Below are 72,089 nucleotides of genomic sequence, written 5' to 3' on the forward strand. Positions count from 1 at the left end.
AAAAAGTTCTAAGTCTGTTGAAAAAATTCTAAGTCTTTTGAAAAAAAAAATTCTAAGATTTTCTTTAAGTTTTTGCAAAAAATTTTAAGTTAAACCAAAAGAAAATTTTAACTTTAGAAGACTTTTTATCTTTGGCAAAAATAGTTCTAAAGATTTTCCAAGCAAAAAATCTAAGCAAGAATATTTTCCTAAGTATGGGAAAAAAATTTAAAGCATTATTTAATTTTAATTTTAATGCTTTAATAAGAAGTTAATTAAACATTTCATTTCAATATTTTGGCTTCCATGTCGTGGCGAGGCACTAGGCCTTCTTGGTTATTTGAGCAACAACCACTTCCTTAGACAAAGCCTCAAAAGAAATTATTTGTTTAATTTTTCTTTTGAAAGCCTTAATTTAAAGAAAAAAATCAGTCTAAAACAGATTTTGGAATCCAATAAAGGTTCCTTCCTACTGGGTTATTTAAAAACTTAGGGGGTATATAGTTTCTAGGAATTTTCCTAAGTTGTCCCTGATGTTTACTAATGTACCAATTTAATTTTCCATAAATCCTTAGTTTTGATTTTGAAAATTTATATAAGCATGCATTATTTTTTAATTTCTCAATTTCAATTTTTAATTTTTAATTTTTTATTTTTTATTTTCTAAATTTAAATTATCATACACTTCTAGTGGGCATGATTTTGCTAAATTCAATTTCAATTCAGCATTTTCTTTTTCTAATTTTGCTAGATCTTTCGTAAGTAATTTGATAAATTGAAAGGACTAATTAGAAGTGAGATCACGTATCTTACTTACCTTACTCGGTGATGCTCCCCCTTTGTCGCAGCTTTCTTCTTCTTCTGCTGTTCCTCCCCCTTCATCTATGCTCATCTTTGAGCTTGAGTCATCTTCGAAGAGATGGTTGGCCATCAGTGCTAATCCTGAGAAGGCTTCAACTTCTGATTCGGAGGATGAAGAATCATCCCAAGTGGCCTTCAGATTCTTGTGTGTAGAGGGCGTCGATCTTTGAGGCTTCTCCTTGTGCCTTTACTTCAACTTGGGGCAGTCATCCTTGATGTGCCCTTCCTCGTTGCAGTTGTAGCATCGGACCGTCCTTCTATTCCGTTGATATTTCCTCAACTGCGATTTAAACTTATTATTTTTAACAAACTTATTTAACTTTCTTACCAGAAGAGCCACTTCAGTTTCGTCGATCGACGCTTCGGAGTCGGGATCGTCCTTTTCGGCTTGTAGGGCAATGTTGAAGTTCGACTTTTCTACTTATTTAGGCTCTGCAAGTCGAGACTCGTGAAGTTCGAAGGTAGAAAATAGACTTTCTAAACTACTTACCTCAAAGTCCTTAGAGATATAGTAAGCATCTACTAAGGAGGCCCACTTTGGAGTTCTTGGGAAGGCGCTGAGCGCATACCGGATGGAATCTCGGTTCGTTACCGATGTTTTCGAGATTTGTCAGTTGAGTTATCAGCTCCTTGATCCTCGCTTGGAGTTGCGCTACCTTCTCGCCATTGTTCATCCGGAGGTTCGTTAACTGGGTCCGGAGAATGTCGCGCCTTGCTAGCTTTGCTTCTGAGATGCCCTCGTGGAGCTCCAGGAATTTATCCCAAAGGTCTTCGGCGGAGTGCCCTCTTAGGGTGGCAAAACACTGAGCAAGTGAAATTCCGCCTTTCTGTTGGCTACGCAATCAGCCTGCTCCTTCTTTGTCTAGTTGCTTCTTCTTTGTCTTTTAACACTGCATATCCATATTTCATTATTGAAAGTATATCAAATTCAGTTTTAAAAAACACCTCCATTTTTCGCTTCCAAGTAGTGAAGTCTCCGTCAAACTTCGGGGGATGAATGTTCGCACCGGCCATCATCCTGATCTTTGTGCTTCAGTCGACGGTTAGTCCTTATAAGGCTGTCGGGCTCTGATACCACTTGTTGGTGCAGCAGGGCCGGCAAGAGGGGGTTGAATTGCCTACAAAATAAGTTTATACCCTCCTCAAGGCTTTCAACTTAAAATAACAGCAACTATAAAAATAATGAAATAACAGAAAAGAAAGGGAGACTAGAAATTGACTTGGTTACAACCAAGACGGTTGTTAATCCAAGGCGGTTGAACAACTCCACTAGCAGAGTCTCCTTCACTATAGGAGGAGAAGCCATTTTACACTTAGAACACTCACTAGTTGCTAGGAATTGATTACAAAGTGGATTGCCTAAATGAATATATAATTTCTAGGTCCAGAGGTCCTTTTATAGCCCCTGGAAAGTCTATCTCGAAGGTCCAAGGCGCCTCCAACAAGGGTTCAAGCCTCCTCCAATAGTTTGACCGGATAAAACTTTATCCGATTGCAAACGATAAGTTTTACTGGGTTTGAGGCGCCTCAAATAGCCTTGGAGGCGCCTCAGACTGGGTCTTAGGCACCTCCAAGCTGTTTGAGGTGCCTCAGACAGTGGAGGCAGCTGAGGCGCCTTCAGTATTGGTCTGAGGCGAATGCTGAAGGCGCCTCTGGCTAGCTTCTTCAGCTCCTTTTGGCTTCCTTTCTCCTTCCGAAGCTCCGATTGATTGGGTGATTGCGGCCAATCGAAATAGGGCTCACCCGAACCTAATTTTCTGCCTTTTCCTTGAGTAGTCTTCCATCCCGGCTTTACGCCCCTCGAACGTCACACACGTTCTTCTCACCCACCGATGTACTCTTCCACAGCTCTCGTCCTTCGGACGCACCGAGCCCGTCGGCTCCCTTCCTGTGCTGTCCTTCTCGCTAGCTACATCTTTCGCTCGACTTCTTGTGCTCCTAAGCTCCTGTACACTTAAACACAGGGATCAAAAATAAACAGGACCTAACTAACTTGGTTGGTCACATCAAAACAATCACGGGGTCCAACAATACTCGCACATGAGTTAACTTGGTTTAGTACAATCTGAACCCTGGATTTCCACCCCCCCCCCCCCTTTGTGCACCCATGCGTGAAAGAAAGTCTCTCTTCATGCATTTGTTTACATCATCAATGCATGTGAATCGTTATAAACCAACCAATATACCTTAAAACTCCTAATGTGGGACTAAAGTCTCATTCAAAATGACATTTTTTTCCTCTTCCACCTCTTCTCCATTCACATATATCCAACACCTAGTTCATTCGACAAGTGCTTCTCATCTTGTCCGATCTAATTAGCCTGATTAGGCACTTCAATCAAATTCCAGTCACCTTTGTCAAGTTGTACGAGCTGTTACTCGTCATCGACAAAACACTTGTTCTTGTTTCAACCACATGTCAACGTTATGATATGAGTTTAATCAATGAATATGGATATATAGTCAAGAAGAGGAGATGAGAGAATGATCTTGTTATTTATTGACACCCGAGGAAGAGAAAGAGAAAGATCCAAGGCAAGAAAGATTTTTTTTTCTTCGTTGAGGATAAAACGAAACACTTCAAACATTAAAGTTGAGGGTGAGACTCTCAGGGTCAACAAAGAAGCATGGTGGTCATGAATAAGTAAATGTACCAAATGGTTGTTAGGACCTTGCGAGTTATAAGGGATGAATAACTACAACTGTTTCGTCTCAATTGCAAGTTTGTTATTTGAATGCTTAGCGGAATATTTGAATCAAATTTAATGACGTCACATGCACAATACCTTGGTTTTACTTGATATCCACCTCTTAAGGTGACTAATCCAAGGCCTAGTCCTAGCGATCTACCACTACTAAATTTTCTCATTCTCGAATACCTTCTGGAGACAGAGAAGCCTCTTACAAATTGTTCTTACAACAAATATAACAAGCATACAAATACAAATACAAATGAAAGCACAAACAAATTTACAAATGAAATCTTGCTTTAAACGCTTTCTTATTGATTGAGATTGCCTCTTGTTGCTCTAGAAATGGAGTAGCACTTCGTCCTCAAACTTCTAAGAACCGGCTTCGAAAATCTTCTCAGAATCCCTCTTTTAAAACCTTTAGGTTGGGGTTGATTTCCGCCTATCAATTGACTGAATTGATATGATCTCCGATACTATCCCTGTCAGTGAATGCCCTTTGAACTTTATGAAATATGCCTATTTTTAGTGATTATTTGATCATCAATCAATTTATATCAACCATTAGTTGATTGATGTCATCAGTCAAGTCAAACAGTTGAATTGACTTGCTTTTGTTTGATTTTTGAAATTACCAATAAACTAATTAAACATATTAGTTGACTCGAACTGTTACAAATTAATATTCACAAGTACTGTAGCTAAATATTATAGTAGTACTTAAGCATAATTACTATAACAATACTGCAACACAGTTTTTGTAGCACAGTTTAGGATCCACTGTAGCAGCCTTATATTTGGAGTTTTTCATCCATTAGTCGATTGATACATCCTATCAATCTATTAATACTCTTATTTCATCCTTAGCGAAGTTGAATTCTCATTTTGTTTGGTATCTGGTTGACCACAACCTATCAGAACTTCCTTTGCTCGACATTCGACAACCTTAACCTATCAAGACTTTTCGTTGCCTAGTCTCCGGTCAACCTTGACCTTCCAGTGTTAGCTAGAGCCCTAGAGCCAATCATTTGATGATTGTATTATGGACTTGTTGCATCATATTCTATATATAAATAAAGGCATTTGGTTTTTGGTTATTATACTTACTTGTATTGATGCTAAATAAACTAAGTATAATAACGTCCTTGAGTAGAAAGGTTCTTACCTATATCAATCGATTGGTTGAATCGATAGTGAGATGATATAGGGAACACTACTCTTAATCATTCCTAGTCGAGTATTAACATTCAGGGGCAATGTTAATGCAATAAGACTAGCATGTAGGTCAACTCGATGACTTGATTTCACAAGTCATGGATATAGAGATATCAAGTTGACACATGGGTATGCATTAGAGAATGTATACTGAATGACCCGCCATGAGAAAGTATCATGGATTGTTATATGAGTGTCATATACTTTTTCATGTGGCTATTAGTATGACTACTAGTCTTTAGACCTGAAGTCACCATGGTTCCCTACATAAGGAGTTATGTACTTTAGTTTCGTCAAACATCACCCGTAACTGGGTGGACTATAAAGGCGATTACTGGGTATGTAACAAATTATGCGGAGAGATGTGAGTGATGTAGATGGGATCTATCCCTCCTATATGACGGCAGTGACATCGATATTCTTGATAGAGTGAGACCACGAAGTGCATGACCATGTCCAAATGAGTCAATATGAGATATTGAGCTCATTTGATTGAGTGAGTCTACTTGGAGTTCAAGATTTAGATTGGTCAGAGGATGACACGGTCTATGCCTCACATTGATCTAGATGTCTATGATAGAAGGACACTTGTCATATATTGTGAGGAGTCACAATTAGTAGTCACAAGGTGATGTTGGATCTTAACATTCTTGTAACTTGGGTAGTAATGATGTATTGCTAGATACCGCTCATTACTTATGCTTCTAAATGAGTATAGGGGCATTGCCAACGTTACAAGAACCTATTGGGTCACACACAAAGAACAAGTGGATGGAGATTAGGTTCATATGATGAACCAAGAGGATTAGATTCATGTGATGAATCAAATTGGATTAAGAGTAATCCTAAATGGGCTAATTGAGTTGGACTCAAGTTGATTCATGTGTTCAATGAGTCTAATTTAGATTATGACTCATTGAATCAATTTAATTAAATGAATTAGATTCATTATATTAAATTGGCTTGAATTAAATGGTTGGATTAGAGCAACCATAAAAGAGATTAAGTCAAGTTTGACTTGACTTGAGAGGAAGAGGAAGAGTCAAGTTTGACTTGACTTTATGCCACATCATTTGTGACATGGCATTAGGAGAACTAATGATGATGTGCCACATCATCACATGTGCCACCTCATGGAGGTTACAACTATTCTCTTTAATGGCCTCCACATTAATTGTGATTAATGTGAAGGGGGTTACACCACTTGTAGTGGCCGGCCACTTGATGGAAAAAGAGAAGTTTTCTTTTGGTGAGTAACTCTCATTCAAGTGATCTTCCTCCTCCTAAGCTCTCTTCTTGCTCCTTCTCTTCTCTTGGTCGTGGGTTTCAAGAAAGGGAGAAGAAAGGAGAGTGAATCTAATCCAAGAAGAAATGTTAGTGAAAGTCACATAGAGATTTTAAAGGAGTGTGTTCTCTTCTTTTCTTTTCTTCTTCTTCCAATCCCATCCAAGAGCATCAAGAAGTGCTAGCACACCTGTGGTGTTCTCTTCTCCACCCTTGTGTGTTAGAGAACACATCTTGTTCATGTTGGAGTGTATACTGAAAGCCTAAGCTTTTGTAAACATTTATGTTATATAAAGAATCACATTTGGTCAATTTATCTATATTTGTTTGTAGTTGTTCAATTAATTTATATTGTAGATAACATAGTATGTGGTGTCACATATAGAAGATGATGTTATCAGTACCTTATAAATTATAAACAGTAGCTCACGACCAAAATGGAAAGGAACAAAACATTGGAAGGTCGTAGTGTAATTAGGAATTAGTTTATCTTAACTATATAATTACACTAGTACACTTAGAGTGTATTAAGTAGGACCATTTGAGGTCGTTTCTTTTATACTGACTTTATAAAGAAACAAAGACCTCGATTATTATGGAAGTGTGTGCTCTTAATCCTAATATAATAACAAGCATATATATTTGATATTTATTTTTTTAATTTATCAATGGGTGAGATTTAGTTCGATAAATCAATAAGCCCGATAAGTTGGGAAATGGTATCACTTATAGTGTGTCTTGTTGATTATAGAAGGAAACTGTGTCCTAGAGATACTAGGTTGATAATGTCCTCAAGAGGATCTCATAAAGATTATCATGTTAAACCCTGCAGGTGGACTTAGTCCAACATGATGATAAGGTTGAGTGGTACTACTCTTGGACTAAGATATTAATTAAATGAGTTGTCAGTAACTCACTTGATTAGTGGACATTTGATATCTTAAACACAGGGAGAATAACACACTCATAATAAGAAGGAGCCCAAAAATGTAATTTGGGATTGGTGCGGTAGTTCAATAATAGTTCTCTAGTGGAATGAATTATTATTGATAAAATTAAGTTGTGTGTTCGGGGCGAACGCGGGATGCTTAATTTTATCGGGAGACCAAAACCAATTTGTAACGCCCGAAAATTCTCAAACTTGCATTAGAATTATTCTACGATTTTTCTGGAATTTTTAGATATTTTTCCGAAATTTTCCGAGTAGCGGAAGTAGCAAAAATAAATATGAGCGTAAAACGGCCTAGGCGGGAATCGAACCGAGACCTATGGTTTAGTGGACAAGGCCAATAACCAGTTGACCCAGCAGGGCTGTGCTGAAAGAAAGGAGAACCAAATATATTTATATTAGAGTTGGATTCATTAAACCACTTAATATAAATATAAACTTGAGTAGGGTTTGGGTTTAGTAATCGGTTCGGCACCTCCTCACCTCACGCAACTTTTCCCTCTCCAAACCCTCAACGCCGACACCTTCTTCCTCCCCTTTCTCTCTCGGCACACCAAGCCCCAAGGGCTCAAGGGAGCACCTTCCGGCGACGACTCCAACACGGAGAAGGTTCTTCTCCGCGAGAGGAACGCAAAGACGTGAGCGGTTCGTCAAGAAGGTCATCTCCACCGGAGTTCTAGCGAATAGAATCGTAAGAAATTACGAATAGGAGGTAAGAAACCCCTCACCTGCAGTATAATAGCTCCGTTTGGACTTTCTATGCATTAGATTAGTAATATGCAGATTTTGTTGACATGTAGGGTGTTTTAACCCTCCTCTCAGATTTAGGGATTTAGTTAGCACCTTTAGATGGGCCGAACACGTTTATTCTCCTTCAGTTGGAGGTCATAGACGCTGTTGGGTGCCTAGAGGTGATTTCCCTAAGGGAAAGGAGGGTTTAGGCACACCAAGTGTTCGATAAAATGACTAGACCAGCTAAAATGCAACTTAGGCATTTTAAACAGCGTAGATAAATGCATTAGAAGCATTTAGATCAGTAAATCAGTTTATTCTAGCTTATATGGGACTAGATGTCCAAATGGGTGGGCTCCCACAGTCGCCTCTAGGTTCAGACAACCTAGTTCTAGGTTCAGATAACCTAGATTCAGCTAACTAGCATATCAGTATTTTACTTTCAGCAGTGGCACTGTACTGGATTAGATATCCATTGGGTTGGAGTCCCACAGTCGTCCCTAGGTTCAGATAACCTAGTAAACCCTACTAAATTCGGAACTTGCAACCCCGGGTCTAGTAGGGATGCGCGCACAGCAAGTACAGTTGCCAGGGCCCTACAGCAGCATGTTTAGTATTTTCACTTACTATGTATTAGTTTTCAAAACTCAAAAATCAGTTATACCAGTTGAGTTTGATTGCAGCTTCAGTTTAGTTTAGCTTAGCTCAGCATTATGCTTCAGAGTAATTTTCCATGTTAGCTCTACGTTCAGCTTATGTTATGCCATGCTTGTATGATACTATGCCATGCCATGCTTGCATATTCAGTATGTTTTCCAAAAGCATGTTTTAAAAGCATATTTGCATCGTATGCATGATTTAGTGAGGTAGATGGTTTCTTACTAAGCTTTTTAGCTTACAGATACTATTTTCCTTATACTGCAGATACAGGTAAAAGGAAAATGGACTAGCAGAGGAGGCTGGAGGACAATGCGAAGATGGTGTGTGTGTGTGGAACTGGAATCAAAGGTCCTTAGGGGACTTAGCAGGATGAACATTAGACTCTTTAGCATGTTTACCTTAGCACTTTACAGTTTATGGTTTAATACTTTCATCTTTATGCACCTTTAGTTTTGGAACGTACTAAACTATGAAAGAATGAGTTAGATTGTTAGTAGTCATTTATGGGAATGCTTGTTAATGCATGTTAGAAGTAGCTTCAATTGATTTAGAACTGTTGTGTGAGGTTTTGGCACGTCAAAGTGCTGAAATCAGAACTTCCGGGTGAAATCAGACTCTGATCGGTCTCCAGACCGATCAGCGAGATACAGTATGCTACTGACCGATCCAGACATACCTGGATCGGTCAGCCGACCGATCCAGACATACCTGGATCGGTCAGCCGACCGATCCAGACATACCTGGATCGGTCTGCCGACCGATCCATCACGGGACAGTAGCGAACCCAGGATTCTGCAGGTTCCTGGATCGGTCAGCCGACCGATCCAGCCTCTACTGGATCGGTCCCCAGACCGATCCAGCCAGTGTTCGCGTGGGGGTCAATGGATCGTTCCACGGACCGATCCAAAGCTCCAATTTCGCCTCCTCAACCTAGCTATGAATATCTAGAAGGTAGTGGGACATGAAATCTCACTCTCACAGAGTTAACAGAGGCAACTACAATAGTTTAGTAAAATTTTTATTCAGCCCAGTTTTTCCGCATTAGAAATTTAGCTGCAGTTAGCAAAGAAACTGTAGCGGTCCGCCTTGCAGCCTAGCAGTAGAAGGTGGGTCGTTACAGAGTGGTATCAGAGCCGTGTTCCATACTTCCTACACACACATCAGCATTGTACCTGCAGCTTCCAAGTAAGAATACCTCTACTCTCTATATGTTCCTTGCTTTCTTATTTCAGTTCATGTTTATATATACCTGAAGCATGCTAGTATATGATAGTTTTTAGACATGATATCAGTAGTTGTGAAACTATGAATGCTTTAGTTATGTATGTTCTCTATGTCATTAGAAATGGCACGAGGACGCCCAGCTAAGCGGGCACCAGCTACTGAGCCCCAGCAGGAGGCAGGCAGTTCAGTGCCCCCTCCAGATCTTACAGCGTTGGTGGCTCAGTTACAGCAGCAGCATACTCCTACCGTCACCCCGGAACCGAACTTAGCAACCCCAGCATTTATAGAGGTTCCACCAGTTCAGCCAACAGCACCAATGCCAGCACCAGTGGTCCCAGCAGCTGAGCTAAGGAAAGAAGCTTACCTAATCCAGTGGCAGAGAGTTAAGCCCGAGAATTTCTCAGGCACTAGCGAACCATGGGATGCTCAAGCATGGTTCAAAACACTGGAGAGGATAATGGAGCTTCTAGACTGGCCGGAACAGGAGAAGGTTAAATGTGCTTCCTTCTGCCTGACAGGGGACGCTAGCATATGGTGGGAGAGAGTTAGAGCGAAGCGCCCAGTGAGTCAGATGTCATGGGCTGACTTCGAGAAAGAGTTCTTGAGGAATTCTTTCACATGCGAGTTCAGACCGCCACTACGACGAGTTTATTGAATTCGCAACCTCTCGGTGGAGGAAGCCGTGAAGAAATTCAACAGTTGGCTCGTTTATGCCCAGCTAGTCAGCACAGAGAAGGAGCGAATCCGGTTGATGCTCAAGATGCCGAGGCCGGAGATAGCATGAACGTGGCTGGTAGCGTACATAAGCCACAAACCACGGAGGAGTTAGTGAGCGCGCCTTGACCACGAACATTATCGAAGATAAAGCGGATAGGTCTCCTCGAGTCCAAAGGCCAAGGCTCCACACTCAAAACAAGCAAGGCCACGGCTCTACGGAAGGGGAACTCCAACAAGAAGCGCAAATCGTGGAGTGACTCAAGGAGGACCATCTAGCAAGCGACCCGGTTATTCAAAGTGTGCTACTTGTGGGAAATTCCACCACAGGGTTTGCCGCCACGCGGATGCTTGAATGTGGACAAGAAGGGCACATGGCCAAAGGCCGAACAAGGGTCTTCCTCACCACCGCATGATTCGGATGTAGGCCACCATATGATTATATCGGATGCGATCGCTCTAGAAGGTCCCCTTATCGGCCAGGGTTAGAAGCCCCTCCGGCTATGGCGAATGCGAGGATCTACTCACTCACCGAGAGGCGTAGCCAATGCCTCGGCGGTCGTCACGGTCGATTAGCATTTTTCAAGATAGTGCTCGCTCTATTTGAATCTTGGGCAACCCATTCATACGTAGCTAGGGTGTTCTCCGAAAAATTAGAAATACCATCAAGTACTCGGTGGTCGGGACGACACTACCTTCGGGAGAAGTGATGGCATCCACGCACTCGAGCGGTGCCGGTCATTATAGCGAGGGAACTCTTCCGTGATCGATCCTGCTAGAAATGACCGACTCGACGTCATCACGGAATGGACTTTCGATCGATACGGTGCTTCCATAGAGTGTCAGAATGTAAAGTCGTATTCCAACCCGAAGGTTTGAATACATCGCGAACCAAGAGAAAAGCGGAAGATTTCTCTCGAATGAAGGCCCAGTTGATGGATTCGGGATGTACGGGTACCTAGCACATGTAGTCGATACTAGTCAAGCAACAGCTAGTAGAGGTCCGAGTCGTATGTGACTACCAGCAGTTCCCTGAGGAATTACCAGGCTTAGCACCAGACGGGGAGATTGAATTTGAGATAGAGCTCTTCCCGGTACTAATCCCATTTCCAAAGCGTCTTATCGCATGGCTCCAGCAGGAACTGGGAGCAATTCAGGAGCTGCTCGACAAGGGTTTCATACGCCTGAGTCACTCATGGGGAGCGCTGTATTGTTCGTGAAGAAGAAGGATGGAAGCATGCGTCTATGTATAGGATCACTGAATCAGGTCACGATCAAGAATAGGTATCCTCTTCCCATAATCGATGATTGATCAGCTGAAGGGAGCAGCGGTGTTCTCTAAGATAGATCTCGGATCGGGTTATCATCGGTGAAAGTCAAGGAAGGGATGTACCTAAGACAAAGATTCGGGACGGATCTGGACACTACGAGTTCGTAGTCATGCCCTTTGGCGTGACCAATGCTCCAGCTACATTCATGGACCTCATGAACAGAGTATTCAGGGAATACTTGGACAAGTTTGTCATCGTGTTCATAGATGACATCCTTATCTATTCAAGTACTCAGGAGGACCATGCGGAGCATCTGAAGACAGTTTTGCAGATCCTTCAGCAGAACCAGTTGTACGCCAAATTCATGAAATGTGAATTTTGGCTAGACCGGGTAGCCTTTCTCGGTCACATCATCTCCAAGGATGGTGTTATGGTAGATCCCAGCAAGATAGAAGCAGTAAGTAACTGGAAGAGACCTAAGAACGCTAGCGAAATCAGGAGCTTTCTGGGATTAGCAAGATATTACAGGAAGTTTGTAGAGGACTTCTCCAAGATAGCCTCCCCACTGACAGCTCTTACCAGGAAGAACAGGAAATTTCAGTGGACAGAGGACTGTGAGAACAGCTTCAGCGAGCTAAAAAGGAGGTTGACCAGTGCTCCCATTTTGGCTCTACCAGACGACACCAGCAGCTTTGACATCTACAGTGATGCCTCTAAGTTGGGACTAGGAGCAGTACTGATGCAAAACGGCAAGGTGATCGCCTATGCCTCCAGACAACTCAAGGATTATGAGAAGAACTACCCTACTCATGACCTTGAGCTTGCAGCAGTAGTGTTCGCTCTCAAGATTTGGAGACATTACTTATATGGAGCTCAGTGCAAAGTATATACAGATCATCAGAGTCTGAAGTACTTCTTCACTCAGAAGGATCTGAATATGCGACAGCGCAGGTGGCTAGAGCTGGTCAAAGATTACGACATAGACATCCTCTACCACCCAGGGAGAGCCAACAAGGTAGCAGACGCACTCAGCAGAAAATCCAGCGCTACCTTGTTATCTCTTACAGCTATGTCACCGCCCCTACAGAAGGAGATCGTAGAGTTCGGTCTCGAGCTCATTGTTGGACAGCTCTCTACTATGACCTTAGGGTCTACCTTGCTTAGTGACATTCAGTCAGCTCAGGGACAGGATCCTGAAATTCAGAAAATCAAGCAAGGACTAGCAGAATCAGAAAGTAGAGAGTTCAGGGTGTCCGATAGCGGGGTGCTGTATTTTGGAGACAGACTCTGTGTTCCAAATCAGGAGGAGCTACGGAGACAGATTTTAGATGAGGCTCACAAGACTCCCTATGCGATGCATCCAAGTTCCACCAAAATGTACCACGACGTGAAGAAACATTTTTGGTGGCCTGGGATGAAGCGAGACATCGCCAGATATGTTAGCGTCTGCCTCACCTGTCAGAGGGTCAAGGCGGAACATCAGCGACCAGGAGGAGTCTTGCAGCCTATACAGATTCCAGAATGGAAGTGGGAGGATATCTCTATGGATTTTATAGTGGGACTGCCCAGAACCACGAATGGGTTCGATGCCATCTGGGTAATAGTCGACAGGTTGACCAAATCAGCCCACTTTTTAGCTATCAAGATATCCTACTCCATGGAGAAGCTAGCTCAGTTGTATCTCTAGGAGATCGTCAGACTACATGGAGTCCCACGAACCATCATTTCAGACAGAGACAGCCGATTCACATCACACTTCTGGGAGTGTGTACAGTCAGCATTGGGTACAAAGCTAAAGTTCAGCACAGCATTCCATCCTCAGACAGATGGACAGACGGAGCGAGTAAATCAAGTACTCGAAGATATGCTCCGAGCTTGTGCCCTAGACTTTAAGGGAAGTTGGTGCAAATATCTGAGCTTAGCAGAGTTTGCATACAACAACAGCTATCAGGCCACTATCGGCATGGCACCTTACGAGGCTCTCTATGGGCGGAGGTGTAGATCTCCAATCTGCTGGTATGAGAGTGGTGAACAGAAGGAACTAGAGCTTCAGACAGATCTAGTAGCAGATACCACAGCAGCTATACAGCAGATCCGCCAGAGGATAGAGACAGCTCAGAGCCGCCAGAAAAGCTATGCTGATACACGGCGTAGACCCTTAGAGTTTTCAGTTGGGGATACAGTATTCCTCAGAGTAGCTCCCATGAGGGGAGTAATGCGTTTTGGGAAGAAGGGCAAGCTAAGTCCCAGATATGTGGGACCATACCTTATCAGTCGAAGAGTGGGCAAGGTAGCATATGAGCTAGAGCTACCCTAGGAGATGTCAGCTGTCCACAATGTATTTCATGTCTCTATGCTGAAGAAGCATACCCCAGATGCCACCCAGGTGATTGAGCCCCAGTCAGTACAGATCCGCGAAGACCTCAGCTATGATAGTCGGCCTATTCAGATAATAGACCGAGCAGTTAAGAAATTGCGGAACAAGGAAGTACCATTAGTCAAAGTTATTTGACACAATCACACAGCAGAAGAGGCAACTTGGGAGACAGAAGCCAGCATAAGACAGAAGTACCCAGAATTGTTCTAAGTTCGAGGACGAACTTTTTATAAGGTATGGGGGATTGTAACGCCCAAAAATTCTCAAACTTGCATTAGAATTATTCTACGATTTTTCTGGAATTTTTAGATATTTTTTCGGAATTTTCCGAGTAGCGGAAGTAGCAAAAATAAATATGAGCGTAAAACGGCCTAGGCGGGAATCGAACCGAGACCTATGGTTTAGTGGACAAGGCCAATAACCAGTTGACCCAGCAGGGCTGTGCTGAAAGAAAGGAGAACCAAATATATTTATATTAGAGTTGGATTCATTAAACCACTTAATATAAATATAAACTTGAGTAGGGTTTGGGTTTAGTAATCGGTTCGGCACCTCCTCACCTCACGCAACTTTTCCCTCTCCAAACCCTCAACGCCGACACCTTCTTCCTCCCCTTTCTCTCTCGGCACACCAAGCCCCAAAGGCTCAAGGGAGCACCTTCCGGCGACGACTCCAACACGGAGAAGGTTCTTCTCCGCGAGAGGAACGCAAAGACGTGAGCGGTTCGTCAAGAAGGTCATCTCCACCGGAGTTCTAGCGAATAGAATCGTAAGAAATTACGAATAGGAGGTAAGAAACCCCTCACCTGCAGTATAATAGCTCCGTTTGGACTTTCTATGCATTAGATTAGTAATATGCAGATTTTGTTGACATGTAGGGTGTTTTAACCCTCCTCTCAGATTTAGGGATTTAGTTAGCACCTTTAGATGGGCCGAACACGTTTATTCTCCTTCAGTTGGAGGTCATAGACGCTGTTGGGTGCCTAGAGGTGATTTCCCTAAGGGAAAGGAGGGTTTAGGCACACCAAGTGTTCGATAAAATGACTAGACCAGCTAAAATGCAACTTAGGCATTTTAAACAGCGTAGATAAATGCATTAGAAGCATTTAGATCAGTAAATCAGTTTATTCTAGCTTATATGGGACTAGATGTCCAAATGGGTGGGCTCCCACAGTCGCCTCTAGGTTCAGACAACCTAGTTCTAGGTTCAGATAACCTAGATTCAGCTAACTAGCATATCAGTATTTTACTTTCAGCAGTGGCACTGTACTGGATTAGATATCCATTGGGTTGGACTCCCACAGTCGTCCCTAGGTTCAGATAACCTAGTAAACCCTGCTAAATTCGGAACTTGCAACCCCGGGTCTAGTAGGGATGCGCGCACAGCAAGTACAGTTGCCAGGGCCCTACAGCAGCATGTTTAGTATTTTCACTTACTATGTATTAGTTTTCAAAACTCAAAAATCAGTTATACCAGTTGAGTTTGATTGCAGCTTCAGTTTAGTTTAGCTTAGCTCAGCATTATGCTTCAGAGTAATTTTCCATGTTAGCTCTACGTTCAGCTTATGTTATGCCATGCTTGTATGATACTATGCCATGCCATGCTTGCATATTCAGTATGTTTTCCAAAAGCATGTTTTAAAAGCATATTTGCATCGTATGCATGATTTAGTGAGGTAGATGGTTTCTTACTAAGCTTTTTAGCTTACAGATACTATTTTCCTTATACTGCAGATACAGGTAAAAGGAAAATGGACTAGCAGCGGAGGCTGGAGGACAATGCGAAGATGGTGTGTGTGTGTGGAACTGGAATCAAAGGTCCTTAGGGGACTTAGCAGGATGAACATTAGACTCTTTAGCATGTTTACCTTAGCACTTTACAGTTTATGGTTTAATACTTTCATCTTTATGCACCTTTAGTTTTGGAACGTACTAAACTATGAAAGAATGAGTTAGATTGTTAGTAGTCATTTATGGGAATGCTTGTTAATGCATGTTAGAAGTAGCTTCAATTGATTTAGAACTACTGTGTGAGGTTTTGGCACGCCAAAGTGCTGAAATCAGAACTTCCGGGTGAAATCAGACTCTGATCGGTCTCCAGACCGATCAGGGTCTGAGCTGTGCCACTGGATCGGTCAGCCGACCGATCCAGCGAGATACAGTATCCTCCTGGATCGGTCAGCCGACCGATCCAGCGCGATACAGTAGCGATCCCAGGTATTCCAGGTGCCTGGATCGGTCAGCCGACCGATCCAGACATACCTGGATCGGTCTGCCGACCGATCCATCACGGGACAGTAGCGAACCCAGGATTCTGCAGGTTCCTGGATCGGTCTGCCGACCGATCCAGCCAGTGTTCGCGTGGGGGTCAATGGATCGTTCCACGGACCGATCCAAAGCTCCAATTTTGCCTCCTCAGCCTAGCTATGAATATCTAGAAGGTAGTGGGACATGAAATCTCACTCTCACAGAGTTAACAGAGGCAACTACAATAGTTTAGTAAAAATTTTATTCAGCCCAGTTTTCCGCATTAGTAATTTAGCTGCAGTTAGCAAAGAAACTGTAGCGGTCCGCCTTGCAGCCTACCAGTAGAAGGTGGGTCGTTACACAATTCCTCCTCTCGGTCCCTATCGTAGACTCTTATTTATAGAGTACTATACCCACCTTCTATACCCACCTAAAGGGGGTCGGCCAAGCTAGCTTGGGAACCAAGCTAGGGTCGGCCTAGGTATAAATTGGGGTGGTCGGCCCTAGCTTGAACCCAAGCTAGAGGGGCCGGCCAAATTAAATTTAAAAAGAATTTTAATTTTAATTTTTATTATGTGGAAGATATAATTTATTAAAGAGAATTAAAATTAAATTATCTCTCTTGTAAAAGATCTACAAAAGATTAAAGAAAGATATTAGAACTCTTTCCTTATTTGTAGATTGGTGAGATACTTTATTTTCTCTTTAAAAATTATTCACATGTTGTAAAATTAAAATTATGGAAATTTCTTTTTATCAACCATGAAGAGATTTTGAAGAGAAATTTTAATTTTAAAATTTCCGGAAACAAATAGGAAGTTTTAATTGTTGATTGAAACTTGTCTAATTTGATTTCATGATGTGGCCGGCCATTAGAATTTAATTGGGGAAATTTTATTTTATTTTTCTCAATTAAATCATGTCAAGGAAATTAAGGAAATTTTATTGTAATTAAATTTCCTAATTTGCTTAGGCTAAGGAATATAAAAGAATGGGGGCGGGTGCCTTCATGAGATACAACCTCTATTATTTCTCTCCCTCTTTTGTTCCTTGGTGTGGCCGGCCATCATCCTCTCCCTCTCTTCCTCTTGTGGTGGCCGAACCTCTCTCTCCCCTTGGAGTTCTTGTGGTGGTCGGATACCACTTGGAGAAGAAAAAGAAGAAGGAGAGAAAGCTAGCATCTCTTGGAGCTTGGTTGGTGTTTTGATCTTCTTCCTTGGTGAAGCTTCCTTATTGTTGGCCGAACCTAGCTAGGAGGAGAAGAAGGTGGTTGGTGGTTTCTCATCTCGGAAGATCGTTTCCCACACAACGTCCGAGGTTAGAAGAGGAATACGGTAGAAGATCAAGAGGTCTTTCTAGAAGGTATAACTAGTAATTTTCTCTTTCTGCATCATGCTAGTTATTTATGAAAATAATACCAAATACAAGAGGCTTACGTTCTAGTATTTCGAATATGTTTTTCAAAGTTGTGTTCTTTTGTTTTATTTTTTTTCCCTTGTGATTTGATTGTTCTTTTCGGTTAACCTAAAGTTATTTTAGGAAATTAAATATTAGCTTTCTATAAAAGGTTTTGTCTAGTCGGTGGTGGTTGCTCCCATATCCAAGAAGGTCGTGTGCCTCGCCACGTCAGTACTGGGAACCAATTATGAAAATTAATATTTAATGGAATTAATAACTTAAGGTGATTTGGGTCAAACGTGTTAAGTTCCGCAGGAGACCCATGTCAAAACCTAAAAGAACAAATAGATTAAGTTTTGGATCAAACGTGTTAAGTTCCGCAGGCGATCCAAAATTTAATTTAAAAGAACACATGGTAGCTAGAAAAAGGTTCAGACCTTTGTACAAAATTTGTGTACAGTGGAACCTCTAGGTTTTCCCAGTAGCAACCAACAATTGGTATCAGAGCTAGGGTTTTGCCTCTGTGTATTTGGTATTAGTTTAATTATGCACATGTCATACATAATTTAGGCAGGATAATAGTAGGATGTGCTAACTTTGTGGATGCAGGATCCAACTATTATGGCTTTTAGTTATCATGTGTGTGATTGGACCCTTGGACATGTCAAGGGCATTTATATGTGTGTGCATGATTGTATTAAAAATACAGCAGGAGCTGTATTTAGTTTTATTAGGATTTTATTTTTGATCTAGATACATGTACATTCCTTTTATGGAATATAGGATCAAAAATGTAAAATTCTATTTATATCGCGGATCGAATCTTGCAAAGCATAGAACCTTCTAAGAACCAGAGGCGCAGCGGAACTAGGAGCAAGATGGATGCGACAGCTAGACCCGGTGGCGGTGGCCAAATATGGCAGCAGCTTGGGATGACAACAAACGGAGGACAACTAGAGATAAAAGTCATAATAGTTGAAAATTAGATTTTCTATTTATTGCTTTTATATTGTGCTGTGTGTGTATGTTAGTTTACATGTTTAGTAGGCTAGCATAGTTAAAATTCCTCATTTATAAATAACTAAGTGGGAGAGGGATTTTTAAGTAAATCCCATGGTCTCCATTACTGGTTTGTAAGTGATGCAAACAAGCTTGCGCGTTGGCTCTGAGTGCCTTCCTCCATAACGGATGAACTTGTTTGTGGATCACTAGAACAGACTTCCATTTTTGGATGACTATAGAAAGTTAATTAAGAGCGTGTGATCTTCCCCAACGGAAGAGGCATAATCTTATTAATGGACTTAGTGTCAAGTAATGGTATACACTTAGACACATCTAATAGTATCCTCCCCATCGGAGTCACTGCTATTATTTGTGTGACCAAAAGACACCAACTATTAATTTTATTTGTCAAAAAGTTAGGTTGACAAGATAATAAAATTAATGGGTTAAACCCTCCTTTTACAAATGTTGAATTTGTATACGTCCACACTAACGTGGCATACAAAATTCACGGTGTTTTGAGGTGTTGGTTAATTTAAAATAGTATTATTTGAGGAATCAATATTATTCTAAATTTAGAGTTCTGACCAAAAGTTATTTGTGATTCTTAGGATGACTTTCAACTCACTGTCCATCATACTTCAACAGAATAGACTTACTGGACCTAATTACATAGATTGGAAAAGGAACCTGGATATTGTTCTTACTGCTGAAAGTTATAAGTTTGTACTGACTGAACCTTGTCCTGATGCACCCACTGGTGAATCTACCCAAGAGGAGATTGAATATCATAAGAGATGGGTAAAGGCAGATGAGATGGCGCGGTGTTACATTTTGGCTTCAATGTCAAATGTATTGCAACATCAGCATCAAGATTTACCAATAGCTTATGATATTATGAACAATCTCAAGGAACTCTTTGGTCATCAGGATCGGGCTTCTAGACAAGAAGCCATGAGAAAGATAATGACAGCCACCATGCAAGAGGGTACTCCTATGAGGGATCATATCCTAAAGATGATGGCTTATCTGAACGAGATACAGATCCTTGGAGAAGAAATTGATGGGGAAACCCAGATCGATATGAACCTCCAAACACTACCTAGAAGTTTTGAGCAATTCCGCCTGAATTACAATATAAACAAAAGGGTATATTCATTGGCGAAACTACTGACAGAACTTCAGGCAGCAGAAGGATTGTTTCGTCACAACTCTCATATTCACTATGTTGAAAATGGTTCTACTTCTAAACCGAGAGGAAAGAAGAAGAAGAAACAAGTTGGTTCAGCAAAGAAAGTGAATAAATCTCAGAGTACAGGACCTAAAGCTGGAATGAAGAAGCCGAAGGGCAAGTGCTTCATCTGCAAGAAGTCAGGGCATTGGAAAGCGGACTGTCCTCATGGGAATCAGAACAACAAAGATATATCTCATGCTCTAGTTGTTGAAACATGTTTAGCGGTGTTATCTACCAGCACCTGGTGTGTAGATACGGGAGCCACTGATCATGTCTGCAATTCCTTGCAGGGGTTCCAGGAAACCCGATGACTATCTGAATGAGAGATTACCGTCTACATGGGCAATGCTACTAAGGTGGGGCTATTGCAGTGGGAGACGTCTACTTATCTTTTAGTAGAAATAGAAATTTGGTTTTAAGAAATTGTCTTTATGTACCCAGTTTTAGAAAGAATTTAATTTCAGTTTCTAAACTGTTTTTAGATGGATATTCAGTTTCTTTCAGTAACGATGTAGTTATTAAAAGAAATAAAGTGATTATCTGTTCTGGTGCATTGGTTGGCAATTTGTATACTTTAAACCCAATTTCTTCCACAAAGCAAAACATGAAAATTTATAACTCATCTTCTAACTCTAATAAGAGAAAAGAACCTTCGGAAATAAACCAAGCATATCTTTGGCATCTAAGGCTTGGTCATATTAACTTAAGTAGGATTCAGAGGCTTATAGCTGATGGACTTTTGAGTTCGGTAGAGTTGGAAAATTTTCCAACTTGTGAATCTTGCTTGGAAGGTAAAATGACCAAGAGGCCATTCAAGGCCAAGGGGTATAGAGCCAAAGAAGTGTTGAAATTGGTTCATTCTGATTTGTGTGGTCCTATGTCTGTCCAGGCAAGAAGTGGTTTTGAATATTTTGTCTCTTTTATAGACGATTATTCAAGATACGGATATATTTACCTAATGCGCCGCAAGTCCGAGTGCTTTGATAAGTTCAAAGAATACAAGGCTGATGTGGAGAAACGATTAGGTAAAAGTATCAAGACACTACGATCTGAACGTGGTGGTGAATACCTCTTAGGAGAGTTTAGGAATTACTTATCAGAGGCCGGGATTCAATCCTAATTGTCTACACCTGGAACACCCCAACAGGGCGAGCGAAGGAATAGAACTCTTATGGAGATGGTTAGATCGATGATGAGTTATTGAGAATTACCAAATTCGTTTGGGGATATGCTCTGGAAGCAGCATATGTTCCGAACTTAGTACCTTCTAAATCAATTTCTTCTACTCCCATAGAATTGTGGAATGGCGAAAATCCAGTCTAAGACATATTCGATTTGGGGTAGTCCGGACATGTCTTGAAACAGATCTTGATAAATTAGAATCCCGTGAAGTTCATGTGTTTGTAGGATATCCCAAAGGCGAAAGGTGGTTTATTTTATAGTCCTAAAGACCGGAAGGTCATTGTTAGCACCAATGCCCGATTTTAGAAGAAGACTATATAATGGATCACAAGCCCAGAGTAAAATTGTTTTAGAAGAACTAAGAGGACACGTCTACTTTAGTATCAACGGTACAAGATGAAGTACAAGAGACGCAACACGTGTCACACATGATACACAACGACGGTGCCTCGTCATAGTGGGAGAGTTGTAAGGGCGACTGAGAGATTCATGTTTTGGGAGAGTCTTGGACTTGATCCGGGTAAACATGAACCTGATCCCGACATATGATGAAGCACTCCAAGATATAGATCGACATCTTGGCAAAAGGCGATGAATTGAAATAGAGTCTATGTACTCTAATAAGGTCTGGAGCTTGTAGAACCACCTGATGGTGTAAAGCCGTTGGATGCAAGTGGATCTACAAAAGGAAAAGAGGGAGAGGGAAGGTGGAAACCTTCAAAGCTAGGCTTGTTGCGAAAAGGTACACTCAGAAAGGGAATCGATTATGAGAAACTTTCTCACGGTAGTCATGCTTAAGTCTATCCAGGATACTCTTATCCATTGCTCATATGGATTATGAGATTTGGCAAATGGATGTCAAGACGACTTTCTTAATGGAAGTCTTGAGGAAAACATCCATATGAGGCAACCAGAAGGGTTCATTGAAAAAGGCAAAGAGCATCTAGTGTGCAAGCTCAATCGGTCCATTTATGGACTGAAGCAAGCTTCAAGATCTTGGAACATCCGGTTTAATGAAGTAATCCAGTCATATGGATTTATTCAAAGTCCAGATGAGTCTTGTGTATATAAGAAGTGTAACGAAAACGTGGTGGTATTTCTTGTACTATACGTAGATGATATTTTGTTAATTGGCAACAATGTCAAGGTATTATCTGACGTAAGGGTATGGTTGTCCAAACAATTTGATATGAAGGACTTAGGAGAGTGTGCACACATACTTGGGATCAAAGTAATAAGGGATCGTAAGAAAAGAATGTTGTGTCTGTCTCAAGCTTCATATATAGATACAATCCTTGCTCGTTTTAGCATGCAGGATTCCAAGAAAGGTTTCTTACCTTTTAGGCATGGAATAGCTCTATCTAAAGAGATGTCTCCTAAGACATCAAAGGAGATAGAAGACATGAAAGCAGTTCCTTATGCCTCGGCTGTAGGAAGCCTTATGTATGCAATGCTATGTACGAGACCTGATATTTGTTTTGTCGTGGGCATGGTCAGCAGATATCATAGTTATTGGATCGAGACACGCTAGAGGGGGGGTGAATAGTGCTCGTGGCTATTTTTAATCGTATCGGAATCGTAAAACTATCAAACTAACTATACGCAGGGGAAATAACAAATACAATCACAGAGGGACACAAGAAGTTTTACTTCGTTCAGAGCCTAAGGCGACTCCTACTCGAAGGCCCGCGATCCTTGATCGATTCCGGTGGGCAACAACTATAATCTCGATAAGAATTACAAGTTGAAGTACAATAAACGACAATAAATAATTATACCGACGACAAAGAAATGAAGATCCGGAGCTCCTGGTCGTCGGGCACAAGTAGCAGCACTTCAAAACGTTGTTTTGAGCAGCACGTAGCTAAAGGGCATCCAAGGCGCCTTGAAGGCCTCTCAAGGCGCTTCCATAGCTCCGAGTCCACCGTGCAGATGACCGCTGACCATTCTGCGCCTTATCACCTTGAAGGCGCCTTCATGGGTCTTCAAGGCACCTTCCAAGGCTCCTCCCAAGGCGCCTCCGTAGCCAACCGAGGTGCCTTCAGCCTTGCTCCGCGGCCAGGTCAGCTTTTGCACTCGAGGCGCCTCCAAGCTCCATGGAGGCGCCTCGGACACTGTTCATCCGAGGTTAATCTTTGCACTTTGGTCCCTGCAAGATACATTAATCCCAAGTATACCCTGCAGCACAAAGTTAGCACATAAAGCATAATAGAAGTGATAATGATAGTCTCCGGACTATCCGAGTCTGACTTCGGGTTTCCGTCCGGAAACCCTAGGTCGACCCGACTGTAATGCCCCAAATTTCCTCAATTAGAGTCCTAAAATTAATTTTAAAATATTTAAAAATGCTATAGAAATATTCTAGGGATTTTTAGAAATTTTTAGAGTATTTTTATGTAATTTTTGGAGGTCGTTTGGTATTTTTATTAAACGAAGGAAGTTTCGACAAAAAAATGTCCAAGCCGAGAATAGAACCCGCGACCTTTGACTCGGTCAAAACACGACTGACCAGGTGGGAAAACAGATTTTTCTGTTTAGAAAAGGTAGCGAATTTATTTAAGATAGTTAACAAAATATTGGATTATAAAAGGGATAAGTTGATCTTAGATTTGTTTGTTTAGAAAAGGTAGCGAATTTATTTAAGATAGTTAACAGAATATTATAAAAGGGATAAGTTGATGTTGGATTTGTTTGTTTAGAAAAAGTAGCAAATTTATTTAAGATAATTAATGTAACATTGGATTATAAAAGGGATAAGTTGATGTTGGATTTGTTTGTTTAGAAAAAGTAGCAAATTTATCTAAGATAATTAACAGAATATTAGATTATAAAAGGGATAAGTTGATGCTCTGTTTTCCCGTGACTTAAACCATTCTCTCCTTCTCTTCAAGGGGAAACCGTGAAAATGAAAGGGGTTAAGCTATCAACTCCCGCAAGGTCCTAGATGCCCTTTTTGTTCGGTTGTGAGTCCAAGAATCAAGGTAAGTGCTTCTCACCTGCAGTAGGAGTAGTTTCGGACCTTTGTTCTTCTTGAATTCGAAGCATGATGAGCACTTATAGTGCAGATTTTTAATTAAGCTCATATGTAGATTTTTATGTAAGCTTATAGTGCAGATTTTAATTAAGCTTATAGAGCAGATTTTAATTAAGCTTATAGTGCAGATTTTAATTAAGCCTATAGTGCAGATTTTAATTAAGCTTATAGTGCAGATTTTAATTAAGCCTATAGTGCAGATTTTAATTAAGCTTATAGTGCAGATTTTTATTTAAGCTTATAGTGCAGATTTTAATTAAGCCTATAGTGCAGATTTTAATTAAGCTTATAAGCGCAGATTTTTATGTAAGCTTATAATGCATATTTTAATTAAGCATTGCAGTGTAGATTTTTCATTAAGCATTTCAATTACAAATTTTGAGTTTCCTATCAGTATTTTGAGTTTAAGAAAAGTATAAGAAAGATAAAGAAAAGAAAGAAAAAGGCCAAGGCCTTAAGTAGATCCCAAAGTCAAGACTTTAGGGAATTTGGCACACAAGGTGCTAAAGAAAATGCCGAGGCATTATATATTAGAAGTATTAAAAAAATAACAAGTATTTTACTTTTATCAGTGGCACTGTGCTGGACTCTCAGTTGTCCTTGGGTTGGGCTCCCATAGTCGTCCCTAGGTTTAGATAACCTAGTAGTAACGGTACGGCCGACGACCATAGGGTCGCCAAATGGGCCGCCGAATGGGTCGGGTCGTTACAAAAGTAAAAGCACAGTTGCCGGGCCCAAGAGAAGTTGATTATTATTTTGAAGTATTATAAGTATAAGTTTTTGAACAAGTAAAGCAAGTTTTACATAAGTATAAAGTATTTAAAGAATAAGTCTTTAAACAAGTGAAATAAGATTCAGAAGGCGTTTAGAATTCAGTAAGCTTAGTTCTTTATGCTAGCATGATTGTATAGATTTACTCTATATGTTTAGCCTTTCAGTATGTTTCTTTCACTAGTAGATGAGCATGAGTAGATTTCCTTTTGAGCATTCAGTTTTAGATTTCAATATATCCTCATGCATATCGAGATTTTGTGAGTTAGATAGCGCTTACTAAGCAAATTTTGCTTATAGACTACACTTCCTCTTACTGCAGATACAGGAAAAGAAAAGATATAGAAAGGAAGGCGACAAGGAGGTGTTCGAAGGATGTGTGATGCCAGGACTATAGAAGCCTTGGGATTTAGCATAAGAATTTATTAACAAAGAGTTGAGTAGAATGTATTAGATGAGTCATTTAGTCTTTCGCTGCTAGTTAATTGTAAGTTTTGAGTTCTCTGAGAGTTTTAGGAATTACTATCAATATATGAACAAGGATAGTTTAGTAAAAGTAGTAGTCCAGTAACGCTCCTCCCTCGCAGACTAGTAGCGAGGAGGGTGGGGTGTTACAGTTGGTATCAGAGCAGTTCCTATTCTCCAACATCACACATCAGCACCAACCTTGCCGTCTTCAAGTAAGAAAGTATTTAAGTTTTCCTTTTATGCTTTCTTTATTATTTGCAGTATGGAGTAATTACTTAAATGCGCTTTAGTAAGATAGAAGTTTTTGTCTCTCTTATATTCATATACATAAGTATGTTTAGAAAGGATAGAGAAGATATCAAGCCTTCCAAGGACCACTAATGGGTACGATGCGATATGATTAATAGAGGACCGAGAAGTTAAGAGACTAAGGAACAAAGAGTACCATTAGTGAAAGTCATTTAGAACCAGAAGCACGAGGAAGTTACTTAGGAGCGTGAGGACAGTATGAGACAGAGATATTCAAAATTATTCTAAGTTCGAGGACGAACTTTTTATAAGGTGGGGAGAATTGTCACGCCCCAAATTTCCTCAATTAGAGTCCTAAAAGTAATTTTAAAATATTTAAAAATGCTATAGAAATATTCTAGGGATTTTTAGAAATTTTTAGATTATTTTTATGTAATTTTTGGAGGTCGTTTGGTATTTTTATTAAACGAAGGAAGTTTCGACAAAAAAATGTCCAAGCCGAGAATAGAACCCGCGACCTTTGACTCGGTCAAAACACGACTGACCAGGTGGGCAAACAGATTTTTCTGTTTAGAAAAGGTAGCGAATTTATTTAAGATAGTTAACAAAATATTGGATTATAAAAGGGATAAGTTGATCTTAGATTTGTTTGTTTAGAAAAGGTAGCGAATTTATTTAAGATAGTTAACAGAATATTATAAAAGGGATAAGTTGATGTTGGATTTGTTTGTTTAGAAAAAGTAGCAAATTTATTTAAGATAATTAACAGAACATTGGATTATAAAAGGGATAAGTTGATGTTGGATTTGTTTGTTTAGAAAAAGTAGCAAATTTATCTAAGATAATTAACAGAATATTAGATTATAAAAGGGGATAAGTTGATGCTCTGTTTTCCCGTGACTTAAACCATTCTCTCCTTCTCTTCTGCGTACGATGGCGGAGCTCGGGCAGAAAATGAAAGGGAGTTAGGGTATCATCTCCGGCGAGCGGCCAAGGTCCTAGATGCCCTTTTTGTTCGGTTGTGAGTCCAAGAATCAAGGTAAGTGCTTCTCACCTGCAGTAGGAGTAGTTTCGGACCTTTGTTCTTCTTGAATTCGAAGCATGATGAGCGCTTATAGTACAGATTTTTAATTAAGCTCATATGTAGATTTTTATGTAAGCTTATAGTGCAGATTTTAATTAAGCTTATAGAGCAGATTTTAATTAAGCTTATAGTGCAGATTTTAATTAAGCCTATAGTGCAGATTTTAATTAAGCTCATAGTGCAGATTTTTATTTAGGCTTATAGTGCAGATTTTAATTAAGCCTATAGTGCAGATTTTAATTAAGCTTATAGTGCAGATTTTTATTTAAGCTTATAGTGTAGATTTTAATTAAGCCTATAGTGCAGATTTTAATTAAGCTTATAAGCGCAGATTTTTATGTAAGCTTATAATGCAGATTTTAATTAAGCATTGCAGTGTAGATTTTTCATTAAGCATTTCAATTACAAATTTTGAGTTTCCTATCAGTATTTTGAGTTTAAGAAAAGTATAAGAAAGATAAAGAAAAGAAAGAAAAAGGCCAAGGCCTTAAGTAGATCCCAAAGTCAAGACTTTAGGGAATTTGGCACACAAGGTGCTAAAGAAAATGCCGAGGCATTATATATTAGAAGTATTAAAAAAATAACAAGTATTTTACTTTTATCAGTGGCACTGTGCTGGACTCTCAGTTGTCCTTGGGTTGGGCTCCCATAGTCGTCCCTAGGTTTAGATAACCTAGTAGTAACGGCTCGACCGACGGTCGACGGTCGACGACCATAGGGTCGCCAAATGGGCCGCCAAATGGGTCGGGTCGTTACAAAAGTAAAAGCACAGTTGCCGGGCCCAAGAGAAGTTGATTATTATTTTGAAGTATTATAAGTATAAGTTTTTGAACAAGTAAAGCAAGTTTTACATAAGTATAAAGTATTTAAAGAATAAGTCTTTAAACAAGTGAAATAAGATTCAGAAGGCGTTTAGAATTCAGTAAGCTTAGTTCTTTATGCTAGCATGATTGTATAGATTTACTCTACATGTTTAGCCTTTCAGTATGTTTCTTTCACTAGTAGATGAGCATGAGTAGATTTCCTTTTGAGCATTTAGTTTTAGATTTCAATATATCCTCATGCATATCGAGATTTTGTGAGTTAGATAGCGCTTACTAAGCAAATTTTGCTTATAGACTACACTTCCTCTTACTGCAGATACAGGAAAAGAAAAGATATAGAAAGGAAGGCGACAAGGAGGTGTTCGAAGGATGTGTGATGCCAGGACTATAGAAGCCTTGGGATTTAGCATAAGAATTTATTAACAAAGAGTTGAGTAGAATGTATTAGATGAGTCATTTAGTCTTTCGCTGCTAGTTAATTGTAAGTTTTGAGTTCTCTGAGAGTTTTAGGAATTACTATCAATATATGAACAAGGATAGTTTAGTAAAGGTAGTAGTCCAGTAACGCTCCTCCCTCGCAGACTAGTAGCGAGGAGGGTGGGGTGTTACACCGACGCCTACTGTTCCCTCTACGGGGAACGCGTCCTCACCTACTCCACTCAGGAGATTTACCTGTTGCAGTGCGATCCTCCAGATCGACTGGACTTTTGCTCAGCACTCGACGCTTCCGGACTTTCTGCTGGACATCCGCTTCCCCGGCTAGTCCAGTCTTTCACCTGGTTCGCGACACCAGGACTTTCCACCTAGGGTTACCACCCCCTAGGACTTTTGCCTGAAGCCATCGACCTGCCAAGACTTTCCGCATAGGGTTACCACCTCCTATGACCTAGGGTTACCACCCCCTAGGGTTTTCCTTTTGCCTAACCGCAGCTAGGACTTTCCTCCACCTAGGGTTACCACCCCCTAGGGTTTCACCTGCCTAACCGCAGTTAGGACTTTCCTGAAACACTCATTCAACATGTTAGATAACAGAGAATCTTAACTTTGAATCCCTTTGCCATTATCAAAACTTAGGTTCGATCGTCGGATGCTTCCTGCACCAACAATCTCCCCCTTTTTGATTATGGCAACAAAAATTCAAAGTTAAGAAAATAATGCCATTAAAAGATAAGCATGAAAATACAAGCATAATGATAGTTAAGTGCAGAGCTCCCCCTTAATATAAAGACTCCCCCTTAATAAAAGCTCACTTTTAAAAATTGAATTTCTTTCAATTTTCTTTAATTCTTTGAATTCTTTAATTCTTTGAATTCTTTGAATTCTTTAATTCTTTAATTATTTAATTCTTTGAATTTTCTTCTACTCTCCCCCTTTGCCATATATCAAAAATCAGTTAAAAGCAAGTTTTAAGATTTTAAGAAAATAATCTTTTTGAGAGAAGGTAGAAGAAGGCTAATATATGGATAATTTCGAATGATACCTTTAGCCACTTTTGAGACTTGGTTGTTTTTAGAAAGACATACCTAACTAAAGTTAGAAAAACTTAGCTAGATTTTTTTTTTTTTTATTTTGGAGCCAAATTGTTTGTAAAGAAATTTGAAGTCTCAATTTACTTAGCAAACGTCTTTTAAAAGCCATGAGTTAAATTTTGCAAGTAAAGAATTATGCTTTTTAACCCTTTTAACTTTCAAAAGTATTTTAGCATTTAGAGTTAAAATTTATAAGGTGGCTAAGTTTGAGAAAGTTTGAAGGTTGCTATATGAGTCACTTTAGCTAAGCCTTTTGCAAACAATGAATTTTGAGAATGTAGGTTCAGTTTAAAAGGTACTTAGCGTTAAAACTTAATTTTGAAAAGATAGGAGTAATAAATTGTTAATTTTTTTTTTTTTTGATAAAGAGGGAGTGACTAAATGTTTAATTTAGGTTATTTATTTTAGTTGGTCTTTAATTCCAAGCATGAGGTTAAATAGATTTTAAGTTATCCAGATTGTTTTGTTCAGGTATCAGAGCCATAAAGTATGAGCATGCTCAAACTTAGTTTTTCAAGTAAAATTTTCAAGTAAACTTAGTAAATTTAGGGGAGCAAGATTTTCAAGTTTTTCAAGTATTTTTTAAAGGATTTTGAAATTAATTTTCCAAGTATTTTTCAAAGGATTTTGAAATAAGTTTTTCAAGTATTTTTCAAAGGATTTTGAAACTAGTTTTTCAAGTATTTATCAAAGGATTTTGAAATTAATTTTCCAAGTATTTTTCAAAGGATTTTGAAATAAGTTTTTCAAGTATTTTTCAAAGGATTTTGAAACTAGTTTTTCAAATATTTTTCAAAGAATTTTTAAATAAGTTTTTCAAGTATTTTTTAAAGGATTTTGAAACTAGTTTTTCAAGTATTTTTCAAAGGATTTTGAAACTAGTTTTTCAAGTATTTTTCAAAGGATTTTTAAATAAGTTTTTCAAGTATTTTTCAAAGGATTTTGAAACTAGTTTTTCAAGTATTTTTCAAAGGATTTTGAAACTAGTTTTAAAAGATTTTTAAAATGATTTTGAAAGATTTTTAAATAATTTTTAAATGAAGTATTGAAAGATTTTTAAAATGATTTTGAAAGATTTTTCAAATAATTTTGAAATGAAGTTTTAAAAGATTTTTAAAATGATTTCGAAAGATTTTTCAAATAATTTTGAAATTAAGTTTTGAGAGATTTTTAAAACTGATTTTGAAAGATTTTGAAAATGATTTTGAAAGATTTTTCAAATAATTTTGAAATGAAGTTTTAAAAGATTTTTAAAATAATTTTGAAATGAAGTTTTGACAGATATTTAAAATGATTTTGAAAGATTTTTTAAGTAATTTTTAAATGAAGTTTTGAAAGATTTTTAAAATGATTTTGAAAGATTTTTCAAATAATTTTGAAATTAAGTTTTGAAAAGATTTAAATAATTTTGAAAAGATTTTTAAATAATTTTGAAAAGATTTTTATATAATTTTGAAAAGATTTTTAAATAATTTTGAAAAGATTTTTAAAAGATTTTTAAATAATTTTGAAAAGATTTTTAAATAATTTTGAAAAGATTTTCAAATAATTTTGAAAAGATTTTTAAATAATTTTGAAAAGATTTTTAAAATATTTTTAAATAATTTTGAAAAGATTTTTAAATAATTTTGAAAAGATTTTTAAATAATTTTGAAAAGATTTTTAAAAGATTTTTAAATAATTTTGAAAAGATTTTTAAATAGTTTTGAGTAGATTTTTAAATAATTTTGAAAAGATTTTTAAATAATTTTGAAAAGATTTTTAAAAGATTTTTAAATAATTTTGAAAAGATTTTTAAATAATTTTGAAAAGATTTTTAAATAATTTTAGTTTCAATTTCTTAGTCATCTCACCCGATCTAAATTTTCAGTCAGGGAACCCTATAATTGTTGTGAGATGAATTATGGTTGAATTTAAGGGTAAGGTATAACTTTGTGTTAGATTCAGGTTTAGCTTTGGGTTCAACAAGTAAGTATTCTTTGGATAAACTTCTGGACTATGGTGAGTCACAAGGAGCTCATTAAAGTAACCATGCCTTCGAGGTTTTCCAAATAGTCTTACCCATTGAACTTAATACTAAAACTTGGTCTAACTAGTTAGGATCCATTTAAGGGTAGCTTCGGTCAGTTCCACTTGGCCAAATGCACCAGGTCGAAGCCATATCTTCCTAGACATGCGATGCCCAAGCTTCCCTAACGTACTATCATCCAAAAACTTCACCAGTACTGTTAGTAAAGTTAAACCTAGCTTATTTTATCTAACCTTAATTACCCTCCCGGGTAGTCTACTCTTGTTTACCCATTTCGGGTAGATTAAGTTCGGTTACCCAGTCGGGTAATTTAGTTGGGAGTGCCAGCTATTCTGGATCCTCCTTCTATTGAATTTTAAATTTCAAATTTTGAATTTAATTTGTAATTTAAATTTTGAATTTTTGAATTTTAATTTCGAATGTTGAATTTTAATTAAATTTCGAATTTTAATTTTTTGAATTTTAATTTAATTGTGAATTTTAGATTTATGAATTTTGAATTTAATTTATTAAAATTGTTTTCCTTCTTGCTCCCCCTGGATCATAGCCTCGATATGGTCTATCGAGGTAGTGGACCTGATCCTTTGGGAGCCAATATTGTCCAAGTCCAATTTGATTAACTAGGATGGACTTGGGGACCCATGCTTGAATTATGTTCCTTTTATTTCTATATACCAACGACAGATATGATCTATATTTAGTTTTGGGCTTGAATCCAAGTCCGGATTTGTTGTAAACGGCACGCTGTTTTCCAAGAATCAGATCCAAATTTTTGGAACCCAACGTAAAGCGTTCTAATGTATCCTTGAGTTCTTTAATTTGAGTTTTCAAATTGGAATTTTCTTCCTCAAGTTGTTGGACTTGAGTTGAATTTCTAACTTGAACTGACTCAGTTAAAGAACTCGAGTCAGTCGCTTCCTTAAGGGCTATTACTTCCTTTTGGAGCGACCTAACCCGGATGTTGGATTTAGCCAATTTTTTAAGCAAATAAGGAACTAAATTTCTTAAGTCATCTATTTGAGCTTCGGCGAGAAAAGAACTTACAGTGGGGATCGGGCCTTCGGAAACGGATGCGGATCCGTGGCTTCGCTCGGACTCTGTTTCTGACTCGTTCTCGGCTTCGGACTCGAGTTCGGACTCGATTTCGTCAATTATGTTAGCCTGCGCCGGTAATGCGAGAAAGCTCGTTGGTTCTTCTTCCTTGTCAGTCTCAGATTCGTCTGACGACTCGGACCAGGTTGCTTTCAATGCCTTTCTTCTTTTCTTCTTGTTTGGGCAATCTGGCTTATAGTGACCTTTTTGGTTACAGCCGTAGCAGGTGACATCTGATCTGTCCTTTGTGTTCATTTGAGTTGCCTTCTTCGACTTGCACATCTTCCGTACGAGTTTTATCAAGTTGGAAATAACTTCGTCTTCGTCTTCTGCGTCTGATTCATCGTCTTCGTCCTCTGATATTTTAGATTTGCGCCTTGACGTCGGTTCACGTGTTCTGCTAGTACCTGCAACCAAAGCAACACCTTTCTTGACCGGGCGTGTATTAGTCTGCTCATGCAATTCTAATTCAGAAAACAATTCATCTAGTTTTATTGAGGATAAATCCTTGGAAACTTTGTAAGCATCAACCATGGATGCCCACAAAGTGTTCCTCGGAAAAGCACTTAGCGCGTACCTTATTACGTCGCGGTTTTCCACTTTTTTGGCTGATCGCATGAAGCCCGTTGAGTAGGTCACGGATGCGTGCGTGAAGCTGGTTCGCCGTCTCACCTTCCTGCATTTTAATATTATATAATTTATTTAAAATTAAATCACACTTACTTACTTTAGCGTCTGACGTGCCCTCGTGCAGCTCGATTAGTTTGTTCCACAGCTCCTTCGCACTTGAAAATGGTCTGACTCTATTCAGTTCTTCTTTTGTCAACCCGCATTGCAGCATACAGGTTGCTTTGGCATCAGCTTCGACCTTCTTTCTTATTGTGCTAGAATCCCAGTTGATGCATGAGATAAGTTTTCCGGTGACGTCACGTGGAAGTCCGAGTCCGGTCTGGATGATGATCCACATCTCGACTTGTGTCTTGAGGTGGTATTCCATCCGGTTCTTCCAATATCCAAAGTTCTCGCCAGAAAAGAGCGGCGGTCGGACGGTGCAGAATCCTTCTTGGAATACCATTTTAAAAGAACCTTGCACACAAAAAATAGCAAAAAAAAATGTACCAGGACTTGATCCTGGATTAGCAGTGCGGTATGGAAGGATAAAAATAGACGTTCACCAGTTTTGTGAAAAAATAATAAAATAATAATAAAATAATAATAAAATATTATTAAAAAATATTTAAAAAATATTATTTCAAATTTTGCCAAATTCAATATTTTATCAATACTAATAAACCGTGAAAAGATGAAAATGAATTTTTCGAAAATAATTTTGGAGGGAAAAAAAACAAAAGGCGTAAGGTTATATTTTTACCCTATAAAAACGACAAAGCCACAAAAGAAATGCTTGAATGGTGGTTTCACCTATTCGAAGTGACCCCGCTCTGATACCAATTGTTGGATCGAGACGCGCTAGAGGGGGGTGAATAGCGCTCGTGGCTATTTTTAATCGTATCGGAATCGTAAAACTATCAAACTAACTTTACGCAGCGGAAATAACAAATACAATCACAGAGGGACACAAGAAGTTTTACTTCGTTCAGAGCCTAAGGCGACTCCTACTCGAAGGCCCGCGATCCTTGATCGCTTCCGGTGGGCAACAACTATAATCTCGATAAGAATTACAAGTTGAAGTACAATAAACGATAATAAATAATTATACCGACGACAAAGAAATGAAGATCCGGAGCTCCTGGTCGTCGGGCACAAGTAGCAGCACTTCGAAACGTTGTTTTGAGCAGCACGTAGCACTGGAATCACTTGAAACTTAATTTTCTTCAATGCTGCTCGAAGTCCCCTTATAAAGGGCATCCAAGGCGCCTTGAAGGCCTCTCAAGGCGCCTCCATAGCTCCGAGTCCACCGTGCAGATGAGCGCTGACCATTCTGCGCCTTATCACCTTGAAGGCGCCTTCATGGGTCTTCAAGGCGCCTTCTAAGGCGCCTCCCAAGGCGCCTCCGTAGCCAACCGAGGTGCCTTCAGCCATGCTCCGCGGCCAGGTCAGCTTTTGCACCCGAGGCGCCTCCAAGCTCCATGGAGGCGCCTCGGACACTGTTCATCCGAGGTTAATCTTTGCACTTTGGTCCCTGCAAGATACATTAATCCTAAGTATAACCTGCAGCACAAAGTTAGCACATAAAGCATAATAGAAGTGATAATGATAGTCTCCGGACTATCCGAGTCTGACTTCGGGTTTCCGTCCGGAAACCCTAGGTCGACCCGACGCCTACTGTTCCCTCTACGGGGAACGCGTCCTCACCTACGCCACTCAGGAGATTTACCTGTTGCCAGTGCGATCCTCCAGATCGACTGGACTTTTGCTCAGCACTCGACGCTTCCGGACTTTCTGCTGGACATCCGCTTCCCCGGCTAGTCCAGTCTTTCACCTGGTTCGCGACACCAGGACTTTCCACCTAGGGTTACCACCCCCTAGGACTTTTGCCTGAAGCCATCGACCTGCCAAGACTTTCCGCATAGGGTTACCACCTCCTATGACCTAGGGTTACCACCCCCTAGGGTTTTCCCTTTGCCTAATCGCAGCTAGGACTTTCCTCCACCTAGGGTTACCACACCCTAGGGTTTCACCTGCCTAACCGCAGTTAGGACTTTCCTGAAACACTCATTCAACATGTTAGATAACAGAGAATCTTAACTTTGAATCCCTTTGCCATTATCAAAACTTAGGTTCGATCGTCGGATGCTTCCTGCACCAACAAGAGTAACCCTGGACAAGGACATTGGACTGCGGTAAAGCATATATTAAAGTACCTAAGAAGGACTAGAGATTATATGCTAGTTTACCAAGCAGACGATTTGCTCCCTGTGGGTTACACGGATTCAGATTTCCAATCAGATAGGGACAACAGTAAGTCTACATCAGGCTATGTGTTTACTTTAGAGGTGGAGCCATTTCATGGAGGAGTGTCAAGCAGAAATGCGTTTCGGACTCAACCATGGAAGCTGAGTATGTCGCAGCCTCTGAGGCAGCTAAAGAAGCAGTATGGCTCAGGAACTTTCTAATGGACTTAGATGTGATTCCTAGTTTGCCCAAAATCATCACAATTTATTGTGATAATAGCGGTGCAGTTGCAAACTCGAAGGAACCACGAGCTCATAAGGCAAGTAAACATATAGAGCGCAAGTACCACCTGATACGAGATATCGTGAAGCGAGGAGAAGTTGTCATCGCCAAGATTGCATCAGCGGATAACCTGGCAGATCCTTTCACTAAGGCCCTTCCAGCGAAAGCTTTCGATCGGCATGTGGAGGGAATGAGAATCAGTTGTATGGTAGAAGATATGGCAGCTTAGTCATTAGTATAAGTGGGAGATTGTTGGAGTGTATACTGAAAGCCTAAGATTTTGTAAACATTTATGTTATATAAAGAATCACATTTGGTCAATTTATCTACATTTGTTTATAGTTGTTTAATTAATTTATATTGTAGATAACATAGTATGTGGTGTCACATATAGAAGATGATGTTATCAGTACCTTATAAATTATAAACAGTAGCTCACGACCAAAATGGAAAGGAACAAACCATTGGAAGGTCGTAGTGTAATTAGGAATTAGTTTATCTTAACTATATAATTACACTAGTACACTTAGAGTGTATTGAGTAAGACCATTTGAGGTCGTTTCTTTTATACTGACTTTATAAAGAAACAAAGACCTCGATTATTATGGAAGTGTGTGCTCTTAATCCTAATATGATAACAAGCATATATATTTGATATTTATTTTTTTAATTTATCAATGGGTGAGATTTAGTTCGATAAATCAATAAGCCCGATAAGTTGAGAAATTGTATCACTTATAGTGTGTGTTGTTGATTATAGAAGGAAACTGTGTCCTAGAGATAGTAGGTTGATAATGTCCTCAAGAGGAGCTCATAAAGATTATCATGTTAAACCCTGCAGGTGGACTTAGTCCAACATGATGATAAGGTTGAGTGGTACTACTCTTGGACTAACATATTAATTAAATGAGTTGTCAGTAACTCACTTGATTAGTGGACATTCGATATCTTAAACACAGGGAGAATAACACACTCATAATAAGAAGGAGCCCAAAAATGTAATTTGGGATTGGTGCGGTAGTTCAATAATAGTTCTCTAGTGGAATGAATTATTATTGATAAAATTAAGTTGTGTGTTCGGGGCGAACGAGGGATGCTTAATTTTATCGGGAGACCAAAACCAATTCCTCCTCTCGGTCCCTATTGTAGCCTCTTATTTATAGAGTACTATACCCACCTTCTATACCCACCTAAAGGGGGCCGGCCAAGCTAGCTTGGGAACCAAGCTAGGACCGGCCTAGGTATAAATTTGGGTGGCCGGCCCTAGCTTGAACCCAAGCTAGAGGGGCCGGCCAAATTAAATTTAAAAAGAATTTTAATTTTAATTTTTATTATGTGGAAGATATAATTTATTAAAGAGAATTTAAATTAAATTATCTCTCTTGTAAAAGATCTACAAAAGATTAAAGAAAGAGATTAGAACTCTTTCCTTATTTGTAGATTGGTGAGATATTTTATTTTCTCTTTAAAAATTATTCACATGTTATAAAATTAAAATTATGGAAATTTCTTTTTATCAACCATGAAGAGATTTTGAAGAGAAATTTTAATTTTAAAATTTCCCGAAACAAATTAGGAAGTTTTAATTGTTGATTGAAACTTGTCTAATTTGATTTCATGATGTGGCCGGCCATTAGAATTTAATTGGGGAAATTTTATTTTATTTTTCTCAATTAAATCATGTCAAGGAAATTAAGGAAATTTTATTGTAATTAAATTTCTTAATTTGCTTAGGCCAAGGAATATAAAAGAAGGGGGGAGGGTGCCTTCATGAGATACAACCTCTATTATTTCTCTCCCTCTTTTGTTCCTTGGTGTGGCCGGCCATCATCCTCTCCCTCTCTTCCTCTTGTGGTGGCCGAACCTCTCTCTCCCCTTGGAGCTCTTGTGGTGGTCGGATACTACTTGGAGAAGAAAAAGAAGAAGGAGAGAAAGCTAGCATCTCTTGGAGCTTGGTTGGTGTTTTGATCTTCTTCCTTGGTGAAGCTTCCTTATTGTTGGCCGAACCTAGCTAGGAGGAGAAGAAGGTGGTTGGTGGTTTCTCATCTCGGAAGATCATTGCCCACACAACGTCCGAGGTTAGAAGAGGAATACGGTAGAAGATCAAGAGGTCTTTCTAGAAGGTATAACTAGTAATTTTCTCTTTCCGCATCATGCTAGTTATTTATGGAAATAATACCAAATACAAGAAGCTTACGTTCTAGTATTTCGAATATGTTTTTCAAAGTTGTGTTCTTTTGTTTTATTTTTTTTCCCTTGTGATTTGATTGTTCTTTTCGGTTAACCTAAAGTTATTTTAGGAAATTAAATATTAGCTTTCTATAAAAGGTTTTGTCTAGTCGGTGGTGGTTGCTCCCATATCCAAGAAGGTCGTGTGCCTCGCACCGTCAGTACTGGGAACCAATTATGGAAATTAATATTTAATGGAATTAATAACTTAAGGTGATTTGGGTCAAACGTGTTAAGTTTCGCAGGAGACCCATGTCAAAACCTAAAAGAACAAATAGATTAAGTTTTGGATCAAACGTGTTAAGTTCCGCAGGCGATCCAAAATTTAATTTAAAAGAACACATGGTAGCTAGGAAAAGGTTTAGACCTTTGTACAAAATTTTTGTACAGTGGAACCTCTAGGTTTTCCCAGTAGCAACCAACAATTGGTATCAGAGCTAGGGTTTTGCCTCTGTGTATTTGGTATTAGTTTAATTATGCACATGTCATACATAATTTAGGCAGGATAATAGTAGGATGTGCTAACTTTGTGGATGCAGGATCCAACTATTATGGCTTTTAGTTATCATGTGTGTGATTGGACCCTTGGACATGTCAAGGGTATTTATATGTGTGTGCATGATTGTATTAAAAATACAGCAGGAGCTGTATTTAGTTTTATTAGGATTTTATTTTTGATCTAGATACATGTACATTCCTTTTATGGAATATAGGATCAAAAATGTAAAATTCTATTTATGTCGCGGATCGAATCTTGCAAAGCGTAGAACCTTCTAAGGACCAGAGGCGCAGCGGAACTAGGAGCAAGATGGATGCGACAGCTAGACCCGGTGGCGGTGGCCAAATATGGCAGCAGCTTGGGATGACAACACACGTAGGACAACTAGAGATAAAAGCCATAATAGTTGAAAATTAGATTTTCTATTTATTGCTTTTATATTGTGCTGTGTGTGTATGTTAGTTTACATGTTTAGTAGGCTAGCATAGTTAAAATTCCTCATTTATAAATAACTAAGTGGGAGAGGGATTTTTAAGTAAATCTCATGGTCTCCATTACTGGTTTGTGAGTGATGCAAACAAGTTTGCGCGTTGGCTCTGAGTGCCTTCCTCCATAACGGATGAACTTGTTTGTGGATCACTAGAATAGACTTCCATTTTTGGATGACTATAGAAAGTTAATTAAGAGCGTGTGATCTTCCCCAACGGAAGAGGCATAATCTTATTAATGGACTTAGTGTCAAGTAATGGTATACACTTAGACACATCTAATAGTATCCTCCCCATCGGAGTCACTGCTATTATTTGTGTGACCAAAAGACACCAACTATTAATTTTATTTGTCAAAAAGTTAGGTTGACAAGATAATAAAATTAATGGGTTAAAACCCTCCTTTTACAAATGTTGAATTTGTATACGTCCACACTAACGTGGCATACAAAATTCACGGTGTTTTGAGGTGTTGGTTAATTTAAAATAGTATTGTTTGAGGAATCAATATTATTCTAAATTTAGAGTTCTGACCAAAAGTTATTTGTGATTCTTAGGATGACTTTCAACCCACTGTCCATCATACTTCAACAGAATAGACTTACTGGACCTAATTACATAGATTGGAAAAGGAACCTGGATATTGTTCTTACTGCTGAAAGCTATAAGTTTGTACTGACTGAACCTTGTCCTGATGCACCCACTGGTGAATCTACCCAAGAGGAGATTGAATATCATAAGAGATGGGTAAAGGCAGATGAGATGGCGCGGTATTACATTTTGGCTTCAATGTCAAATGTATTGCAACATCAGCATCAAGATTTACCAATAGCTTATGATATTATGAACAATCTCAAGGAACTCTTTGGTCATCAGGATCGGGCTTCTAGACAAGAAGCCATGAGAAAGATAATGACCGCCACCATGCAAGAGGGTACTCCTATGAGGGATCATATCCTAAAGATGATGGCTTATCTGAACGAGATACAGATCCTTGGAGAAGAAATTGATGGGGAAACCCAGATCGATATGAACCTCCAAACACTACCTAGAAGTTTTGAGCAATTCCGCCTGAATTACAATATAAACAAAAGGGTATATTCATTGGCGGAACTACTGACAGAACTTCAGGCAGCAGAAGGATTGTTTCGTCACAACTCTCTTATTCACTATGTTGAAAATGGTTCTACTTCTAAACCGAGAGGAAAGAAGAAGAAGAAACAAGTTGGTTCAGCAAAGAAAGTGAATAAATCTCATAGTACAGGACCTAAAGCTGGAATGAAGAAGCCGAAGGGCAAGTGCTTCATCTGCAAGAAGTCAGGGCATTGGAAAGCGGACTGTCCTCGTGGGAATCAGAACAACAAAGATATATCTCATGCTCTAGTTGTTGAAACATGTTTAGCGGTGTTATCTACCAGCACCTGGTGTGTAGATACGGGAGCCACTGATCATGTCTGCAATTCCTTGCAGGGGTTCCAGGAAACCCGACGACTATCTGAAGGAGAGATTACCGTCTACAAGGGCAAAGCTACTAAGGTGGGGCTATTGCAGTGGGAGACGTCTACTTATCTTTTAGTAGAAATAGAAATTTGGTTTTAAGAAATTGTCTTTATGTACCTAGTTTTAGAAAGAATTTAATTTCAGTTTCTAAACTGTTTTTAGATGGATATTCAGTTTCTTTCAGTAACGATGTAGTTATTAAAAGAAATAAAGTGATTATCTGTTCTGGTGCATTGGTTGGCAATTTGTATACTTTAAACCCAATTTCTTCCACAAAGCAAAACATGAAAATTTATAACTCATCTTCTAACTCTAATAAGAGAAAAGAACCTTCGGAAATAAACCAAGCATATCTTTGGCATCTAAGGCTTGGTCATATTAACTTAAGTAGGATTCAGAGGCTTATAGCTGATGGACTTTTGAGTTCGGTAGAGTTGGAAAATTTTCCAACTTGTGAATCTTTCTTGGAAGGTAAAATGACCAAGAGGCCATTCAAGGCCAAGGGGTATAGAGCCAAAGAAGTGTTGGAATTGGTTCATTCTGATTTGTGTGGTCCTATGTCTGTCCAGGCAAGAAGTGGTTTTGAATATTTTGTCTCTTTAATAGACGATTATTCAAGATACGGATATATTTACCTAATGCGCCGCAAGTCCGAGTGCTTTGATAAGTTCAAAGAATACAAGGCTGATGTGGAGAAACGATTAGGTAAAAGTATCAAGACACTACGATCTGAACGTGGTGGTGAATACCTCTTAGGAGAGTTTAGGAATTACTTATCAGAGGCTGGGATTCAATCCCAATTGTCTACACCTGGAACACCCCAACAGAATGGTGTAGCAGAACAAAGGAATAGGACTCTTATGGAGATGGTTAGATCGATGATGAGTTATTCAGAATTACCAAATTCGTTTTGGCGATATGCTCTGGAAACAGCAGTGTATGTTCTGAACTTAGTACCTTCTAAATCAATTTCTTCTACTCCCATAGAATTGTGGAATGAGCGAAAACCCAGTCTAAGACATATTCAGATTTGGGGTAGTCCAGCACATGTGCTGAAACCAGATGCTGATAAATTAGAATCCCGTACAGAAGTTCGTGTGTTTGTAGGATATCCCAAAGGAACGAAAGGTGGTTTATTTTATAGTCCTAAAGACCAGAAGGTCATTGTTAGCACCAATGCCCAGTTTTTAGAAGAAGACTATATAATGGATCACAAGCCCAGTAGTAAAATTGTTTTAGAAGAACTAAGAGAGGACACGTCTACTTTAGTATCAACAGTACAAGATGAAGTACCACAAGAGACTGCAACACGTGTCACACATTATACACAACCACAGACAGTGCCTCGTCGTAGTGGGAGAGTTGTAAGACAGCCTGAGAGATTCATGTTTTTGGGAGAGTCTTCGGACTTGATTCCGGGTAAACATGAACCTGATCCCCGGACATATGACGAAACACTCCAAGATATAGATGCAGCATCTTGGCAAAAGGCGATGAATTCTGAAATAGAGTCTATGTACTCTAATAAGGTCTGGGAGCTTGTAGAACCACCTGATGGTGTAAAAGCCGTTGGATGCAAGTGGATCTACAAAAGGAAAAGAGGGACAGACGGGAAGGTGGAAACCTTCAAAGCTAGGCTTGTTGCGAAAAGGTACACTCAGAAAGAGGGAATTGATTATGAGGAAACTTTCTCACCGGTAGTCATGTTTAAGTCTATCCGGATACTCTTATCCATTGCTGCTCATATGGATTATGAGATTTGGCAAATGGATGTCAAGACAGCTTTCCTTAATGGAAGTCTTGAGGAAAACATCCATATGAGGCAACCAGAAGGGATCATTGAAAAAGGCAAAGAGCATCTAATGTGCAAGCTCAATCGGTCCATTTATGGACTGAAGCAAGCTTCAAGATCTTGGAACATCCGGTTTAATGAAGTAATCCAGTCATATGGATTTATTCAAAGTCTAGATGAGTCTTGTGTATATAAGAAGTGTAACGAAAACGTGGTGGAATTTCTTGTACTATACGTAGATGATATTTTGTTAATTGGCAACAATGTCAAGGTATTATCAGACGTAAGGGTATGGTTGTCCAAACAATTTGATATGAAGGACTTAGGAGAGTGTGCACACATACTTGGGATCAAAGTAATAAGGGATCGCAAGAAAAGAATGTTGTGTCTGTCCCAAGCTTCATATATAGATACAATCCTTGCTCGTTTTAGCATGCAGGATTCCAAGAAAGGTTTCTTACCTTTTAGGCATGGAATAGCTCTATCTAAAGAGATGTCTCCTAAGACATCAAAGGAGATAGAAGACATGAAAGCAGTTCCTTATGCCTCGGCTGTAGGAAGCCTTATGTATGCAATGCTATGTACGAGACCTGATATTTGTTTTGTCGTGGGCATGGTCAGTAGATATCAGAGTAACCCTAGACAAGGACATTGGACTGCGGTAAAGCATATATTAAAGTACCTGAGAAAGACTAGAGATTATATGCTAGTTTACCAAGCAGACGATTTGCTCCCTGTGGATTACACGGATTCAGATTTCCAATCAGATAGGGACAACAGTACATCAGGCTATGTGTTTACTTTAGGGTGGAGCCATTTCATGGAGGAGTGTCAAGCAGAAATGCGTTTCGGACTCAACCATGGAAGCTGAGTATGTCGCAGCCTCTGAGGCAGCTAAAGAAGCAGTATGGCTCAGGAACTTTCTAATGGACTTAGATGTGATTCCTAGTTTGCCCAAAATCATCACAATTTATTGTGATAATAGCGGTGCAGTTGCAAACTCGAAGGAACCACGAGCTCATAAGGCAAGTAAACATATAGAGCGCAAGTACCACCTGATACGAGATATCGTGAAGCGATGAGAAGTTGTCATCGCCAAGATTGCATCAGCGGATAACCTGGCAGATCCTTTCACTAAGGCCCTTCCAGCGAAAGCTTTCGATCGGCATGTGGAGGGAATGAGAATCAATTGTATGGTAGAAGATATGGCAGCTTAGTCATTAGTATAAGTGGGAGATTGTTGGAGTGTATACTAAAAGCCTAAGCTTTTGTAAACATTTATGTTATATAAAGAATCACATTTGGTCAATTTATCTACATTTGTTTATAGTTGTTTAATTAATTTATATTGTAGATAACATAGTATGTGGTGTCACATATAGAAGATGATGTTATCAGTACCTTATAAATTATAAACAGTAGCTCACGACCAAAATGGAAAGGAACAAACCATTGGAAGGTCGTAGTATAATTAGGAATTAGTTTATCTTAACTATATAATTACACTAGTACACTTAGAGTGTATTGAGTAGGACCATTTGAGGTCGTTTCTTTTATACTGACTTTATAAAAAAACAAAGACCTCGGTTATTATGGAAGTGTGTGCTCTTAATCCTAATATAATAACAAGCATATATATTTGATATTTATTTCTTTAATTTATCAATGGGTGAGATTTAGTTCGATAAATCAATAAGCCCGATAAGTTGGGAAATGGTATCACGTATAGTGTGTTTTGTTGATTATAGAAGGAAACTGTGTCCTAGAGATAATAGGTTGATAATGTCCTCAAGAGGAGCTCATAAAGATTATCATGTTAAACCCTGCAGGTGGACTTAGTCCAACATGATGATAAGGTTGAGTGGTACTACTCTTGGACTAAGATATTAATTAAATGAGTTGTCAGTAACTCACTTGATTAGTGGACATTCGATATCTTAAACACAGGGAGAATAACACACTCATAATAAGAAGGAGCCCAAAAATGTAATTTGGGATTGGTGCGGTAGTTCAATAATAGTTCTCTAGTGGAATGAATTATTATTGATAAAATTAAGTTGTGTGTTCGGGGCGAACGCGGGATGCTTAATTTTATCGGGAGACCAAAACCAATTCCTCCTCTCGGTCCCTATTGTAGCCTCTTATTTATAGAGTAATATACTCACCTTCTATACCCACCTAAAGGGGGTCGGCCAAGCTAGCTTGGGAACCAAGCTAGGGCCGGCCTAGGTATAAATTTGGGTGGTCGGCCCTAGCTTGAACCCAAGCTAGAGGGGCCGGCCAAATTAAATTTAAAAAGAATTTTAATTTTAATTTTTATTATGTGGAAGATATAATTTATTAAAGAGAATTAAAATTAAATTATCTCTCTTGTAAAAGATCTACAAAAGATTAAAGAAAGAGATTAGAACTCTTTCCTTATTTGTAGATTGGTGAGATATTTTATTTTCTCTTTAAAAATTATTCACATGTTGTAAAATTAAAATTATGGAAATTTCTTTTTATCAACCATGAAGAGATTTTGAAGAGAAATTGTAATTTTAAAATTTCCGGAAACAAATTAGGAAGTTTTAATTGTTGATTGAAACTTGTCTAATTTGATTTCATGATGTGGCCGACCATTAGAATTTAATTGGGGAAATTTTATTTTATTTTTCTCAATTAAATCATGTCAAGGAAATTAAGGAAATTTTATTGTAATTAAATTTCCTAATTTGCTTAGGCCAAGGAATATAAAAGAAGGGGTGAGGGTGCCTTCATGAGATACAACCTCTATTATTTCTCTCCCTCTTTTGTTCCTTGGTGTGGCCGGTCATCATCCTCTCCCTCTCTTCCTCTTGTGGTGGCTGAACCTCTCTCTCCCCTTGGAGCTCTTGTGGTGGCCGGATACTACTTGGAGAAGAAGAAGAAGAAGGAGAGAAAGCTAGCATCTCTTGGAGCTTGGTTGGTGTTTTGATCTTCTTCCTTGGTGAAGCTTCCTTATTGTTGGCCGAACCTAGCTAGGAGGAGAAGAAGGTGGTTGGTGGTTTCTCATCTCGGAAATCGTTGCCCACACAACGTCCGAGGTTAGAAGAGGAATACGGTAGAAGATCAAGAGGTCTTTCTAGAAGGTATAACTAGTATTTTCCCTTTCCGCATCTTGCTAGTTATTTATGGAAATAATACCAAATACAAGAGGCTTACGTTCTAGTATTTCGAATATGTTTTTCGAAGTTGTGTTCTTTTGTTTTATTTTTTTTTCCCTTGTGATTTGATTGTTCTTTTCGGTTAACCTAAAGTTATTTTAGGAAATTAAATATTAGCTTTCTATAAAAGGTTTTGTCTAGTCGGTAGTGGTTGCTCTCATATCCAAGAAGGTCGTGTGCCTCGCCACGTCAGTACTGGGAACCAATTATGGAAATTAATATTTAATGGAATTAATAACTTAAGGTGATTTGGGTCAAACGTGTTAAGTTCCGCAGGAGACCCAAGTCAAAACCTAAAAGAACAAATAGATTAAGTTTTGGATCAAACGTGTTAAGTTCCGCAGGCGATCCAAAATTTAATTTAAAAGAACACATGGTAGCTAGGAAAAGGTTCAGACCTTTGTACAAAATTTTTGTACAGTGGAACCTCTAGGTTTTCCCAGTAGCAACCAACAATTGGTATCAGAGCTAGGGTTTTGCCTCTGTGTATTTGGTATTAGTTTAATTATGCACATGTCATACATAATTTAGGCAGGATAATAGTAGGATGTGCTAACTTTGTGGATGCAGGATCCAACTATTATGGCTTTTAGTTATCATGTGTGTGATTGGACCCTTGGACATGTCAAGGGCATTTATATGTGTGTGCATGATTGTATTAAAAATACAGCAGGAGCTGTATTTAGTTTTATTAGGATTTTATTTTTGATCTAGATACATGTACATTCCTTTTATGGAATATAGGATCAAAAATGTAAAATTCTATTTATATCGCGGATCGAATCTTGCAAAGCATAGAACCTTCGAAGGTATAAGATTTTCTCCATGTAGATCTAAGTGTAGATCTAGGTAAACTCGTACTCGTAGTTTTTCCGAAAATTTTTCTTTGCACGGATCCGTTGGCTAGGGAGTTTCGGGGTTTCCGCGACACGAAAAAGCGGTTTTCGCGGCCCAAAAAACCCAACATCCGGAACTTCCTCATTGCGTGGCATCCGATAGGCCTTGACCTGCTGGATACTTCGCGTCTCATGTCAACTTTATGTTGGACTTTCGATCTCCAAGTATCCGATCAATTGTGATGCACTTGAGTTTCTCTTGCTAATTATTTATTAAACTTTCGATAACTAAGTATCCAACCAACCATGATCCACTTGAACTTTCTGTCTCGTGCTAACTCCATGTTGGACTTCCGATCTCAAGTGTTCGGTTGGCTTTGGTCCACTTAGACTTTTCATATTTTGTCAAATATCTGATCAACCTTGATCTACTTGACTTTTCGCTCAACCAACTTAAAATATTGATTGACTAGTATCTAGTCAACATTGACCTAATCAATGCCTCACTTGATCAACTAATATATTGATCAAATATCGAAACCTCAACTCGAGTTAATTCTAGTTTGGTCAACCTGATCAATTTTAACTAAAGGTTGATTGTACCAACAATAACAAGTGGTTAAGCTTCAATATGGATAACAAGAAAGCAAAAAGAAAAGTCCAAACCTTTGAGAAAAACTAAAGCATATGTGATGAAGGATCTTCGAGTTAATTATGGCTTCAAAACCAATGGGTTAAACTTGCCATAGGATAGGGAGAAATGTAAAAAAAAAAAAAATCGAAACCTCCTAGATTTGGAAAGGGGTAATGTAGGATTTCCGAAGCAATTATTGTTGGGGAAACCATACTTCTTTGTAGTTGGATTCAACAATGTTATTTTGATGTATTGACAACATGATTAATTTAAACTTTTTATGCACATTAAGTCTACAAGGACTTAAAAGAGTGCACATGGAGCTCATAGAAATTATTGACTCATGAAATCGAGTTGAATTTTGTTCAATGGCTTGGAGGCCTAGAATGAATAATAAAACTTTGGAGGAGCTTAAAGGATTCTAGGGCATGGAAGATTGAGCAGCCGGTAGACCTACAGACATGGAGGATTGAATAATATGAAGAAAACTCGAATAACTTAGCGCATTCAATAACTCAAATACCTAGAACGAGGTGGAATTGATGTGATGGGAGGAGCATTAAACAAATGATACAAATCTGGCTTGGGGCACTTGGTATTCAATGGCTTGGCAGTCTATATCGACGAGGTTGAAATTTAGAGGCATAAAAACTATGAGAGATTAGGGAGTAAATGTAATGTTGGAATGACGTGTGCTTGCTAGGTAGGGATAGACTATCTAGGGCTTGATTGTAAAGGCTTTGATTGAGGGACTATATATATGTCTCAAGTTGTAATTTGTTGACTAGATCGATAATAGACCTTTGTGTAGGCTCACATGGATTGTTAGCCAAGTGAAGGAGGGACTATTTAGGTTGTTAGTAATTAATTGGAGTTGATTTTTAATTGACTAAACAGGAGAGTTCAAGCATTGGAATATTTCTATGCAAGCAATAGTTGATTAGATGTGAGTCTCATCTTGAGGTTTGAGTAGTCGACCAAAGGTGAAATTCAGTTAACTAACTTAGAGTCGTTAGCATTAATGACTATATTTGGCCCTCTAATCCATTAGAAGTCTTGCCCAGTCAATTGGAGACCGTCAAATTAGAACCTTTAAGTGCTTATGATATATATAACCTTTTAGAGAGCTTAGGAAACCCAAGAATATGAAAATATTTTTCATTTCATCAATTCTCTAATGTTTTAAGTACTCAGCAATTTCCAAGGGTTTAGATCAAAGTTGAAAGCTTCAACTCAAGTTCTTAGTATTTTACTATTCCTTATTGTTTATGCATATCTTCGGAAGAGTGATACCATTTAACAGTATCCCATTAGTAAGGATTATAAAAGAACTTGCTCCATTATCTCATGCAAGAGGATGGCCTTATCAGTGGATTTACAAAGATGACACACCGAATACATCATAGATCAGGAAGATGTCTAAACATGTTACATACATAGACATATTAATATTGGGTTGCACTTGTTATATAATATACTTGACATGATTAACTTAACACACACAAGTAAACTCACACTATTAACCATTATCTTTCTACCTTCTCTCTCTCCTCTAGTTGTACCAGATTATCTATATATTCAATTCGATGATTACGACTCTACGAAGGAGAAGTCATACTTACCCTTGAAAAATAGAGAAAAGTACAAATCGGATAAAATTCAAGGGCGGGCAAAAAGTCTACGAGATAAAGGGCGAAATAGAGTGCCACTGAAGCCAACAGTTTGAGATTCCTTTCACTCTTGAAATCCAGTAAGAGTTGGTGCCCCCTAATTTTAGACATGTACAAATTCAACGTAGTTCTTGAGAGACCACGTCAACTTTAACTGATCTAACCTCGACTAAACTTAATAATCTCATAAAGCACTTTGACTAAACTGTCATCCCACGTTGCAGAGTCCCTTGTCGGCAATAATCAAACACTTGTACTTTGGCTTATACTTACATCATGGTCCAAGCCTGGCTAATTAATTTGATAGACTATTTAATCTACTGCGTTTTGATTCTATAAGACCTAAGTATTCAAATATGTGGGTCTTGTATTATTTGTCTTATATTTGAAGTTGTCAGTTATTGACCCATCTCACAATTATTGATTCAATCACATCATAGGCTTAGAGAGCTGACAAATGGGCGGAGCTACCACCGGCCTAGCTCGCTCTGGACTGTACATGGGTTATGTTGCGTCAGTTCCATATGTTGGACCTAACTTCCCGTGGACTGGACTGTTTTGAGTTGGCTTGGGGCTATCAATCAGAAGCGATTGAACCGGTTCTTCTATTTGACCGAACCGGTTCGACTGTTAAGTTCCATGTGATTAAGGACGACGATACAAGTGCCGAAACAATCTCGCACTTCCCTCTCCACTCTATCAGCAGCCAGTTTTGACAGACTTATTTGTTGGAAAAATGTAAATGGAAAAATGGTAGATGGAGGAGACCTCGTTGTGTATAAGAGTTTAATCTTATATTGAAAAATAAACGACCACTATAAAAAAAATAAAAGAAGACCATTTGCGATAAATTTTGCCAAGAATTATAAAAAAAAATTATCACAAAAACAAATTGCGATGAAATTTATGATAATTTTTTTTTTTTGTCGCAAATAAGTCATAACCAAATTCTACAACGAACAAATGTAAATTCATTATAAATTTTATGACAAATTTTATTTTCATCATGAAATTTATTGTAAATTTGTGACGAAAACAAAATTCATCGCACATTAATCCAAACACAAATCTACGAAAAAAATGGATTCGTCGCAAAATTTGTTATAATTTTGTGATGAAAATAAAATTTGTTGCACATTAACCCAAACACAATAAATCTGCAACGAAAATGGAATATTTGTCATAAATATGCGATGAAAATGGATTTGTCGTCAAAATTACAATGAAAATGGTTTTATTGTAAATTTGCAACGAAAACTTATTTTTGTCATGGATTTGCAATATAAATTGATTTACAATAATTCTGCGATGAAATTTTTCGTCTCATATTTCGTCGCAAAATGTAAATTTTTTAACCTAGAACCTGTCTATTTTTATATTTTATCGTATATACAAATATCATATTCCAAAGCTATTTATAACATACAAAATTCAACATTCCAACACATCATATTTAACATTTCAAACAAGTCATATTCATACAAGTCAAAACAAACATATTCAAAATGAAACCATATATATCAAAACAAGTCAAAATAAATATATTCATACACGTCATCATATCTAAAAATATCCAACATTCCAATCTAACATTCTCTAAGATCAACAAGTCAGCATATTCAAATGAAAATATCTCATACCAATCGATCATCGCCCTCTTCTTCCTCGGCAAACACTTCTCCTACCATTCTTTTTTTCTTTCATCAGAAAACAAACAAAAAAAGTATTATTTTTAACAAGAAAGAAAATCCTATAAACTAACACAAAATTTAATATGTAAAAACTTACTTCCTCATACATGGATTTCCAATTTCACCATCTTCCCTGACCTCAACAACCCTGTTTGAAACAAATTAACAATACTAATAAAAAATACAAAAAAATGAAGGGCTCACAAACTCAATCAAATAATAAATGTTCAAAAATACTAATTTTGAGATAAATAACATTTATATACAATAAATTCATGAAAAATCATCAACACCATCATCACTAAAATCAGGAGGAATCTTACATGGAAGCGAAGCCTAACTGAAGATGTCATGTTATGAGATTATGTTGTTGGTGTAATTTCCTCATTTCCTTACCCAGTTACAATATTATCTCCTTCAAATTGCTAACCCCTTCAGTCAAGTTTTCTATTTGTACCTTTACTACTGGTGGGGTGGAAGAAGATGTATCAATAACTCTATGAGTTCTGCTTAAAGAACATATTCGCAAATATCCTCCCCCCTTCAGTCCTCCACTCGTCTCCAGCATAAACTCATATTATTACCAATAGAGGGCTCAGGTTTGTCACTATTATGACTAACATCCGAACTTCTCATTGCTAGCTCTAGCTCATCATATTTCTTCTATATTGTAATGAAAAAATTAAAATAAAATTACAATAACAATATTTTTAAAATGCATATAATATAAAGAGACAATATTTTAAAAACGCATATAATATAAAGAGACAGTAGGTACATAATTAATAAAATCTAAGTTATAAATCAAGATCAAGATTAATCTAAATCTTAATTGTTTTACTTTATCTCCACTCCAAGTCTTGTCTTTTTTTTTTTGAAATGTGTAGGTGAAAGTATTTATAAATAATGACTTCCTCTCTAATTGCTTGGTCTAAAAAAATACTATTAGAAATAATGAAATAATCTGCAATATATTAAAAAATTATAAGTAGAGTTAAAAAATTATTAATCTACGTGTATGCTTATTGATATTGATAGACTATCCCGCATATGTCATAGATAGTCTCCAAAATTATAATCTTGATTTGTTTTATTCTATTAACTTCTTTATTTGCTCTCCTTGGTTTCCCAAAAATTGGAGATCCTGGTCCAATTTTCCTTGGTGATATAGGGTGATTTCCCTCCTAGTCTTTGCATTATTGAGTACATGTCGGATGTGATCGCTATATTTTTTCTTAAAAAATCTTCTTATTTCTAACTCTTCATTCGGGTCCCAATTGAATGTATGATGGAATGAAATAAAAATAATTGATTATATATTCACTTTAATTTCATATATAAACTGAAGGGGATATATCTTAAACTATTCGACCAAAACTCTTTTGTAGGTGTTGGAGTGCTTGTATATGTCATTGAAGCCCCTCCCTAATGATTATTCACTATTTTATTAATTTTGCAAATAACTTGTACAAAATTTTCAAATTATCATAAATTTATGACCAAATAATGTTAAATAATTAAGATAGCTGAAAAATAAAATATTTTATAGTACTTATGAATCTTCGTAAGAGATTATAGACTCTTGAATGCCTTGCATCTCAATAATTGAGTGTTTGGCCGAAGGAACTTGTGTAGGTAATGATATGAGCAATCTATATATCTTACTATAGGTGTATCAAATTATAATTAAAGTTACTGAATACCTCTACACTAAAGTAGCATAGGGATGACTCGGGTCATCTCTCAAGAAATGTAATAGTAGGATGGTAGACTTAGGATTCAAATGTTATTGCTTACGGTTTTGATGTTTAAATTGGGGGGGGGGGAATTTGAATGATCAGACTAAGAATTGAAATAACAATGCAGGTAATGAAATCTAATCCTAATAAATGAAAGACAATGCAAATAATAAAAATATGTTAGTGCAAAAAGTACCAGATGATTGAACTCACATTTTGATAATAGAAAAGGGTTCAAAGTTAAGGATTATTATGGTTCTAATAAGTCTGATTGAGTGTGCAGAAAAGTCCTAAGTGATCTTAGGAAAGGTAAAAGTCCTAATTAATATTAGGCAGGTGGAAAACCCTAGTTACGACTATGCAAAGAAGTCTCAGTCCGAGGGGCTAGGCAGAAGTTTTAGAAGGTCAAGGAAATCAGGTGGAAAATCCTACTAGTTGAGAATAGTAGGTGAAAGTCCTGGAGGTCGCGGACACCAGACAGAAGACTGGATGGATCAGAGAATCGGGTCCTGCGGAAAGTCCTGAAGTCTCATATGCTTAGCAATTGTCCAAACGATCTGGACAATCAGTTCAGCATCAAGTAAACTCTCTTGAGAGGAGTAGGTGAGGACACATTCCTCGTTGAGGGAATAGTAGGTGTTAGTTCGACTTAGAGTTTCATAGAAAATTCAAAAGTCAGAACTGGACAGTCTCGAGACTATCAAAATACTATGTTTCATTTATTATTCTAACTTTGTGTTGCAAGAAACTAACATTTTGCTGGTTAAGATTTTTCCTTGTTTGGTTGACTGAAAGTCTGGATCAGTCTACCGAACCCTAGTGATCAGAGCAGTATTTTAGCTCACAGTGAAGATTTGACTGAGGGATTAGTCGACCAAACAAGGAGGTTCGGTAGACCTATTGATGGATAAATAGTGGGTTGATCGAACTAGATAAGCCAAGTAGGATCGAAGAATTGATCGATCGAACGGTGCAATCAGTCAATCAAATGAAGACTTTATCCGAATTAGCAACATTTGGATGGGAAGTTTGGTTAATTCAGAAGGATCAATCGACCGATCACGGAGGATTAATCGACCGATAAAAGTCGAGTCACGAACAGTGATCCCAAGATCAGTGGATCGGATAAGGTTTAACTTGGCTATAAAAAGAGGATTTGACAAGCAACTAAGTACAACACTTTCATATGACTTTCATACTTACAGGCTACTCCGGAAACTGCTCTACGATGCTGAAACGCTTCTCCGACGACTACGCTTAAGTTTCTTCATTAAGTTGTTAGTATATTGTTTTATTTTCATACAAGTTAAATTCTATATTTAGTGTAATTCTTCAAGCTTATAGTGAATTACCTAACGAAAGTGATCGACGATCGCAGACCATAGAGTATGAGTCATCATAGGCTCTGAACCAAGTAAAATCAACCTGTGTCAAGTTTTATTTTATCCTTCTATATTTATTACTTTGTGTTATTCTCTTGAGTTCTTGTAAAAAATATGAAAAAGTCACGAGTGTCATTCACCCCCTCTAATACTTTTTGATCCTATAATTGGTATAAGAGCAAGGACACTTTGAATTGGTGCAACCACCATAAGAGTATTTAGTCACTTTTTAAATTTTTTTTCAAAAATATATTTCTATTAAGTAAAAACATTATTCTTATGACTTTTTTTTTTAGTTTTGCATTTTCAAATTTTTGTCATAAGTCAGAATTAGAATAATAACCACTTTTGATAAATTTCTCATATTTTTTTCTCAAAATTCCTTGAAGTTAGTGCAATACGGCTCAAGCAATATTATTTTTAGTATGATTTTCTTCTCCCACACTACTAATCCAAAATCAAGTCTTGGTATATTTTGCTTCTTATTTTTTCTTTAGCAAGGTTTATTCGAATTGACCCCTCAAGAAGGCTACAACACTGCTCGCCCGCCTCTTTTCTCCAGCAAGGACTTCGGTTACTAGAAGGACCAAATGGAGTACTATATGATGACCCAAGTTGAAATTTGGATTATCATCCAAACACTCAATGACACTAGAAGACCGATGACATGTGAAAATTGGGACCCACACATGATGAAGAAGGTCGAGGCTGATGCTAAATCTACTCAGACCCTTCAGTGTGACCTAACCAAAGAAGAGCTGAACCAGGTCGGTCCTTTCAATATCACCAAGGAATTGTTGGAGAAACTGATCGAGCTGCATAAGGGAACCTCTGACATCAACGTATCAAAAAGAGATTTAATTTTAAACAAATTATATAATATTAAAATGTAAGAAGGAGAATCAGTGAGTTAGTTGCATGCCCAGATCCAAGATATCCTCAACGACCTTCATGCGATCGATTAGAAAGTGGAGAATTGAGACATCATAAGGTACACTTTAAATTCTTTTTAGAGGAATGCTTTGTGAGCATCCATGGTAGATGCTTATAAAGTTCTAAAGATCTTTCATTAATTAGATTAGATAAGTTATTTTCTAAGTTTGAATTATATAAAAAAACTAATGCTACTCTGATCGAGAAAGGTATAGCATTACTTACAAGAAATGTCACAAACAAGAAGGAGAAGCCCAAGTACCAACTTGAACCTGAATCCAAAGATGAATCAGATTCCAAAGATGAAGATGAGATCACCGCTGAACTAGTCATCCTAGTTCAAAAAATGCTTAAGAAGAAAAAGATAATCTAGTCCAAGAGCAAGCAACTGGGTCCAAATCAAACCACGAAGCCCAAATCAGAAGTGACCTACTATGGGTGTAACCAAAAGGCACTACAAGCCGAAATATCAAAAAAAAAAAAAAAGTAAAGAAGAAGGAAGGCTTTGGAAGTAAAGTAGTCTGTGTCATCAAAAGAATTTGTAGAAGAAGAACAAGATCAAGTGAGCATCCTTGCTCTACCGGTACAAGTTCACATTACCGAGACTGAATCTAAGTCAGAACTCGAGATCAAATGAAGGTCGAGTCTGAGAGAAGCCACGGATCCGTATCCATTTTTGAAAGGCCAAACAACACTGTAAGTTCTCCTCTAGTAGATAAGTTGTATGATTTAATAAATTATTTTATGTGTAAATTATCTAAGTCTAATGTTTGGATCAAGTCACTCCAAAAGAAGGTGACAACCCTTAAGGAAGAAACAAACCTAAGTCCTTTGACCGAGCTAATTTAAATTAAAACTTCAACTCAAGTCCAATAACTTGAGAAAGAAAATTTCAATTTAAAAACTCAAGTCAAAGAACTTATGAACATGTTAGAACAGTTCACTTTGGGTTTCAAGAACCTTAATCTGATTCTTAGAAAAAAATGGCAGTATACAACCGATTTGGACTCGGATACAAGGCTAAACATAAATTTAGATCATACTTGTCTTTAGTAAATTGAACCAATATAAATCTAGTCCAAGCATGGGTCCCTAAGTCTAAGTTGACTAATTAAGTTGGACCAAATTAGTATTAGATTTCCAAGGATCAAATTCATTACCTAGATGGACCATATCAAGACTATGATCTAGGGGGAGATAATAGAAAGATCATCTTTATTAGTAGATAGATTTACTTTATTGCGTGATTTACTACTTTCCTAATTTCTGCCTAGATTAGGATAGTTAGATAATGACTTAGGCTTGATCAAAACTTGACTAGTTAGACCAAGGATTTTTTAAAAGAAAGTTAAATATTTAATTTTCTTAAAAGACTTTGTCTATAAGTGATCATTGTTCTGATACCCAAGAAGCTCCTGTGTCTCGCCATAGCTTGGAAGTAAATTATTGAAATGGAACTAATTGTTAAACCTAAGTCTAACTCAAATATAAATCAACTCTTAGATTTCAATTTAAATTAAAGATAAAAAAATCAAACATCTCATAAAAACCTATAAAGCTCCTTGATTGAAAATCTCGAAATGAGTGAAATGTTAGCATTAATCAATTTAGACTTAACCTAACTCAAACTAATTAATTTAATTAATCAATTTACTCAATCTAACATAAAACCTAATTAATTCAATTATTCTAATTCAAACTTAAATATTTTTCAAATTCAAACATAAATATTTCTCTTAAATAAAATTTAATTATATTTCAAAATTAAAATTCAAAACTTTAATTAATTGTCAAAACATAAACTAATTTTCAAAACTTTAATTAGTTATTAAAATTTTTAATTGATTTTTAAACGTTAATTAATTGTCAAAACTTAAATTAGTTTTCAAAACTTTAATTAATTGTCAATATTAAATTAATTTTAAAAAATTGAATTAAATTTTCAAAACTTAAATTAATTTTCAAAACTTTAATTAATTTCCAAAACCTAAATTAATTTTCAAAAATGTGAATTAAATTTTCAAAATATAAATTAATTTTCAAAAACATGAATTAAATTTTCAAAACTTAAATTAATTTTCAAAACATCAATTAATTAATTTTTAAAACTTAAAATACTTTTCAAAACTTAAATAAATTTTTGAAAACGTGAATTAAATTTTTAAAATTAAATTAATTTTTAAAACTTTAATTAATTTTTAAAACTTAAATTAAATTTAAAAACCTTAATTCATCGTCAAAAGTTAAATTAATTTTCAAAATTTTAATTAATTGTCAAAATTTAAATTAATTTTCAAAAAATTTAATCAAATTTTCAAAACTTAAATTAATTTCTAAAACTTTAATTAATTTTCAAAACTTTATATGAATTTTCAAAATTTTAAATTATTTATAAAACTTAAATTAATTACAAAACTGAAATTAATTACAAATCTTAAACTAATTTCAAAACTTAAATTTTTTTTTTCAAAAACTTAAATTAATTTTCAAAACATAAAATTAATTTCAAAACTTAAATTAATTAATTCTTAACCAAATTAATATTAAAATCAAATTAAGTTTTCAAAACCTAATTAATTGTTCCAAATTACATTTATGTTGGACTCTAAGATTATACTCATTCTATTAACATTACGTAATTTTTTATTCTTCCAAATTTTTATTTTAAAACAATTACTTAAAATTTTTGTATTTTTTTAAGGCATTAATGGAGGGGGAGTTCTTTACATTTTTTTTAAAATTATTTTTGATATATGTCAAAGGGGATCAGATAACGTTAAGTCAAGATTAAATGCTTAGTTTTTTTATTTTACTAAACCTAAGTACTTTCTCAATTCATGATTTTTTTTTCAAATATAGTTTTTGAACCTAAGTATTTTTCAAAGTAAGCTTTTTCAAAAGCTAAGTACTCCTTCAAGCACAATAAAAAGGGGTCTAAGGTTTTAAAAACTAAGGAGAAAAAGGAAATTAAAGGTCTTTTTTCTAAAGCTAAGTTCTTTTCGAAAGCAAAGTTTCCTTTTTAAAAAAACAAAGTATTTTTGAAGCTAAGTATGATTTTAATAGTTAGATTTTTTTCAAAGCTTTTCAAAGTTAAGTGCTACTTTTTAACGGGAACTTAAAGTTAAACATTTTTTTAGGGAACTTTAATTTAGAAATTTTAACTTTGAAAATATGAACCATTTTCTAAGATAGGATTCTATACTTAGAAATTTTAATTTTGAAAGGCCATTGACAATTCTTACTTATTTAGGTCTTTAGTTATTCTTAAATAATTATACTTTACTTAATTTTGAATTGTGTTGTCATAATCAAAAAAGAAAAGATTGTTGGTACAAGAAGCACTAGATAGTTGAACTCAAGTTTTGATAATGATAAAAAGTTTAAAGTTACATATTATTGTAGTTCTCATAAGTTTGATTGAGTGTGTAGAAAAGTCCTAAGTAAGCTTAGGCAAGGTAAAATCCTAGTGAATACTAGGCAGATGGAAATCCCTAATTGAGGCTAGGCCAGGAAGTCTTGGTTCGAGGGGTTGGGTAAAAGTCTTAGTAGGTTGAGGATATCGGGCAAAAAATCCTATTAGTCAAGGATAGTAGGTGAAAGTCTTAGAGGTCATGGATACTAGGTGAAAGACTGGACAGGTCAGGGATCGGACTTCCAGTGGAAAATTCTAAAGTCTCGGATGCTAAGCAAAAGTTCAAATGGTCTGGAGGACCAGTTTAACATCAGATAAACTCTCTTGAGAGGAGTATGTAAGAACATGTTTCCCATTGAGGGAATAGTAGGCGTCGGTTCGACCTAATGTTTCATGAAAAATCTAAAAATCAGAATCCGACAGTCCCAAGACGGTCAAAATACTATGTTTTGCTTATTATTTTAACTTTGTATTATAAGAAGACTAACATTTTACAGGTTAGGATTTTGCCTTGTTCGGTTGATCAAATGTCCGGATCAATGGACCAAACCCCTAATGATTAGAGTAGGATTCTACCTCATGATGAAGATTCGACCGATGGATTAGTCGATTGAACAAGGAGGTTTGGTTGACTAAATGGTGGATAAATAGCTGGTTGATTGGACCAGATAAGTCGAGGAGGATTGAAGGATTGGTCGACCGAATGGTGGGATTAGTCGACCGAACAAAGACTTTATCTGAAGTGGCAGCATCTGAATGGGAAGCTGAGCTGATTCAAAAGGATCAATCAATCGATCAGGGAGGATCGATCCACAGATAAAAGTCAAGTCACGAATAGTGATCCTCAAATCAATGGATCGGATCAGGTTTAACTTGGCTATAAAAAAAGGGTTCGCCCAACAGCTGAGTATAACATGTCCATTATTACGAACTACAAGTCCATGACTATGTCATCAGTAATATAAAAGATATCGAACTCACAAGAACTGTTAATTAAGTACTAGTTGATTTCATATAGCTAATTCCCTAGACAAATGAAAGGTTGGTTGGAAAAGAGAGAGTAAGAGAAAGACTAAGAAGAAAGAGAGAGAGAGAGAGAGGAGTAAAGGATGATCTTGGAATGCCTTAACATAAAAAAATACTATCTAAGTGCCATGCCTTAACAATTATGTCAAAAGAAGCATAAGTGGCCCTAACACACTAGAATGTGCTAAAATCCCGATTTGGCACACTATTAAATTATATCCTATTTGTGTCAATTTGATTAAATTCAATACTTAAAAAAAAATTGGCACACCTATACTCTAAATTTTTTTTTAAAAAAAAATTAACTTCTCATTTTCAAGGTGTGATAATACCTTAAAAATTTCCTAAAGTATTGATTGTCATATATTTACTTGTATTTCATGATCATGATTCACATTATTGCACCCTATTTCTATGTGATTTTATTATTTTTACTCATTTAGTTTGGAGAATTTCTCTTTGCATATTTTGATTTATAGGACATGTTTTTAGAGTAAAAATAAAACATAAACCCCTTGAAATGTGAAGTTAGAGCAAGGAGTACGCTCTAGCCATATTCCAAGACACAGACGTGCTCCTAAGACCAAGAAAAATGTAGAATGGAGTAGAAAAAGGCTCAACATAGGTTAACAATATCTCATCATCTAGCCTCATTATCAATCCGAATGCATGTAGCATCCATGAAGAAAATGGATTAAAAAAACCATCAAAATGAAGTTTTAATTAAGGAACACGCTCCTGCAATGTCCCATAACACGAGCATGCTTATATGGAAGAAATTAGGCATAAAACAATGCTAAAATTGAGCCAACAGCTTAACCATGGCTGGTCATGATAGCTAGGCATGACCCATGTCAATTTTGAACATTTTCCCGAGCTTAATATGGGTGCCCATGATAGCCGACACAGGCCATGTCAACCTCCCACAAAAAAACTGCAAACCAAAATTTGAATGATCATAAATTTCAGCTTGATTGAAGTTATAGGTTAATTAACCTATTAAAATGTAGATAATTTCAATCTCTACAAGTTTTCTTTAGGGGAAAATCCAAGAAAACTAGGTAAAAATCTATTTTAGCGAAGTTATATAAATTTGGCAAATCTGGGCAGTCTTAGGGGAGATATGAAAGAGTCAAGGAAATCCTTAGGATCATTTTGTACCAGGGGTGTAACACCCGTAAATTTCCTTTCTTCCAAAAAGAGTAAAAATGAATAGAAGAAGAGAAAAAAAATAAAAATATATTCATAAATGGCCCAAGCTAGGATTTGAACCTGAGACCTCTTAGTTGAGATTGGTTTAAGTAGCCATTAGGTGGTGGTAAAGCATCACATAAGCAATATGAAACAATTCATTATATGTAGATTATGTGTGACGGGATGCTTCAACTTCCACTTAGTATAAAAGGGGATGGATGAGATTAAAAACCTAATTTTCATTTCCTCTTCTCCTCTAGCCGAAACTTCTTCTCCCTCCTTTCAAGTTTTGGCCAAGAAACCTGGGCTCTAAGTCGTAAAGCTTTCCAAGGAGGGAATCTAAGGGGAGGGTTTCTCCCAAGGAGGTAGTACGCGAGGGAAGGGTATCTTGGAGATTAAAGCATGCAAGAGAGGATTGTCTTCCCTACACCTTATCATAGTAAGATCTAGTGAGAGGATGTAAGTATTACTCACCTGCAGTATAAGTTGTTTGACGATGCATCTTGTGTTATTGTTTTTATGCATGAAAAGAAGATATCATATTTTTATGCATATAAAAAATATGTTATGTTTATGCATGTTAAAGAAGATGCACGTTATGATATGTATGATGCCCTCTAAAGTTTTGGTACTAAGAGCATGTTTAGTGTGTCTTGAATTGCTTCTCATTTAGTTTTTGGTCTAAGAAGCGTATTCAAGTGCCCTAAAGTGCTTCCCTATAAGTGTGAGGGGATTAAGCGCACATAAGGTGTTTGGGTAAATGTCAAACAGTGCAAGTACAAGAAATTAATAGTTAAAATAAAGTATTTTACTTTAGAAAGGCATGTACTGGACACAAGGTCCATGGGTGGGCTCCTAGATCGTCCCTAGGCTCCTAGACCGCCTAGTAGTACCTTGATAGGATCAGGATTAGCTACCTCGGATCTTATTAAGGATGCACGCAAAGTGGTACAATGCCGAGCCCAATCAAGTGATTATTATTTTCACTAGTTATGTAATATAAAGATTTCAAAATTCATTGGTTGGCTTAGTGGAAGCCTCCTAAGTTTGAGAACTCGAGTTATAAAGTGCAGCATTGATGTACTCTATAATATGCCATGATTCCTGTTTTCATTATATTACTAGCATGGTTTGAGTTGATGTTTTGCATGATGAACCTATTTAAAAATGCATGTCATGTATCTAATTCTAATTTATGTGTTTTAGCATGAATTACGGTCAAGTGTAACTTTTGTGCTTTCCGCAATCAGTTTTAAAAAGGAAACATGTTCTCTTTAAATGTATCATTTTTGTGAGTAGATGGTACTTACTAAGCATTCATTTATAGATTTGCATTTCCTTAAACTGCAGATAAAGGTAAAGGAAAGCTCAAGTAGGAGGAGGCAGCAGGAGCAGGGTTTTGTGTGTGTGTACGATGGAACAGTGGAAGAAGATCTTGGAATTGGCTATGTTTGTTGGTTGGTCCTAGGAAGATCGTATTAGTTCCACTGTACAAAATTTTTTTACAAGTGTCGAACCATTCCTAAACAACCTATTGTGTTCCTTAGAAATTAAATTAGGAATCGCAAACGGAACTTAACATTATTGATTCCAAATTTAACTTATGTGTTATTAATGGTTTAGATTTGGATCGCAAGCGGAACTTAATACTATTGATCCAAATCCACTTATGTTATAAAGTTGATTAAATATTTATTTCTAAAATCGGCTCTCAGGTAAAACATAGCGAGGCACTAGGCCTTCTTGGGTATGGAATCATCCACCACTGCCTCGACAAAGCCTTTAATAGAAATTCAATATTTAATTTCCTAAAATAACATTAGGTTTAACTGAAAAGAACAATCAAATCACAAATCCAAAAAATAAAAAAAAAAGAAACACAACTTCGAAACAAATCTGAAACTCTAGAATCATATGCCTCTTGTGTGGAATTCATATAAAGAAGAACTAGCATGATGCGGAAAATAATTACTAGTTATACCTTTCTTTGTATACAACGACCTCTTGATCTTCTATCGTATTCCTCTTCTTATCTCGGACGTTGTGGGGCAATGATCTATCGAGATGAGAACCACCCAAGCCCTTCTTCTCCCTCACCAAGTTTCGGCCACCAAGACTCCTCCAAGGATGTAGAGGTTCGGGCACCACCACCAAGCTCCAAGGGATGCAAGAAACAAAGCCTCCTTTCTCTCCATCTTCTCCTAGCTAGAACCGGCCACCAATAAGAGCTCCAAGAGAGGGATGAAACCGGACACTAAAGAAGAAGAGAAGAGGAGAAGAAGAAGCTCTAGGGCCAGCCACCACCAAAGAAGAGAGGGAGGAAAATAAAATAGAGTTGTCACCCATGAAGGCACCTCTACCCCTCTTTTATAATCCTTGGTCTTGGCAAATAAGGAAATTTAAATAAAAACTTCCTTAATTCCTTTGCCATGAAAAGGAAAATTTAATTAATTAAAACCAAATTCCTTTTCTTAAATCATATGGCCGACCACCTTAAGAGCTTCCAAAATAGGCAAGTTTTAAACAAAAATTAAAACTTCCTTATTTGTTTCCAGAAATTTTAAAATAAAATGCCTCTAATAATTTATCCCTTCATGGTTGGTTATAAAAGGAAATATATAAATTAAAATTTCTCTATTAAAACATGTGGATGATTTCCAAAAAGGAAAGTTATCTTTAAAATTAAAATCTCCTTACAATCTACAAATAATAAAAGATATCAAATCTTGTCTTAATCTTTTGTAGAAACTTATAAAAGGAAATATTTAATTTTAAAACTCTCTTTTTAAATCATGAACATGGTTACAAAAAAGGAAAGTTTTATCAAAATTAAAATCTTCCTTTCAATCTACAAATAAGGAAAGATATCAAATCTTTTCTTAATCTTTTGTAGAAAGCTATAAAAGGGAAGATTTAAATTTTAAACTCTCTTTTAAGACCATGCAATCCATATAAGAAAATTTTTAAAAATAAAATCCTTTTAATATGATGTGGCCGACCACCTAAGCTTGGACTCAAGCTAGGGCCGGCCACCACTTGGTTCATCCAAGGATTTACTTGGTCGGCCCCTTGCTTGGGCTCCAAGCAAGGCTTGGCCAGCCACCTTAGGATGGGTATAAAGGTGGGTATAGGTGGGTATAATACTTTATAAATAAGAGGCTACGATAGGGACCGAGAGGAGAAATTGGTTTTGGTCTCCTGATGAAATTAAGCTTCCCGTGTTCGCCCCAAACACCCAACTTAATTTCATCAATAATAATTCATACCACTAAAGAATTATTATTAAATTACCGCACCAATCCCAAATTACGTTTTGGGCTCCTTCTTATTATGAGTGTGTTAATCTCCCTGTGTTTAAGATGTTGAATCTCCACTAATTAAATGAGTTACTGACAACTCACTTTAATTAATTTCTTAGTTCAAGAGTAGTACCACTCAACCTTATTGTCATGTCGGACTAAGTCCACCTGCAGGGTTTAACATGACAATCCTTATGAGCTCCTCTTGGGGACATTATCAACCTAGATTACTAGGACACAGTTTCCTTCTATAATCAACAACATACACTATAAGTAATATCATTTCCCAACTTATCGAGCCTATTGATTTATCGAGCTAAATCTCACCCTTTGATAAGTCAAAGAAATAAACACTAAATATATGTGCTTGTTATTATATTAGGATTAAGAGCACACACTTTCATAATAACTAAGGTCTTGTTCTCTTATTGAATCAGTATAAAAAGAACTTACCTTAAATGGTCTTGCTCAATACACTCAGAGTGTACTAGTGTAATTTATCAGTCAAGATAAACTAATACCTAATTACACTACGACTATTCCAATGGTTTATTTCTTTCCATCTTGTCGTGAGCAACTGTTTATAATTTATAAAGAACTGATAACATGATCTTCTGTGTGTGACACCACCCACCATGTTATCTACAATATAATTTAATTAAACAACTATATTTAGCATATAAATGTAGATATTGACCAATATGATTCTTATTTCTAAGTAAATGTTTATACAAAAAGCTAGGCTTTTAGTATACATTACAAGAATCTCCCACTTATACTAAAAGACTATGCTGCCATATATCCTGCCACACATCTGATTCTCATCCCTTCAACATGCCCATCAAAAGCTCTTGCCTTAAGGGTCTTAGTGAAAAGATCTCCCAAGTTATTACCTGATGCAATCTTGGCGTCAACAACTTCTTCTCGTTATACGATGTCTCGTATTGGGTGGTACTTGCGCTCTATTGTGTTTACTTGCCTTATGGAATTATGGTTCCTTTGAGTTTGTTACTGCACCACTATTATTACAATAAATTGTAATAATTTTTGGGCAAACCAGAAATCATGTCTAATTCCGTTATGAAGTTTCTGAGCCATATAACTTCTATGGCCGCCTCAGAGATTGCTACATACTCAGCTTCTATGGTGGAGTCCGGAAAAGCACCTATGCTTAATACTCCTCCATTGTTATGGCTTCATCTCCTAAAATAAACACAAAATCCCAAGGTCAATTTACTATTGTCCCTATCTGATTGGAAGTCAAAATCCGTGTACCCACATGGATCAAATTATCTACCTTGTAAACTAGCATATAATCTCTAGTACCTCTAAGGTACTTTAATATATACTTTACGGTAGTCTAGTGTCCCGATCCTGGGTTACTTCAATATCTGCTAACTATACCTTGGGTAAAACAGATATCTAGTCTCGTACACAGCATTACATACATTAGGCTTCCGATAGCCGAAGCATAAGGAACTGCCTTCATGTCCTCTATCTATTTTGATGTCTTCAGAGACATCTCTTTAGATAAAGATTCTCCATGCAAAAAAGGTAGAAAAACCTTTCATGGAGTCTTGCATGCTTAAACGAGCTAAGATAGTATGAAGCTCGAGATAAATACAACATTCTTTTCTTGTGATCCTTTTGATCTCGAGAATATATGCGTACTCTCCCAAGTCCTTCATATCAATTTGTTTGGACAACCATACTGTTACTTCCGACAACACTTTGATATTGTTTCCAACTACCAAAAATGTCATTTACGTATAGTACAAGAAATACCACCACGTTTCCATCACACTTCTTGTATACACAAAACCCATCTGGACATTGAATAAATCCATAGGTCTGGATTACTTCATCAAACCAGATGTTCCAAGATCTTGAAGTTTTTCTTCAGTCCATAAATATATCGATTGAGCTTACATACTAGATGCTCCTTGCCCTTTGCAATGAACCCCTCTGATTGCTTTATATGGATGCTTTTTTCAAGACTTCCATTAAGGAAAGCTGTCTTGATATCCATTTGCCAAATCTCATAATCAATAGATACAAGAATCCGGATAGACTTAAGCATGACTACTGGTAAAAGGTTTTCCTTTTTCAACAAGCCTTGCTTTGAAAGTTTCCACCTTCCCGTCTATCCCACTTTTTCTATTGTAGACTTATTTTCACCCAATGGCTTTTACACTATTTGGTGGTTTATAAGCTCAGTATTCATTGCTCTTTGTCAAGATGCTGCATCTTTATCTTGGAGTGCTTCATCATATGTCTAGGAATCAGGTTCATGTTTACCAGGGATCAAGTCCAAAAACTCTCCCAAAATATGAATCTTTTAGGTTGCCTAACAACCCTCCCACTACGATGAGGCACTTTGTCCAATTGTGTATTATTTATGATACGTGTTGCAGTTTCTTGTGATATCTCATCTTGTACAGTTGGTACTAGATTAGACGTGTCCTTTATTATTTCCTTAAGAACAAATTTACTTATGGACATGTGGTTCATTACATAGTCCTTTTCTAAAAATCGAGCATTGGTGCTAACAATGACCTTCTGATTTTTAGGACTATAAACCTCCTTTCGTTTCTCTAGGATAATCCATAAACAAGTGAACTCTTATTCTTAATTCCTACTTATCAGTGTCCCCCTTCAACACATATGCAAGACTACCCCAAATCCAAAATATGCTTTAGACTAGGCTTATGCCCATTTTACAATTCTACGGGAGTAGTGGGTTCTGATTTAGAAGGTACTATGTTCACTTTCGTTTCCAGAGTTTATCCTCAAAATGAATTTGATAATAACTCATCATCAATCTAATTATTTCTATAAGAGTCCTATACCTTCTTTCTGTCACACTATTCTGTTGGGGTGTACCAGGTGCAGTCAGTTGGGATTTAATCCCGACTTCTGATAAGTATCTCCTAAACTCTCCTAAGAGGTACTTGCCACTACGATCTCACCGTAGTGTCTTGATACTTTTACCTTGACATTTCTCCGCATCAGCTCTGTACTCTTTTAACTTATCAAAGTATTTAAACTTGCGGGGCATCAAGTAAATATACCCGTATCTCTAATAGTCGTCTATAAAAGAGACGAAATATTCTAAACCACCTCTTGCCTGGATAGTCATAGGTCCTCACAAATCAGAATGAACCAATTCCAACACGTCTTTGGTTCTATACCCCTTAGACTTAAAAAGCTTCTTGGTTACTTTTTCTTCCAAATAAGACTCGCAGGTTGGAAAGGTTTCCACTACCAATGATCCCAAAAGTTCATCGGCTATTATCCTTTGAATCCTACTCAAGTTAATATAACCTAGCCTTAAATGCCAAAGATATGATTAGTTCATTTCTGAAGGTTGCTTTCTCTTATTAGAATTAGAAGATATGTTATTAATTTACATTTGTTGCATCGTGGGAGTTATTGGATTTTATAAATTGCCAATTAACGTACTAGAACAGATAACTTCCCTCTTTTCCTTGATAACAACTTTGTTATCAAAAGAGATAGAATATCAAGTTCTTAGAATAGTTTAGAAACTGAATTCAAGTTCTTTCTAAACTTGGTATGTAATGACAATTTATCAAAATCCATGTTTTATTCTTAGCAGAGGATAAACATCTCCCACTACAACAGCTGCTACTTTTGTAGCAGTGCCCATGTAGACAATATTTTCCCTTTCACATAGTTGTCAGGTTTCCTGGAACCCCTGCAATGAATTGCAGACATGATCAGTGGCTCCCATATCTACATACCAGGTACCGGTAGATAACACCACTAAACATGTTTCAACAACTAATGAATTAAATACACTTTTATTGTTCTTATTTCTGAGAGGGCAATCCACCTTAGAGCCCAAGTTTTGTTTCTAATCATAATTGGGACTACTAAGTCTATTCTATAGTATAACAGCTAGGGGATTGACAAACATTTGAAATCCTAATAATCACAAAAATATTTAGTCAAGACCAACACCTTAAAATCCCCATGAATTTTGTATGCCACGTTAGTGTGGACGTATACAAATTCAAACTTTAATAGGAGATTTTATCCATTAATTTTATTGTCTTGTCAACCTATCTTTATGACAAATAAAATTAATAGTTGGTCTTACTTTGATCAAATATTTGGTCAAGGCTTTGAATTTAAAATAACATTAATTCCTCAAACAATATTATTTAAATTCACCAACACCTCAAACACCAGGAATTATGCATGCCACGTTAGTGTGGACGTATACAAATTCAAACATTCGTAAGAGGAGGGTCTTACCCATTCATTATCTTGTCAACCTTAAATTACCTCAAACGCCATGAATTTTGTATGCCACGTTAGTGTGGACGTATATAAATTCAATTGTTTGTGAGAGAAGGTATTACCCATTTTATTTTGTCAACATAACTTTATAACAAATAAAATTACCTCAAACACCATGAATTTTGTATGCCACGTTAGTGTGGACGTATACAAATTCAAACATTTGTAAGAGGGGGGTTTTACCTAGCTTTATGATAAATTAATAGTTGGTATTGCTTTGGTCCCGCAAAATAATAGCAGTGACTCCGTTGGGGAGGATACTATTGATTGCGTCTAAGTGTATACCATTACTTGATATTTAGTCCATTAAATAGGATTATGCCCCTTCAGTTGGAGAAGATCACACGCTCCTAAATAATTTCCTATAATCATCCATAAAGGAAGTTTGATCTAGTGATCCGCAACAAACCCATCCGTTGTGGAGGGAAGCACTCAGAGCCAACACGCAAGCTTGTTGCATCACTTACAAACCAATAATGGAGACCGTGGAATTTATTTAAAAATCCCTCTCCCACTTTGTTATTTAAGGTGAGGAAATTTAACCTATGCTAGCATGCATCACATGCAAACACACATCACAGTAAATAAAAGCAATAAATATGAAAATTAATTTTCCAACTATTATGACTTCTTCCATCACTGTCCTTTGCATGCTGCCATCCCTAGGGATCATGTCGTCGGGTCCATCGAGCTTCCTTTTCCGCTGCGCCTCTAGTCCTCCAATAGCACCACGCCTCGCAAGGATACGATCCACGATAAAAATAGAATTTTACATATATCGATCCTATATTCTATAAAGGAATGTACATGTAATCTAGATTGAAACAAAAATGTAAAATCCTAATATAGCTCCTGCTATATTTAATATTACAATCATGCACAAACAATAAAATGCCCTTGACATGTCCAAGGGTCTAATCACACACAATATCTATATGCCATAATAGTTGGAGCTTGCAAACCATAAAGTTATCACATCCTACTATTATCCTGCCTAAATTATGTATGACATGTACATAATCTATTTGAAAACCAAAACACACAGAGGCAAACCTCGCTTTGATACCAATTGTTGGTTGGTCCTAGGAAGATCATACCAGTTCCACTGTACAAAAATTTTGTACAAGCGTCGAACCTTTCCTAAACAATCTATTGTGTTCTTTAGAAATTAAATTAGGAATTGCAAACGAAACTTAACATTATTGATTTCAAATTTAACTTATCTGTTCTTAATGGTTTTGTCACGCCCCGGAGGAGTCCCTATCTGAATAAATTTTGGCAGCATCTCCCCTGTACAGCGGACAATCTGAAACTTTCTACAAACACTATATACCTCAGCCACATGCGGCTGGAATAAATAACAATAATAAAAACCATCACCACGCAGTTAATATCAATTTCAACCTCTGGCTGACACAACCACGCAGTTTATATGACAAGTAAACGGAATGAATAATACTCTGACTCGAAATCAACCCTACTCCACTACACTCGTAAAGCTCAAATCCGACAAACTCACATCTTCTGCCGTCCAGGCAGGCATGTAGTAAAAACACATCGAAATAAAATCCATCGACACATAAAATTCATACCAGATCCATAGTATCAAAAATCCATAGTATCAAAAACAAAATAAGTCTGAACATAGACTAATAAAGAAGAAAACCAAAAGATTACTAAGCCCTCGTGGTCAGAAGGGGACTAGCAACTAGAACTCTCTCCTGACAGCATCAACCTGAAAAAAAAAATAACAACAATGGAGGCGGGGTGAGTCTAACACTCAGTAGGTACAACTGATATACAAAGTAAGGAAATAACACCTAGCACTAATCATGCGTACAGTCTCCTGATGTAATAAAGGTAAATGCAAACTGAAGTAAACAGGAGAATACTGTACTAACCAGGACCTGGGTATAAAGACAAGCAGTCCGAGAGATATGAAAATCCTGTATGCATGTCAAACATAGTTATCCAAACAATATGCAGCATATAAATGCAGCAAACACAAACACAAGCAATAAATGCATCATGCATATGATGCCAATGATGCGTCCTGGTCACCCCTGACGCCAGTCGATCATCTCACACAATAGTGAGGTCGAGTGGGTAGGGCTGTGACAACCGTGCACTATATCGTCACTGCTCCTGATGAGTGACCGAGTGGACGGGATACTATCAGAGTACACCTATCCTCCTACCCCAAATCATAAATGGGGGAGCGCAATGCTCTCAACTCCCGGTACACGATGACGGGGAGGAATCCCTGCCGGCTAACACGTTGCATCACACTACCCATGAGCGGACCAACGGAGCCAAACAAAGTCCCTGCTGCAACACACACTGCCTGAATCGACCACTAACCCATGAGTGGTGGTGTGTGCAGATCCATGTATCTGGCGATGTGCTCAACAATAATGGAGCGAACTATCGCACAGCATGCAATCATTCAAATGGTGCATGGCACTAACCACAAAATATCATGACCTAATCCACATATATATAAACGTGCATCATAGGTCAACGAATCAAATCAATCAAAGGTACACAGAAGGTATAAAACCTAGGTCCTGAACATGGTGAAACATGGTATATCACTACCCCTATAAGCATGTATCAACAGGTAAGGAATACATGAGATGCAAAACAAACAATCAATCAATCATGTAACAATTATCGGGTAGTGATTAACCGGAACAAATAAGAAACATAATTAATGCAACTTGTTATATTCACTACTATGTATATCAAATGACATAAGTCAAAAGTACCCGCCTCCAATAGGAATGTCCAAATCCGACATCGAGATACTCGTCTCATGTCAAAGTCCTGTGATATCAAACATACATTTTTATTTAGCTACAAATTAAACGAATAGCTAAATAAAAATCCTTAAGAATAATTTAGGGAAAAACCCTAAACCATAATCTCGACCTACCTAATTTAACACATATAATTTAGTTATTCAACATGTATCAAATAACTAAATCAAACCCCTAATTCAATTAAGAAAACCCTAATTATTAATCAACCTTAACTAACTATCGATTAACTTGTCCACATCAAAACCTAAATCCACCAACCGAATACCCCAGTGCACAGAACCTCACCTCTTGTAATTCTTCCCTTCTGTTCGATTCTCAACCACAGATGATTGCTGCCGGAAGAAGACTCCACAACCAAATTACTTCAACAACCTAATGTCTCTGGTGAGCAAGGGGAAAAATATGAATTGATCACATAACATCTCAATCATCAAATGAAACATGATACCTTACCAACTTGATACACTTCTTCCTCTCTGCCGGCTTGCGAAGAAGTACTGTGCATCAGCATCGGCTAAATGCTCGGGCACTAGAAGAGGCTGACGGCACTGCGGTGGTCAGTGACTAGCTAGGGCAGAGGTGTCCGAGGAGAATCGGCAGTAAGGGCTCGGCAAGCAACTGTTGCCGGCTGTGGCGACCCGAGAGCGAAGTGAGTAGAGGAAAAGAAGGCTCTGTCGGTAATGGCTAAGGCCCAGGGGAGTGCGGCGCTGCTCCATGCGTCGCCGGCGGCTAGGGCACAGAGACGGTGTCGCTATGGTGGCGGCATGAGAAGAGAACCTAGGGCACAGAAGAGTGGCGCCGTGAGATGGGTGTCACGGCTGAGGTTAGGGCACAGGACAATTGGGAAGAAGAAGAAGAGATGAGAAATAGTCGGGCGCGTCTTAAATCGCGAGCAGAGGGGAACTGCCGCCGGTTAGGGCACGGCGTCGGGCGCAAGGGGGAGAAGGCGCACGGGGAAAAATCGGCGAGGAAGATAAAAGAAAAACAAATATAGAAAATAAAAGAAAAGGAAATGTAAATATAAACATTTCCTCACTTAAATTGGATAGCCTAAACAGGCTTTTCTGGACCCCGTTTTTATCCCCGTTAACTTGTCCATACGAGCTCCGAAAATTTTCCGAAAAATTTCTAAAAATTCTAGAAAATTCCCTTATCAATATTTGCCTATTTTCGGTATTTTACATTCTCCCCCAATAATAAAAATTTGGTCCCCAAATTTCGTTATCTACCATCAACAGGTACTAACAACAGATATAGAGTATAAATGCTGAACGGTAAAAATCACATACCTCATGTAAAAAGATGGGGATATCGAGCTCGGATAGTATCCTCGAGCTCCCAAGTAGCTTCCTCGTCCGAATGATGCTGCCATCCGACTTTAACTAGCTGAATAGTCTTGTTCCGCAACTGACGCTCTTTCCGGTTGAGAATCCGTACCGAAACCTCCTCATAAGTAATGTCAGACTGAACTGGAACTGGGATATCTGCCAGCACATGTGTCGGGTCATGTACGTATCTCCTCAGCATCGATACGTGGAATACATCGTGAAGTGCCAGTCGGTAAGCTACCACTCCGATCCTCTCCAAGATCTCGAATGGGCCAATGTACCGCGGAGCTAGCTTACCTCTGAGGCCAAATCTCTTCACCCCTTTCGTGGGTGAAACTCGCAGAAATACATGGTCGCCAACAGAGAACTCTAGTGGTCTGCGTCTCCGACCAGCATAACTCTTCTGGCGGTCCTGCACCTCTGACATCCTCCGTCCAATAGTACGGACCAACTCTGCATCCTGCTGAACTCTATGAGGTCCCAACAATTGGGCCTCTCCAACCTCATCCCAGAGGACGGGTGTCCGACAAGGTCTACCATACAACGCCTCAAACGGTGCCATCTGGATAGCCGAATGAAAGTTGTTGTTGTAGGCAAACTCTACTAACGGCAGATGGTCCTCCCAATTGCCTCCGAAATCCATAACACATGACCTCAGTAGGTCCTCTAAAGTCTGAATGGTCCGCTCTGACTGTCCATCTGTCTGTGGATGGAAAGCTGTACTGAAACGGAGCTGTGTGCCCAAGGCCTGCTGCAGACTCTGCCAGAAACGAGACGTGAACCGTGGATCTCTATCCGAAATGATACTCAACGGAACACCATGTAGTCTGATAATCTCCCGATAATACAGATCTGCCAATCGATCCAG

Source organism: Zingiber officinale, chromosome 8A (genome assembly GCF_018446385.1).
Source record: "Zingiber officinale cultivar Zhangliang chromosome 8A, Zo_v1.1, whole genome shotgun sequence".
In the NCBI taxonomy this organism is placed as follows: Eukaryota; Viridiplantae; Streptophyta; class Magnoliopsida; order Zingiberales; family Zingiberaceae; genus Zingiber; species Zingiber officinale.